This window comes from Vulpes lagopus, chromosome 1 (assembly GCF_018345385.1).
Source record: "Vulpes lagopus strain Blue_001 chromosome 1, ASM1834538v1, whole genome shotgun sequence".
NCBI lineage: Eukaryota > Metazoa > Chordata > Mammalia > Carnivora > Canidae > Vulpes > Vulpes lagopus.
The window spans coordinates 55,157,163-55,229,251 of record NC_054824.1 but is presented as its reverse complement, the minus strand read 5'-3'; positions in this window follow the sequence as shown (position 1 = coordinate 55,229,251).

The following is a 72,089-nucleotide window of genomic DNA, read 5'->3' as shown; positions in this document are numbered from 1 at the left end:
CATTCCCACGAGTTTAGAATTTAAAGTTGTCATTAAGTATAGCATCAAAAACAGGAAATACTGGCATAGCAGGATAGTGTTTTCTTTTTCCAGGTTCATCATTATTTTTAGTCACAGCCTTGACTGAGAAATCAGTAAATATGAACCACCAAAATGAGAGAGTCAAAACAACAAAGTAAAAGATGCCTAGAGCAATAAACAGATTTTAATTCTTTTTTTAAAAAGCATCCATCTCTCTAGTGTCTGTTTGTGATGGATGGTTTGAGAGAAGACCTCAGAACCCAGCAACATAAAAATATAACATCCAGTAAACAAGCACATCACCCATCAAGCTGGCTGGGCCTTCCTTACTGGGAGCATAGAATACTGCTCAGGGATATGGCAATGGGTCACTTGGACAGAGTGGTCACTGTGGGGGTGTCTCAGTGCATTACCTGTTTGTTTCTCCCTCAGTCATGTGGAAGAATGATCTGCACTGGCTCTTGATTTTTCAGAGTCAGAATATCCATATACACACTTATTTTTGCCATGACTATTACAAAATTCCTTTAGCAGTTTATATTTTCCATATTCAATTATATTTATTACCTTATGCCATGACAGCCTTATGATATAAGGGAGTTATCCACTATGATGATTGCAAACAAACACGTGTAAATTGAGAGGAAAAATAAATAAATATTGTATATCATTAGCAGGAAGTGAAAAACGATCAGGTTCTAAACACAGTTCTGGCCAAATCATATTCAGCCAACAATTATTCACTTCTCTGTGTGCTGCTCACCCATGATCTCATTTCCTCTGGGCTTCATCCGTCTCCCCCTCTACTGTCTTTATGATGTTCTTCTCTTAAGACTTACATATAGAATCTCTATTTATTTTCATTTATTCCTTCTTCAGTCAACTTCTCAAAAATGTCTGTTCTAGTCTTTCCTATCCAACCCTTTCACTTCTTCTTTCAAAGTCTTTCTTCAGTTTTTACCAAATCAAACTGATTGAGTCTATTCTTGGACAAAATTTTTTCTTTTAGGAATTTCTTCCTGACCTACTGTGTTCCTTTATGAATTCTGTATCCATATATTAATAGAATTCCTGTCACTTTCTTGGGTTCATCAGGCAGTCTAATGTCAACCTAAGTATCTGTCAGAGAATCTGAAAAGCTATGAGCCTGCTGAGACCTGCATTTAAAATGTTATGTAATGCAGATTGCATTACTGGTACATCTTAGCACCTGCGTCAGTCTGTAACGTAGACCAAATGCCCACTTTAGAAGTCTCGGGCACTGGAGAAGAAAGACATCAGAGTTAATATTAACTATTCCTGAAGAACCATTCATTCATTCATTCATTCATTCATTTTTATTTATCTTAGTTATTGTTTCTCTAGGCCTATCCATCTCCCTCTCTTATCTACTAGAGTCCTAGAGTTAATGCTCTGGAAAGTATTCTTTCCAAGCTAGAAGAAAATAATTTACTAAGGCTTTTTTGTCCAAAGGGTGAACAACATTCAGTTTGTGCTGTACTTTTATCCATGAAAGGTTGAAGTGAATGATATAAATGGAAACAGTCTGATGAAATCTGGGTACAGAGAATCTGACTCCAATTAAGGTAATAAATCAAGTACCTAGACGTCATTTTTCATATAACCTCAAGTATACTAAATAGAAAAGAGCCTGGAAGAAAGAAAATACAAGCAAAGAAGAGTTGCAATTATACAAAAAGGATGCCATAAAAGCTATCTACTTAAAAATCAAACTTAATTATAAGGGATTTTTTTTTCAAAAACTCTTAAAAGATATTTTTATCTTTTTTATATAAATATATATACACATAATACATAATTACATACATATTATAAATTATGTACTATGACACATAATTATAAAAAGCTGGATTATGTTATATATTAAAAATGTATTTTAGAAGTATAAGAAAGATTTGACTTCTGGAGAGGGTCCACTAATCTCACATCAACTCTGATATTGACAAAGAAGGAATCTACAGAGCATAGTTTTAAATATTAAAAATAATGTAGGGTTCTTGCCCCTTTTCGATAGAGATAAATGACAAAATATCATTACACTAGAATTTATCTCTTAGCTTTTGCTGCATAACACATGACTCCAAAATCCAGTGGCTTAAAATAACCATCACTTATTTAGCTCACAATTCTGTTGCACAGTCCTACAGGTGTGATCAAAATTCTTTGATCTTGACTGGGATAGTTCATGTGTCTGGAGACAGTTGGTACATAGTCCAGGACTGGCTGTAATCCCAAGAGGCCTCATTCACATATGTGGTGGTTGGCTGGCCATTGGCTGGGGCATCAAGCATGACTAGACCACATGTCTTTCATCAGCTAGTAGGTGAGCATAGTTGCTCAAATGGTGGCATTTTTTCCAATAGCAGCAAGAAGCTGTGAAGCCTCTTATGGTTTGGGGTTTGAACTGGCACAATCTCACTACTGATAGCTTCTTTGATGAAAACAAATATTAAAGACTCCTTAGATTTAAGGAGTAAAGAAACAGATTCTGTGTCTTTTGGAAGAACTTCAAAGTATTATGGAGGCTATCATTTTCAATATAGCACATAGAGAATAGTAAAATCATAGAAATCCAAAATGGTATCAAAGGCTGGAAAAAAAAGAGAAGAAAAATTTGTATATGAAGCTATTTACACATATTTCCAAAAAAATAGCAGATAATTTTGAGGTTTAAAGAATAACTTAGCTATAGTTACAGCTATTATGAAGCTAATGAGTGCAACAATTCTTTATAAGTGATATAGTTTTCACTGACAGCAGGCTGGTAATGTTATCATCTTTAAAAACCCAGTAATGGGACTCCTGGGTGGCTCCGTGGTTAAGTGTCTGCCTTTGGCTCAGGGCGTGATCCTGGAGTCTCAGGATCGAGTCCCACATTGAGCTCCCTGCATGGAGCCTGCTTCTCCCTCTGTCTTTGCCTCTCTCTCTTTATGTTTCTCATGAACAAATAAATAAAATCTATAAAAGGTCAAATAAATAAACCAATTAAAAAAAAACAGTAGTATAGCACGATTCCTTGCATGGCATTACTAAATAAATGAGGTAAATAATTTGCTCATGTCAAGCATATGCCAAGTTGCGTGTGTAGTATCTAGTCTAAAATGGTAAATAAACCAGTCCAAGTCTCCATCCTCTTGGACTATGTAGTCTACTGGGTGAGACAGATGATAAAACAAAGAAATAAACACCTGTCTGCCATATACAAAGACCAGTAGAATGAAAATAAGAGGGTTCTGGTGTAGAAATGGGAAGGAAAGGGTATAATACCTTTATATAAAGTGCTCCAAGTAGCATCTCTGAGGAAATCCCATGGTACTGGAGGCCTAGATAATGATTAAGGATATTATATTTAATGCTGCTTTAAAATATATGGTTGTATGAATGTATACGTAATCACATATATATGACTATTTATACACTAGTATATAACCTATAACTCTAATAGGTGACCACAGAAATGATCTAATCAGCTCCTTGACTTTATAGGTGAAAAACAATTGGAGTATAGACAAGAAGAAGAATTTGTTCACATCTTCACAGCAGTGGGGGATGATTTGGGAGCACGCCTGGGTCAGTTTGTACCTTTATACCAGTGTGCCCTTCCCCTCTTTATTCTCAAACACAGTTCTGCAGATGCCCTTTTTACCCATTTGCGGGTTAGTAAATGTTGGCAGAACAGTAAAGACTATTGATTTCAGGGATTTTGCAGCCTATACTCCTCTTAGGGCAAGTACAGGCTGATAAAATATGGTGAGGGAACTGCAGGAAAGCATAGCAGTTAAAAGACTTCAGTCTAGGAGACAGTCTGACCTGGTTAAATCCAGCTCTGCAGTTAAATGAAATTAAATATAGCTGAATCCAGGAGCTACCTGGTCTCAGCCCTCTTTGTGCCTTGGTTCCCTTATCTGTAAAATGGGAGTAAAAACATTGGTACTTAATTCATTAGATTAGCATGAGGATCACATGATTTAGCAACTGCATAACACTTAAATAGTACTGACCCTTAGTACATCTCTATTAAACAATAGTGATTATTATTCTGTTATTTATTTATTTATTTATTTATTTATTTATTTATGCTATTATTTATGAGGCCTGAAGTTGGAGCCCAGCCACCCTTTTGTAGCAATCTAACTGAAAGAAATGAAGGAATGAACTAATAGAGGTATTAGAATTGAGAAAGTTCTGACATTTCAAATAATACCATGAGAGCATATTGCCAGAATTATCCTCCTTTATTTTCAGGGAGAGTAAGTGTAATAATAATGATAGTAATAACCAAATTTGCTTTTGTTTTGTAAGTTCCCAGCTGAAATTTTAGGAATGAGAGACAAGACTTCAGCTAATGTAGATGCTTTACTTATTTTCATTTTCCTAGCGTCTTACCCTGTTTACTCTTCCAAACATTCATTGAAGGAGTAATAATTATATACAAAACTACCAACAAATCATTGTTGCCAAAGCTCTGTAAGAATTGAGTGATTGATGCCTGTCATTAATTCACATCCTAATCACAATGAGGACATTTTGGAAGCCAGATGGAGGGTGGGTGCAGTTCATGTATCTTGCTTTCCCACTGTACAGGCACACACACTCAGAAGCTGCAAATGCCCTTCCTGTATGTGATTGCTTGGAAGCTGTCACAAGTACATATTCAGATGTTATAATATTTTAGATTTATGTTAATATGTCACAGGGTTAACGTGAGAAGTCAGGAAGTGCCATTCATACATGACTTTGGTAACAACTTCCATCACCCCACCACACGTCTTGTCACATTCCATGCTGTTCTGGAACTGGCTTATGTTGCCACCTGATCTTAACACTCCACATTATCATCAGATTCCTCTTCAAGAGTCCCCGACATTCCTTAATTTCTGAGTTGTGCAGTCCATGTCTGGTTAATCATAACATATATCTTCCAAAAGCCTCCAGTCAATTTTGATTACCATCTGCTTCACATTTGAAAGTCATTCCTGTAATGGAGTGGCCAGACTGACATGTGTTATACCAAAACCTTCATGTCAAAGTGGAGAAGCTAGTTTTGATAAACTTAATTGAAAGGCATTCTTTTAAAGGGACATTACCCTTGGCTACATATCTACATCATTTTAATTAGTTTTTCTCTTTGTTCTTTTTATTAGTTTTATTTATCCTTGAAACTCTTAAGTCAACCATGTTTTCTTCATAAAACTTCTGTGGAGACAGCAATACAGAGAACTTGAAAGGGAGGGAATCTAAATGTTTGAAGAACATAGTGAGACTTTCTGAATTTACCTATCTCTTTCTAAAAAGAAAAAAAAATTCCCTATCATTTAGTCAGTAGTTAATTGACGTTGTACTAGGTGGGATGGGGACCATCCAACTTCCATTCGAATTATTCTCATCTTAGAGATGTTTCTCACAGTTTGAATGGCTAATACATCTATGGTATAATAATACATTATTATCACAGTTATTTATGCAATTTGTTCACCCTTGTTATTACTATGCTTGTTAGCATCATCCTGGCAAACAGAAAGCACTAAAACATTATTTCTTGTGATCATTATCTTAGTCCATTCAGGCTGCTGCTACAAAATACCATAGATTAGGTAATTTATTAACAACAGAAATTTATTTATTGATTTTGGAGGTTGGATGTCCAGTACCAGGACTTGACCAGAATGGTCAGGTGAGGAGGAATCTCTTCAGGCTCACAAACTACCATTGTATCTTCAGAAGGCAGAAAGAACTAGGGAGCTCCCTGGGGTTATAAGAACCGTATCTTTTATAAGAACCCTAATCCCATTCATGAGAGCTCCATCCTCGTGACTTAAGCTCCTCTCACATTATGCCCCAATTCATAATAACATCACATTGAGCATTAATTAGGATTTCAGCATATTAATTTTGGCAGACACAAACATTCAGACCATACCCATTCTTCTCCTCTAAGTTTTATTTCCATCATTTTATATATGGCCATTTCTATAAATCTGGGGGATCACATAGAAATATATATGATAATTTGTGTTCTTAAAGAATTCCTGATCCTAACTGAAAGGAGGAAATCAGTTCAAACAAATCAATGCCAACAACAAAAGCTGCCTAATGAGCACTGAAACAGAAAACATCTATATGGAACAGGGAAACTTCTCTGGCAATCCATTGTAATGGACTTTGAAGATTTTCTTTTTGGGTCTTTCATTTTCTCCATAATTCCAATATACTGTTGAACGTCTATTATATGCCAGACTTTGAGCAGAGTCCCAGCCCTTCCCACCTTCTGGCAATACACTTCTCTGCAAATGGAGTCACTCAGAGCCTTGGAGAGGCTGAGCTCATCTAATGAAGTAAAAATTAACATAACTTCACATTCTAATGAAAAGGCTCCTCCAGGATATTTATACAATGAGTGAGGTGGAGAAGTACTCAATAGGGACTGACAAGGGTTCTCTTTTTCCATGAAGCACAGTCCTAAGAACAGTTACCTGGAATAACAACTTCCTCCTTAATCTCAGTAGATACCTCTATAATATTTTAGAATACAGCAAGTGTAAGGATTGAATGCAACACATTTTTACAAAACTGTTTAGTTGATGGAATTTCTGGTTTTCTTTTTTGACATCCCTTCAAAAACATCTCCTTCATGTCTTACGAGCAGGAGTTATGTTCGAGGGCTAAATCAACTACTCATAACTTCAGTGTTACGCCAAAACAATAATGTTGATTTGCTTCCTTCACTCTTAGCTGAAATGAGATAGAGAAATAAATAGACTATTGGCCTTTGCCTAATCCCCATAGCCTTGTTTTGAATTTATTATAATTAATCTCATTTTATCATTTTATGGCACATTTTCCCAAAGGATATCAAGAAATCTAACAAAACCTAGGAGAAATGGCAAAATAGAATGATAATTGGTATTAAATGGATCATTCATTAAAGCATTCTGCTATTCTAGTTCATCTCTCTCCAGGTTTATTCTTTTTTTCCTACTCCCAAATGATGCCAATTATCTAAACCCAGAATAATAATTTATTAACCTTTATTTGTCACCTTATTAACTCAGTCCTTCCATTCTTTTTGTTTTCCAAACCCTGCATCATACAGTTATCTTACATTCAGCAATACTTTTAATTATAAAATAACTTATAGTCTGTGAAAGCATCTATCAGTGTTCATTAATTTAAGTGGAACCTAAATCCAATTTTGACTTCTGCTGAGCCTTTAAACATGTATTTTTTTTCTGTCCTCTTTTTGGCCCCTCAAAAGGAATGAATTTTTTCTCCTCTTTGCTTTGCACTAATATTGGATTACTTCACAGTAAGATTCAAGTGACTTTTCTATGAGGTTTGGGAGAAAGTTCAGTGTATGCTTTGCAAGGAATCCTCCTGGCCTCATTTCTGCCATTTCCCTCACAATTTGGTTTTGCCTACCTAAAACAGTATTCTGTGTTTACAGAACATCCTCCTTTCAGAGGCTGTTATAAAAAAAGGTGTTTAATTCTCCCTACAGACCTATTATAGGTCTGTGCCTCAGGTAGACATGTTAAAATAATGACTAGTTGAGGCACATTTTGAAAATAAGAAGTTTACTAGTTAGTGCATTATATAGTAACTGAAAAGTAGAAGAGAGCTAAAACTCTTTGACCAAAGAAGATGTGAATACTGCAATTATTCTCTCTTTTCTGCAGCTAGGCTATGGAAACATAACCTCATTGATCTCCTTGGAATAAAAGCCTTCCTAGCCTGCACAAAGTGGGTTCTTTCACCGCTCCAACATTTTAGTCTATACAGAGAACAAATGTTTTCTTGAGTGTCCAGGTGATCTATTGATGATCAGGTCACAGGTTCATTTATGCAGTGCCTTGCATTCTCAAAGTACCTATGTGGTCCTGATTTTAGATATCTCCAGCCCCATTATCTCCATAGGCTCACTTAGAGTTAATAAACATGTCCTTGGTTTCGATTGGGAAAACAAGTTAGTCACAATATTAGTGACTCCAAACTTCTAGTCTTCAAAGGAAAGTTTTCTAGACAGAAAAGAATTCATATCTCATCGTCCTGGGGATTCATGGGCGAGTTGAAAGAATGCTCATCACCGTCTCTTTGACCACTGTGCTTTTTCTTTTTCTTTTTTTTTTTAAGATTGTATTTATTCATGAGAGACAGAGAGATAGAGAGAGAGAGAGAGAGAGAGGCAGAGACACAGGCAGAGGGAGAAGCAGGCTCCATGCAGGGAGCCTGATGTGGGACTCAATTCAGGGACTCCAGGATCATGCCCTGGGCCGAAGGCAGGTGCCAAGCCACTGAGCCACCCAGATGTCCCGACCACTGTGCTTTTTCGATACTCATGGGCACACTCTGAAGGATGATGGAATTTGGTTAAATTCTCACAGTAGCTAGTTGGCTGCCAACCTCGGTTAATCAAGACAGTAAGACAGATGGTAAACATATCAGCATGGGCTATATGTAGATAGTATCCTCCAGTGTAAGTATGAGGAAGGGTCTCTTCAGGAGGAATTCTGATCACACAGATGAGGAAATCAACATTATAAAAGTGCATGATGGAGTTGAGGTTTTAATCCAGATTTACAGGGCTCTAAAATTAGACCTATTATGCCTATACTTTATTAATTTCCTAGCGCTGCTATAGCAAAGTGCTAAAAAAATTGTAACTTGAAACAAGAAATTATTGTCATATAGTTCCCCAAGCAAAAAGGCTGAAGTCAAGGCGCTGTCTGGGTCATGCTTCTTCTGAAAGTCACAGGGAAGAATCTTTCCTTGCTTCTTGTAGCTTCAGGTTTTTGGCAGGAATCCTCGGACTTCCTTGGTTTTCAGATGCATCACTTGCAGTGTCTGCTTCCATTGTTACATGACTGTTCCCCGCTGTCTTTTCTTATAAGGACACCCATCATATTGGATTCAGGGTCCACTTTCCTCCAAGATGACTTCATCTTAATTAATTATAATTGCAATGATAATATGTCCAAATAGGTCACATTCTGATTTCCTAGGGGTTAGGACTTGAACATATCTTTTTGGAGGACATAATTCAACCCATAACTTTTCCGATGTACTCCTGTAATGTCTTCAGAACTAACCGCCAGTCTGTTAAAAGCCTTTCTTGGCCTCAGGGAAGTTTGAGTTTGAGAGAAAGGGATTGAGAGAGATATTTCACTCCACATCACTTAGCTCATAACTATATCTGGAAAATTCATGGTATTTCATAAATACTAAAAAACATGCCTATATAAGCTAAACAAAATGTTTCCTTACTTGATTTTTAAATACTGCATCATATTATTCCTGGATTGTTTCGGAAGTGTTATCATGGTCTCAAAGCTGTCAGGGATCAGGGTTTGTGTTTCTTTGAAACACATTTAACCTAAAACAAAATAGAAGCTCTGTTCATACTTATGAATTTGAACCGTTTTCTATCATATTGGATTGCCAAAGAGGAACAAGGTAGAAAAGCAGGGCATGATCTGGGGATGTCCTCTCCACTTCTGCAGATATATCTGTTGGCTGTAGGCTCTTGATGCAGCACTTCTTAGAGAGTCTGGCCGAGTCTGTGTTCAGAAGGGAATGATGCCACACTTTCCAACTGAGCCAGAGAAGGACACTGAGTGTACAGTCCCATGAGAGTAAGTCAGTCTACTTGGCCCTAGCCCGGAAGAATCTTTGGTCATGATTTACTAAGAAAGGAAGTTATGACACTGTTGTATTAGTCAAGTTTCTCCAGAGGAACAGAAACAATAGAAGGTTTCATATATTGTTTCTGTTAGCAGAGAACTAAGAATTCAGACAGACCCATATTAGAATTTCAGATCTTCTCATTACCTGGGAACTCTGGGAGCATGGCTTGACCCCTATGAGCTACTAACTCCTTACATGTAATATAGGAAATTAATAAATTCTTAAAGAGTTATTTTGAATAATATTTGAGATAACAAAACAATACACTGAAAATATGCTCAGATCCACACCCCTAGTATGCAGTAGAACTAATATTCGAAATCAATGTTTATTTAATTACTTAGCCTATGTTCTGAAACTTAGCCCATGTTCAGCAAATGACAGCCTGCAGGTCAAATCCAGCCAACTGCTTGCTTTTATACATAAAATTTTATTAGAACAGTGCCATGCCTATATTTTAGAATGTATTACTTACCACTTTTTCAATAGGAGAGTTGAATAATTATGATATAGACAAAAGCTTAAAATATTTACTATTTGTTTTATTGAATCACCAGTTTGCCAACTCCTGGTCTAAGAGATCTCATTATCCCTCATTGGGGACTCTTATGACAATGTTTGAATTAAAAAGATACAGAAAAATAATATAATAATGCTGTGTCAGTGTAGTTTCATCAATGAATGTGCCATTCTGGTGTGGGATTTTGACAGTGGGAGAGGTTGTACTTCGGTGGGGACAGAAGGTACATAAGAATACCCTACTTTCTCTTCAATTTTGTAATGAACCCAAAAGATCTTGAAAAATAAAGTTTTTTCATTAAAAACATATATACAAAACTCTGACAACAACAAAAAATTGAAACCAAAAAGCCAATAAAGGAGTTTACTTATTTCGGTACCTGGTCCATTCTCTCTATAGAGTAACTAGAAATCATATTTGGCAGCAATTCAGGTAAATAGCACTTCTAGACACATTTTATTTTTCTGAGAGATTGCTATTCTCATAATAAATTATTTTAATATGTCCATACTGGTGTAAGTGTATACCATTTTTGTGTGTTATGACACACAATCTAATAATAATACAACTAATAATAGTTATGTCATTATGAACAAGTTGTCACTCTTAGTTTGACAAGGATTGCTCTGTCAGGGACAGATGGACACTATATTCTGCTAACCAATTGCTCTTTTCTGCACTGTGTCTTAGAAATGTAGCATTCTGTGGATGACTGGGTATTTTAGTACAGCCACATATGATTTAACTGCCTTCTAGTAATCTGAGCATTGTGTCTCATCAAAAATATTTTTAAAAATCAGCCACTTGTGGATTTTAAAGAGGATTTAAAAAAAACTAATATCTTTTATATGCTCACATAAGTATTTCCTGACAAATTTATTAGAATAAGGAAATTCAAACCATCCCTACCATCCAGATTTAATAAAATCACATGTCCAAAAAAACAGAAACAACTTCTCATTGAGTTACTGCAAAAGATATTGCTTAACCTGTCAAATTTATTTTTTTCAAATCAAAGTTTAAAATAATAAAATAAAATGTCTAAAAGTTAAAGGTAAGAAACAGTTAATGAGTATCTACAAATTTGCAACTGATATTCATATGATAAAATTTCATAAGGGTTAATTGATTTTCCACATTTTATACTGAGGAATAGTATATGGTACATGCTGAAAAATTGACAAGTTTGATTCCAAAGGTATACATGGACATATATAAACCCACCTACCCACCCACCCCCATATATATACAGCATAGCCTAATTATTCTGGTAGCAAAGGTCAAAAGGGCAAGGTGGTCACAAGTTAGCAATGGGGTGGAGGATTTGGATGAAACGTGGACCTAAATTGCTGTGTTACATTACCTCGTTGAAATCTTATTGCTAAAATTTTGCACTGCTAGGCAGTAAACTAGAAAAAAAGAAATTGAGAAAGTGTTAATTTTTAAGCAAGTTTGACAAAGATTGAGTTTCATATGACAAATATTGTCAGCAAGACAGGATTCTGTCAGTGGAAGAAGTTTAAACATTAACAATTTCTGTCAGGCTGTTGACACAATCATGGCAGACATTTCCCAAGATGCCGAGATGACTGCTGGCATTTGTCAACAATCCTGTCATAGTGACAGCAATAAGACCATGTCTGGAAATGTGACAGTTTTGGCTTTGTGCTCCCCTGAGCAATAGCCCAGGTGTTCAGAGAAAGTGTGGGAAAACCCATATTTCTGCATTGTCATTCGAACACAGAAAACACAGGAGGAAAATGAGCTGTCACTCCAATTCCCATGATGCCTTGCTGCTTAGCATAACTCTACCGTGCGGCCCTGGGTCCACTGGTCCATACTCTGACAGATAATTAAGAAAGCAGCAGCTTTTTCTAGACGGCTCTTCCTCATGATTTGCATTTTAGCCAGAGGCGACCAGTTATAAAAAAAACATGATGGAAAGATGGTAAGAAGCCAATTAGATGGATGGATGGCTGACTGACAGCTCTCTGGTATTACGACTCCAGATTTCAGACTACATAGCCTGGCAGTTTTCTACAAGAACCAACTTTTTTGCAGGTTGGTAAAGCTGTTAAATGTGGAACTATATATAGCACTATATAATTTTTGCAAAGTTGTACATTTTCCTTAAATAAGCATGTATTCTTTTCAATCAGGGTTTGCATTAAACAAGTTTTCACAATTTAATCACAACTTGTGTCACTAAATTTAGCAATATTAAAATTCTAGACAACTTGTGGGCACATTAGCTGTGCCAGGAGAGAAGTGATTAAAAAGCTGAGAACCACGTTGAGCCAGCACAGATAAAGTGAACTAATAATTAGAATGTCTGTGCAAATATGCCTTTGGAACTTTGAAATGTACATTGTTTGGTTTGAAGGAGCTGAAAGCATAAACCCTAAACTTCCTCTCCATCTTTAGATTCTACACACATATATTTGCCTATTATCCTTGTTCAAGGTCTAATATATGCTTGTGTGTCTGCTACTTCAGCTAATTTTGAAATAAGAAAAATAAACTGTTAGACTCAAGCTTCCAGTTTGGCCGTGATATTCTATAGCCTCTAGCCAATGGGAATTAACTCTTCATAATATTGTCTAATTTGGAACCTTAACCACTGTTTCTTGTGTGTTGCATGCTGCGATGTGTATGTTGTGTATACACATCCACAGACACACACACACACACACACACACACACACTCATACACACAGTTATACTTTTTTAGAAGCCAACCGTTTGCTATTAGAGCAACATGTCTCCATCTGTAGTTTAAAATGAGAGAATTTTGCTTTCAAATGTAATGATACCTCAGATTTGTTTGGCATTTTGAAAGAGTCAGGGAAGGCAATTATTTTACTATAAACTGATTTTTTAGTAAGGAGCATTAACCCTGCAAAGGTATGCTTTCTTACTGTGGGTAGTGGATCTTCTACAAACTGAAGGTGGATATGAAACCAATAGTGAGTCTGAATGCTTTTAATCACTGAAATCAAATAAGGTGCATTTCAAAGTTCCATGTTTATCACCCAGTTTCTATTTGATGTTAAAATCCACAGAGAAAGCATGAGTAAGAATGTACTATCATATGCATTAATCCTTCCTTTTTTTTTTTGCTTTTTTGACTATACTGGTATTTATCGCTTTGCTTTTCCTTTATATTGTTGTTAGAATAAGTTTATTACGTTTACAACCATTCTAAAAAGTATTGTACCTGTACATACTTAGAGAGTTTAAATGGAAGTTCAGGGGAGTAAGGACAGTTCCATAACTTACACCCCAAATTAGAGAGGAATAAATGCATGTTGTCTTTCATTAGAAGCATTAAGATTTTTCCTGTAGATATAGTGCAATACCAACAGAAATAGGAATCCTCTTGAAGATATTTTATAATTTTTTTAAGAAACATTTCCTCTCAACAGTGGAATCCCTTATAGAATCAAAATACACTTTTATGATTCAACATTTGCATTACTTCCTCATTTTTATTTTAAAGAGAGAAATACTAAAATATAAAGTGCCCCCATAAAGTAATTCTTTAAATAAGATAAAATATTTGCTAATTTGGCTGAATACTCCTGCTCAGAGTTTGGCTGGGTATTTTTTCCCCCATATCCTCAACTTGCACCAGCCATTCATACTTTCTGTGGAAATTTATTTCACTTTTGGATTCTGTAACTTATGACACAATATTAATGCACCCTATTTTCTCAAGCTTTAGGACAATTATGTCTCTTTGAAAAATAATTAGAATTGAAACTTGAGGAATAGTGTATTATAGACAGATTTCAAAATGACAACTCCCCTTCCTATGCAAAACTTATTTTGCTTCTAAATCTGTATTGAGAGAAATTTCCATTTAAGGGGATATCTGAAGAAAAATATTTATTAAAGTGAAGTCAGTTCTGAAAATGCTAGTTTTAAAGGAAACCTATTGTATCACTGGAGGGGAAAGAGATATATTTGTAAGTAAAAGATAAAATGTGTTGTCATCAAAACAAAAAGACACCTCACCGTAAGACTTGTAGGGTTATGCCTGGAAAATACAATAAAACTCCGTGGATCTCAATGTTAACATCATGTTCATGTGAAACTCATTTGCAATTTGAGTGGTTGGAATTTGAACATAAAGAGCAAAGAGAAAAATATAGACAAGGTTCTTAAAAATTGTTTTCCTTTAGTGTATCTGTATTTATAATTGAATATTTTATTATAGATGTGCTTTGTCAAATTTAAAATAGAATATTCTGATAGCACGTAATTCATGTAGGTCTGCCTCTCTGGTAGATATATGCAAATAATGATTTGAGATACATTTTGAAAATAACCAATTTTCTCTTCAGTGCATTTTATACTAAGTAAAAAGTAAAGGAAGGAAAAACTTAGGTAAAAATAACTGAAGATGTGAATGTCAAAGTTATTTTCCTGGGCTTATGGAAATATAGCTTCATTGATCTCTGTGGAATATATCTTAATAATTCTATACAAAACTAGATCTTTTGTTCAATATTTATGATCAATTTCTATAAGTAAAATAACAATTGACCTTGAACATTTTGTAAACTATGTCACCAAGAAATAATGATGTTTAGGGTTAAATATTAAACATTAAAAACCACATCATTAAGGAATAAATGTCATTTATGTGGAACTGCTCTTCGGTACCTCATATACTTTTCTAATTCCCTAAACACCCAAAGGCCCTTGCAAACCACCAGTTACAACACAGATGTGAAATATTTGCTTCCTTTTCTTATTGAGTTTGGAGCACTTTCCAGAAGCCAACATATTACTGAAGATCTCCCCATCTTCCCTGATCTGGAATGAAGTCTGGCAGTTCAAATATACTGTATATAGTATATAGTATATTATATATTCTGATATATATATACTCTGATATATATACTCTGATATATATATATATATATATATATATATATATATATATATATATCTGAGAGAGAGAGAGAAAGGAGAGAAACACGAGCCCTGAAGGGATAGCAATACTAGGGGAAAAAGAAATCAGCAATGATTCTTTGTTATACCATGATACCATGCTCATAAACTGTTCAAAATCCCATTAAAATGAATGGTTTCAATTAAATTTAAAAGTCCACAATATTAAGACATATACAGAAACACCAGAGCCTTCCCAAAGACTAGAGATGTGTGTAGATCCCAACAGTAAAACAAAACTTCCCCTCTCTCCCTGCTTTCTGATGGTCTTTCTCTTAAATCTCTTTTTAGGCATTTCACTGTCTAGTCTGTGTAACAGCTAACTGTAACCATTTTAAAGGCAGGGGCTGCATCTTACTTGTGTTTTTATCCTTGAACAAAAAATATCAGCTCATAGTAGAGACTCAGTTAATAGTGAGTGAACTCAGTGCTTTGCAGCCATTAGTCAGTTGTCATACCTATAGCAGGTTAACTGCTCAGTTGGTTACTTCCATGTGCTCAAGTTGTGACCAGCCCTGGTAGTTTTACTGTGTTTCTCATGAATAACTAAGCCAAGTTAAAGTATGTGACTTGATTATAGAAAGAGTGAATCAGAAATAATGGGCAGAGCAATGCATGTACTAGGCATCATCATCACATGATAAGCATAGGAATATTATAATAACTACATCATAATTCATCATCTACTGAAGACTATTGACTGACCTTCTATTCCATAGAGAACCATATATACTGCTTTCCACAGCAAAACTACTCTGTGTCTATAAGTAAAGATAGTAGAATATTGGCAATTTTTTTTATCATTCAATCCAAGTTTGTCTACCCAATCCTTCAAAACATCCTCAAAAGGTAAATATTTTAATTCTCATTTGCATATGAGACATCTAAGAAGTTAGTTAACTTTACTTGGTGTAATATCTAGTATGTGGCAAAATAAAATTTGAACTGAGAGCTTTCTGATTCCAAAGCTTTTACTCTTCTGCTGTGCCTGACTTCCTGATCATAAAAATAATAATTTAATCCAGTCATTAGCATAATAATAGGTTCTAGTTTAATGTGAGCATTTCTAGAAAAAAACCTAAGGTTAAAGAATTAGTAGAGTCGTGTACCTTTGTGTATGGACACCGACTTTATTTCATTGTGTTAACCTTCATGCTGTAAATACACAACATAATTTTTCTTATAATCTGTAGAGGCTCAAGCTCCTGGAGAGGGGGAAAAATTGGATTACTGATCCTGTTCATAAACCAAATTAAGGAGATAAAGAGAAACCATAAGGGAATACAATACAATCTTTGTCCTCTTGGACCTCAAAATCCATTTTAAAAAAGACAGAAGTAACCTTAATAGAATATTTGATACACAACAGTGTAATATTCTGAGAACTAAAGTTCATTGATTGCCCTGAGAAAGTAACAGGCTGCCTCTGTGTTAGGTCTTGTCAAGTGACTACACGTTTAGGCTGACTGAGATAGGAAAGAGATCACTTAAGGTAAGAGAGACAGCATGAGCCTGGTTAGGTAAGAATGAGGGTGGTAAATCATCACATGTATCTAGACCATACAGGGAAGGCTGCAAAAGCAACATTGCAGGAGAGGCCTGTAGAAAGATGAGTATGTTAGGAAATAATCCTGGACAATCAGGCTAGAACACAATAAAGGGGACACTTTGTTGCCAGGCTAAGAAGCACTTTCTACTGTAGGTAGTAGGATGCCATCTATGAACCATATTATGATGTGGCTGGTTTTGTGAATTACGATAATAATTTAGCAACATGGAGCAGGGGTGGAAAGTGAAAAATTTGACAAAAGAGAGACGAGTGGTGGTACTGGTTTGATTACAGGGATGATAACTGAGCTAAAACTGTGACAGTAGATTATACAGATAAAGGTTTCATTATAGCCAACCCTGGTTGGTTAGAATCAAAAACACCTCCCCCCCCCTTTTTTTTTGCAATTTCCTCCAGTTTTTTAAACAATGGTAATGTCTTTACTTTTATTAGATTTAGGTTCTAAATGTGCTAGGAATTGATCAGTTTGGTTGTTAAGCATAGTACTCTGTCACCAAGGAAAAGTCAGAGCAGAAGAGGAAAATGTTTCAGTATTTTCTTTTCCTTGGGGAAAAATTATTATATTAATATTAATTTTTCTATTTTTATTTTTTCAACAGAAGGTCATACATATGCTATTTCCGAGTTCACAGCTAGCCCCTCGCTACTCTAGTTGTGGGTGTTATTGCCAGACTGCGGAGCTGCACGAGAATTGACTTGAGAAGCAAGGAGATTATTCATGCACCCACACACACTGTTATCTCTGGAAACTCTTAATCAATGCAGGGCAAAAGCCAGTCAGCACAAGTGAGGTTAGAGCACTCGGGCTGTTCAGTGGGAAATGAGGAATTAAAACATGATTATTAATCAAATTGGAATATAAAATAAAGAGTACATTCCAGTAAAGAAGATGAGGAGGATAATAGAAATAAATAAAAATTTACCTACTGAATCAGTTGCGATATTGTGTCTTGTCCTTGAAATGCCAAAGACATTCTAATAAGCTTTGAGGGGAGGGAATGGTTCGGGGGATTTATACTCCATCTGTGTTTTGCTTTTGCAGATATGCTAAAACAGAAGTTCTTAAACACTGGGAATGTCTACTAAGTATACCTGGGTATATAGATTAAATCCTCTTGTGGAAAATTGAGCCAGAATTTTTAAAAACCTATATATGAGCCAAAAAATAAATTCTAAATGGTAATCAATGGCACAGTAATTATGAAGAAAATAAATGATGGATCAAAATTCTAGTTACAAACATTAGAACTTAGATTGCAATTTTGAACATGATAATGTAATTTACCTAAATATCTAAAAAAGTCTTTAGTATTAAAAACATCACATCTAGCTAATAATGATTTATTTGATGGCTAATTTGAAGAAGTGTTAGTTGTAAATACATGCTTGCTCTGACTTCAGGATGGTATTGCAGTTCACATCAAAAAATCAGTGATTTGCATTCAGATACAAACTAGTAATCTGAAACATTTTATTTTATTTCTTTTAGACTGTGCCTATCAAGTCATATTTCTTCATTTCCCTCAACCTTTTGTGTATGTCTCCTATCTTGTGTTTTTATTCCATATGTTTATCATATAGTTTGTGTGTTTTTGTTTTTAGTCTAAAACTTTATTTTTTATTTTTAATTATTTTTTAATTTAAATTCAATTTGCCAACATATAGTATAACACCCAGTGACTGTATAGTTTGTTTTTTGTTTGTTTTTCCGTCAATATCTAGTTAGTTTCTGGATAGTTTTTTTTTTTACTGCTGAGATTTCAACTGTCACCCACACCTGGCCTCAGTATTCAATAACTTACTATCAGCAATTACTGGAAAAGATAGCATACCACGAAAATTCAAATTAACCTTGGAGAATTCTTTTTAAAGTACCTTGACATTTCCTCCCCAGATACATGCATCCTCACACATTGCTTTAGCTCTTTCTCACTTCCAGACTTCTGGATCAGAGCAGACAAATACCACTGTGCTTCTGGACAGACTCTATAAACCAAACCACCTTATGCAGAACAGCATGGTAGCCATTGTCTGAGCTTAACACACATTGGCTTATTCTGCTTTTCTCATAAGAGACGAAAGTTTTCCAAAGATTACAGGGAAAGTTACACCATCACATAAATACTTCAACTTCAGGAAAACTAAAGTTGAGAAGTACAATTAGCATCAAAAAGAGTTCTGTTCTGTCCCAGCTCTCTTCTTTTTGTCCCCCCCTTTTTGTCATCTTCAAATTTGTCTGAAAGATAGGAACACTAAAGAATGCTTACATTGATAGAAGTCTATCAACATGTTTTGTGTCTTTCCTTTTCACTGCTCAGAGGTAAAATACAATTTTGTGCCTTTAAAAAAAGTGAAATTATCAAATATGCTTAACTTTTCTATGTGAGTAAACCTCATATAAAAAGTGTGGACTACAAAAGGAGCACAGTATAGTTCATTCACTTTCCACAATGCTTTAATTTGAAAGTATGAGCACTTGCTCCAAATATATGATGTCTCCTAGTGAGTAATTCACTCATTATTTTTAGTGTTGTTTGAAATTACTTTCAGGTGACTCGGTAATGTTAACTTCTATATTAACATAGGAGACCTTGAACTTATTTTCATGATACCTGCACAGAGTTACTTTTGTTCAGAATGGTTAAAATATCTTAATATTGCTTTCTCTTTTTTGGTTACAGATCACTTCATTTTCCACATAATGAGTATATTACAGTATTGCAGTATTTATCAAACTTGAATAAAATCTTTACCCACTTAAAAAAATAGCTAATTCTCAGAGCTGTCCAGTTTTAACACAAACCACTTTATTAATTATATGCCATAAACCTAAAATTGGAATGCATTATTTACAGTACAATGCTAAAAGACAAATTTATATATTAAATAAAAATGAATTTAGAAATAAAAAATAGAAGTAATGTATTTCACATGACTGAAGAAGTTATTTTCCTGTAAAAAAATTGCTGCCAGATACATGAATATAATAAGCTATGGTAGGAGATTATACCCTGAAGTCCATGTGATGATGCCATCCTGTCACCACTTTTTCTATTTCAATTACCTAATGAAAGTGGTTTGTATTTTGTACCTTGACATTTCACCTTCAACTTGTCATAAATGTATTGTTTGCTTATTAAGCACATTCCATCCTGTCCTTTTCTCATTACCCTAAGGTTATTGAAGAGCTATCCTTTTCTTTTTTGTGATCATAAACACAAAAGTACACATAGACATGGAAATTACAGTAGTGAATTATGAAGGGATCATTGAAATGTCCAAAATAGGCTTATACAAACATATTTTGAGATTATCATTGAGAGAAATCCATAAAAAATGGACATTTATATAAATTACTTATAAATCTTAAGATATATCCATTGAACTTCAAAGATAGATATGTTTACTCTTATTTGAGAAATGTTGAAGTAGATTAAGCGGGCTGGTAGCAGGACAAAAGTTATAAAATCTTTTCTAATATTCATCTTTTTCTTCAAACCACTTATTAGGTAAGGTAATAAACTGGTAAGTAATAAAACACAAAACCAGTAATTTTACCAAAATTTTAACTTGGAAATCAAAATATTTAATGCTAAAACTGGTAATTTTCCCTAGATCTTTGTAATTCTGCTACAGTGTGTATTCTATTTTGAAATTAGCTTTAAAGATTTATTTGTTTATTTGAAAGAGTTAGAGAAAGAGTGGAAGGAGAACGGCAGAGGGAGAGAATCTCCAAGCAGACTCCCTGTAAAGCAGAGAGCCTGACATGGGTTTCATCTTACAACCATGACATCATGACCTGAGCTGAAACTAAGAGTTGGATGCTTAACCGGCTGAGCCACCTAAGTGCCACTAAAATTAGCTTTAATGAAAAGTCAAGGACCTCTGAATAATTAAACAAAATATTTTATATACTAAGTTATTGCACTCTAGGACAGACATTGCACTCAATAACAAAAGAGTCACTTATTGATAAAAACTTTTCAGAATGCCCAGAAAAAGGAGTTCATATGAAAAATGTGAGTTCATCTTCCAAATGACCACCAGAGTACAGCCCTCTTTAGTATAAAAGGAGCTTCTTTTGAATTAAATTTTGTGATACAGTTGATAAAAAGTCTAACGTGAGCTCATAATGTTTTGCTAGACCATATAGGCCTCCTTGCTGTTCTTGCTTCAAGATCTTTGTACTAGTCTTTCTTGTGGCCTACAAAGCTACTCCTTCAAATATGCCCATAGCTCACTTCCTGCAGTGTCTTTTTTCTTTATTAACCATTCCAGACATGTCTTTCTTGAACTCATTATGTAAAATAACACTGCCTCTATTTCTTGTTCTCTTCATTCATTCTAGTAGAGTTTGAAGCTACAAGGAAAACATCCGCAAAGAGTCTATTGTGAAAAACAACTTCTTAAATATGTAAAATCAGAATGAGGGTCGCATTGTACATTGATAGGATAGGGGTATCATTAAGGTACAGTAAGAACTCATAGTTAGAGCTCTTAATGAAAGTTTGGAACAGATTTTCTGAAGAGATGATGTTTGGTCTCATAAAAAATGGCTCAGACTTAGGACTAAAGTCGGCTAGAGTTTATAGTCAGAGTAAACATCAGAAGTGAAGAAATGGATTTGGGACACAGTCTGAGGAAACCATAGAGTGGTAAAGCCCAAATCTGGAGGGTGGGAAATGACACTTGGGGATGAGTTTTAAGATACATATGTAGATATGTCCCCCATCTGTGATGATTGTCCAAATCTATAGCCCTTACAGAAGGGGTATTCTTCAGGCTTCATTTTTTAAAAATATTTCTATTTATTTATTCATGAGAGACACAAAGAGAGAGAGAGGCAGAGACACAGGCAGAGGGAGAAGCAGGCTCCATGCAAGGAGCCTGATGCAGGACTCGATCCCAGGACTCCAGGATCATGCCCGGAGCCAAAGGCCGGCACTAAACCACTGAGCCACCCAGGGATCCCCATCAGGCTTCATTTTTATATAGCCACATTGCCTTCATCTCCTTCAAATTAGTTAGGAACAGGTGACCAAATCAGGAGGCAAATGATGCTATGGAACCATTGCATTGAATTTGCATTGACCAATCAGATTCTCATTCTCAATAATTCAAACTGCAAGACCTGGAGAGAGGTGAAAAGTGATTTAGTGGAAGGGTTTCAACAGAAGTGATGTTAAGTCAATGCCACATACAAGCTGAAATTATGGAGGGCATAAATTAAGAGTCAAATATAGGAATAGGAAGTAGTCATAAGGAGACAAGAAAAATTTGAGGCAACACAGAGAGAGAAAAAGGGAATATATCAGTTCCCAACTTCCAGTTTCTCACATTCGATCTCTCAACTCTAGCTGAAGTTTGCTTTCTGATTATAAATATTAGTTCGACTATAAGTTATCCTTTGCAAATTGTATATCAATGGCATTTCTTTTGACACAGTTCTATGGTACCTAAAGTTGGTACATGCAAACTAGTTCCACAGTCCAAAGCTAAGAGGAAGAGACAGTGGACTTTCAGAGAGGGATTCAAAAACTATTTTTTTCATCCCTTAGCAACTCACACACCTTAGATGCATTGAAGGTAAAGAGAATATATTTTGAGGTAATTATCATATAATGGAAGTTTTCTCTCTCCATGGAGTTGGGATAGGATGTGCCTCCTCTTTACCTCAAGTCTAGCAAAATGAGCTTTTTAAAAAGAGATTTTATTGATTGATTTGAGAGAGAGAAAGCAGAGAGAGAGAGAGAGAGAGAGAGAGAGAGCACATGGTGGAGGAGGAGGCAGAAAAAGAAACAGATTCCCCGCTGAGCAGAGAGCCTGACATGGGGCTTAATCCTAGGACCCTGAGGTCATGACCTGAGCTGAAGGCAGGTGCTTAACCACCTAAGTGACTCAGGTGCCTGAGAAATGAGCTTTTAAGGACCTTATCAGAAAAACTAGATATGTGTTCTACTGGTCTAATGAACACAGGCAACTGATGTCAGAGTTATGTCTAAAAATTATACAGATGAAAGGCAATAAATGAAGCTGCCTTTTAGTTGGTCGATAAAGAGGGCTCAAATGGCAGATAGGTGCTCTCCTATCTGAGGCTGGTTTAAGGTACATGTCTGCCAAGGCCCAGTGTGTAAACTGTGTTGAGGTATTATACTTAGGTATAGGTGTTGGGTCATTTAAAGAGAGATCAGCCCAAGAATCTTCCTGATGAGGTATTGGAGCACCAAAAGAAAAAGGCCAAGTGGAGTGAATGCCCAGAGCCCAAAGGAGGGATGAAAAGCAGGTAGCTGAGAGAGAGTCCTTATGGGTCATCAAAAAGTTCTTATGGATGTATTGGTGAGTAGTTAACAAACACATACAAGAGATAAATACTGAAATCCACCCTAAACACCTACAATTGTCGAAAAGAAGCAATGAGAAATGAAATCTTAGTCAGCTAAGATTTTTCCTGCTTCTATCTCTTCTCTCTTCCAGACTTCAAGCTTAGAGGAAAGAGAAGGCCTAACTAGTTACCAGCTGCTGGGGGAGGCCAGGAAGCATAGCACACAGAGTAAAAGAGACAAGGCAGAAAGCTCATCCACCTGTCACCTCCAGGCCAGAGTTGGATGACAAGAAGAGCAAAAAACATTGGCCTTTAGCCAGAACTAAACTTCTTAGATACTGAAATGAAACTATTCTTAGGAAGAAGAGTTAGTGGAGAATTTCTCATTCTACAAGTAAACAAATAAGCTCTGGGTTCTACCCAAGATTTTATCTGGGATGTCTTTGGTCAGGTTCCCTAGAAGCAGAGCCCAAGATGGGATTCTTGTCTACATGATATTTTGGGATGAATGGTCTCAGGAGAAAGTGATCGGAGGCAGCAAGGGAGGGGAAGAGAAGAAAGTTAAACACGAGAATGAGCTCAGATCTCAGATCTTGTCCTACAGGGAAGTTCTGAAGCACAAAAATACCTTTTAATGTTGGTCTCACCTTCACTTATGGCTGTAGTCTGCCAGGAGAAGGTGACAGGACATCTGGGTGGGGAACTGATAGAACATATTATATGATGAGAGAGAAGGGGAAGAATTCAACCCACAGAATGGATTTGAATAGGAGAAAAGGAAGAGCTGTATTCTAATTATATCCAATGAGTTCCATTTATGCAATAACCATTTCAGTTACAGAAACGCATTCTACTTAATTGAACTAATAGACCTAATGTTTTCATTTTCTATTCTTTAAAACCAAAGAACATTGCCTAGAATAAAATTGACAAGTTACATAATGATCTTTACCAGTTAGGACTGGGGGGAAACAGACAACATTCCCTCGATATTGGTAAACTGGAACAAGTAAATAGATGAATATAGCATTTCATTGATTAAAATCACTTGCTATTGTTAGTCTCATTGCTTCTGTAGTCACAGTAATGAACTTGATATCTCTGCAAATAGGACTCACAAAACTAAAGATCTGTAGGCAGATAGGCAGAGCACAAATGTGGTAAATTTAAATAAGACCTGAGAAAAATTATAATTAAAGGAAGGATTCATAAAAAAAGTTTCATTTATTTGCCTTTATGGATTTCAGAGTGCAACAAAAAAAATCTGCAAACAATAAGAGAAACAATTTTTTCAAAGTATTACACCATACATTTTGTCATGAGAGGTAATGTCATATTTTCTTTTTCTCACCCAATTTCAAGTCTCTCTGAACTTTGAATTATAGCACTTGGTGACTGACTCTCTTGAGTAAGGTGTCTTGTAAAATTCACTCAAAAGAAGGTTATACCCAAGCTTACACTTGAAAACAGTTGGCATTCGCTATTCTCCTTTGTTTCAAAGTATTTTATCCACTCAGGGATGCAAATTAGGCACTGGTCTCCCCCCATAAAAACTGTCATGGTGTCTATTGTCCCAATGAAAGCCTGTTTTATTCATTCCAACCATGAGGAGTCAGGCTAATCACAGCTCCCAAGCCACAGTAATGTGTTACAAGAAGAGAACTTAGAGTCCTATAAGGCCTTGTATTGTCTCCTGGTTGCTAGCACTACTGCAGGTGCTTTGTTGCCACAAAGCTTGGAGGATAAAGCTGTGGCACCAGTAACAAGCAAAGACATAACACAGATGGCAGAAAAGGGTTTTAATGCAAGAGGCCAGAGAGTGATACTTTGGGGCAGGAAGGTTCTTGCTACAATTTCTTTTTGCACTTTTAGACAAACAGTAGTGAGGGTACCAGAGCTTAGTTAGACAGTTTGGTTTTGAGATAAAAGTCATTCTGATAAGAATATTTGGGTTACAGCCTGGATCACAAAGAGTCCTCAGAGTGGCAAAAGAGGATCACACATAAATCCTAATTGGATGACCTGACTGAACAAGGAGAAATCCAGAGTTCTAAGAGCTCAGAAAAATAAGAAAGAAAAAGACCAAGAAGGCATTGAAATATGAAGATAAAATCAATACAGAATTGCCTAGGAAATCAATAAGAGGGATAAAGGACGTGCAGGGGATGTGAAATATGTGTTCTGTCTCCTGTACAAGTAAGAAATCTGGCAGCATGTTTTGAACATGCTGCAATGCTGTAATTAAAGCTCAAGGGAGAACAGCGAGAAGGAATGTTAATAATCAAGTGAAAAGATGCCACAGCAATAAGTGGCTCCTTGTCAGGAAAACAGTTTCATAGGCAAATCTTAAGTTAAATATGAACTCATGAACATAGCCAGAAGAGAGATCGATAATTTTGTCTGTGTATTTGTGGTAGTAGGTATTGGGGCTTGTTTTTAGAACCATAACCCAATAAAAGCATCATCTTTCAGGAGGCCAAAATAATTCACTCATACAATTACCACAAGCCTGATGATCATGGCATTGTCTCAGGGTGTACTTCAAAGTAAGAGATTATTTCCTCTCAAATTCCCAGGGTATCTGCAAAGGGACAGAACCCCCAAGAGTCAGTTTCACATCACTAGATGCATTTATAGAAATCCAGCGATTGATATTTATACTTACTCTGTCATGTACTAGATCGAATAAAGCAATTTTTAAAAAACCTAGAAAAGTGCACATATACATACACACACAAAAGCTTCTTGATGATATGGAATATATATATGTATATGTATATATATATATTCTATTCTATTCTATATATATATATATTTTTTTTTAACCCTTTATTACTGATGGTTGTGGTTGCTTCTTCCCTATGCCTTTGTCTCTCTGATGGTCCAAAGCCCCTCCAGGATAGCACAGTGTTTAGGTTCTGCTGAGCCAGAGGCAAGGGAGACAATTGGCCTCCCAAGTCTACCCCCAGCTCAGTCTCTCCCTTGTCCCCACCCCATCATATATATATATATATATATATATATATATATATATAGAGAGAGAGAGAGAGAGAGAGAGAGAGAGATGCTCAAAATAGTGTTACTAAGAATCACATTTGATCATGTGGACAAAATATTAGGCTTTCTTGGCTTAAAAATTGTTATAGTCTTTTTATTGTTATTTCTTCATTTAAGTAGAGAGGAAGTAGTTTACAAGTGCAGGTGGAAACATACACATCATAATCTATGTGAAAGTCACTGTTCTTCAAATGGTCTCCAAGGGTTTCATTCACAGAGACCACGATATAAACAATGGCTCCATCTCAGGATTTGTTCAATACGTACTCCTAGTTATAACCAAGTTGGTCTGCATATAGGGCTATGAAAAATGAAATAAATTATCTTTTTATTTAAAATATATCTATCAGAACTTGTGGATTTAAATGATGTTTGTCTTCTTCAACGTTCTTATTTAAGCAATTTATAATAAAAATGCTACTGATTTTTATTTTATTTTTGTAGATTCCATAATTGCCAATATTCTTCACAGTGAATATTTTGAGTTTGATAACAAGTGAAAATTATTTCCAATAAAATTTTAACTGTTGGAGATTCCAGAAAATGTTAGCAGGGGTATAATTTTTTTGACCCAACTAATATCCACATTAAAACAAAGAAACTAGTTAGCAAAATCAAAAACACAAGATAATATTTACAACGAAACACAAGTGACAAAATTATCTTCAGAAACCCCAAGATACAAGTACATAAAGAGAAACCACCAACAGTCACAAGATCTAAATCAATATCTGTGCTGAAAGAAGCAGAGGGAAGCAATAGGTTTCTGACAATGCTAAGCAAGGAGAATGTTAAAAGAGATAATAGATATTTGCTACATAGTATGGTGGATACTATAAGAACAGCATCTGAAACTGGTAGAGGTTTTGCCTTCTCCAAAGGTGAGCGAATGCATGAAGCCAACAGAATAAAAACCTAATGGTGGCTGGAGCAGAGTGGTCTCTATGAGCTCTAGAAACAAAGCATCCAGAGCCCCTGGATGGCTCAGTGGTTGAGCGTCTGCCTTGGCTCAGGTCGTGATCCCCAGGTTCCTGGAATCGAGTTCTGCATTGGGCTCCCTGTAAGGAGCCTGCTTCTCCCTCTGCCTATGTCTCTGCCTCTCTCTGTGTGTCTCTCATGAATTAATAAATAAAGTCTTAAAAAAAAAAAAAAAAGAAACAAGGTATCCACAAGCCCTGCATGGAAGAGCAACTACTGAGTGTCACCAAAATTGACTGGATCAAAAAAGCTTAAAAAATAAGGTCCAGATAGGAGTTGGGGGGAGGGGTAAGAAACAGTGCCAAAAAATCTCAAAAAGCCTTTGGCCATATATTTTTTAATATTATATTAAAACAAAAGAAAAGAGAGCTCTGTGAGGTCAGAAAAGTTTTCCTGAAACCGAACTTCTCCTGGTTAAAAAAAGGAAAAAAAAAAAAAAAAAGGTGAGCAACAAGAAAGTATTGTGGTTAAATTTCTTAGCTGTTTCCAAATATGAAAAATAATGATAAACATAGCAGGATAGCTTTTCTATAGAATAATAAGAGTGTATGAAAGTGCATGCCCATAGGTACATAGAAGGACAAAGTAAATCAGAGCGAAAACTAAATAAAGCACATAACAAAGCCAATATTAGAACATACAATCAAAGCAATGCTTATTGAAAAAAGGAAGAAAGAAAAGAAAAAAAAAAGAAAAGAAAAGAAAGAAAAGAAAGAAACTACATATTGAAAGAGGACACAACATTCCCTAAAATGTCATGTCAGGATGATCAGTATCAAGCCCTATTCTGATAAAATTACTGAATGTTAAAGAAAGACAAAATTCTTTAGTTGGGCAGCCCGGGTGGTTCAGAGGTTTAGCACCGCCTTCAGCCCAGGGCCTGATCCTGGAGACCCGGGATTGAGTCCCACATCAGGCTCCCTGCATGGAGCCTGCTTCTCCCTCTGCCTGTGTCTCTGCCGCGCTATCTCTCTCTGTGTCTCTCATTAATAAATAAATATAATCTTAGAAAAAATTCTTCAGTTATATTGATTAAAAAAAATGGCGAATAAGGAAAGAAAACCTACATTATCAGATTTATGGACACCAGCACTTTATGTCAGAAGAAAATAGAATAATACGTGTGAGTTACTAAAGGAAAGAAAATGCACAAAGAATTCTATATCCAACCAATCTGACTTTGAAGGATAAAAGGCACAAACTATTAATATGTAAGAACTCAGACAACTGTATCCATGTTCCTAAGGCTGTATTAGAGAACAAGCTTTAGACAACCAACATAAATAGATTTGATGTAAGGACCAGGGGTGAACATTCAATATGTTTCATATAAAACTGAGGCCCACTGAGGGTTTAAAAATGAGGCAAAATATTATGTAATGACCATATTCTCTGATAATAAAAAATAGTGCCACCATAAATAGGGAGAATGAGAAAGGAATATGCAGTAACACATCCACATAACTTTCATTAGTTGTATCGGGATGACAATATTACTATTGTTATTCTTATGTTGTAGCATATACATAATGTGAAATAAAGGAAATGGATAATTATGGGATATTCTTATCATCTTGTGTCTTTGACAAACAGGATTCTTGGTATGAAATAAAAGTAATATTACACAGATTTTGAATTTTAATTGAAATTATCAATATGAATATATGATACATCTTTAAACATACCCTGGTTCTTTCTATTGAAAAGATCCAGAAATAATAGTCAACCCAATTGCAGAGGGCATTGAGCATCAAAGTACCATTTCCCACAAAAAGAAACATGGCTCCATAGTTAAAATGGCTGATTCCAGATCTGATATGAGGAATGTATGAGATGCACCTGGAAAAACTGTCATACTAGATACCAGAGAATCTTCAAAGACTATATAAGGTCACACTGAAAGAACTCAAGACCCAGCTTGAAGAGGCCTCCACTGGCCAAATATGGGAAAATTTGAACTTCAATGAGAATAATCACTGAGATGGATTGCAATCCATATGACATATTCAAGTCCAAAAATACATGATGATACTATTTTTAGAAATGGTCACTTTCAGGAGTTGATATGGAAACAAATTCATTTTCTTGAGAACTGGTAAATCAAGTTAAGGAATCAAGCATTTATCCTGTCTTTCCAATAGGAGTAATACCACTGGATAACCAAGCAATAAATCAAGTTATTTTTTTAAAGAGGTTAAATTATAAATGAAAACAAAAAGAAAAGATATGACAGAATCAAATATCACCATTGTGCAACCTCAGTGACTAATGTACATCATGAACTCAAAATCTGCAAACATCACAAAAAGAGAAAATCAAGTAATATATCCTTTCTGATAAAAGAACATGCTATATGAATGGTTTTGCCAAAGAGATTGAGCCTAATCTGATAAAAACTCTGGAATCCAATCTGAAGAAAATACAGAGGACAGAGGACATGCGATTTGTACCTTAAGTATAGGCATTTGGCAAAATGCAGATTATGGGAAACTATACAAATCAAATGTCCTGTGTTCTACAACAGATAAACTATAAACAGAATAAAGGGATAGAAGGATAAGGGGTAGTTTCAAGAAGTTTAAAAGATTTATCAAATTTCAAAATGGACATGAATAAATCATAGTGTCTAAAGAAATTATCAAAGTATATACATTTTGAATAATAAATATATAAGGAGACAAAGGAGTGAATTTCTTTCTTTCTTCTTTCTTTCTTTCAAGATTTTACTTATTCAAGTGAGACACAGAGAAAGAGAGTCAAAGACATAGGCAGAGGGAGAAGCAGGCTCTCTGCAAGGAGCCTGATGTGGGCCTCAATCCTGGATTCTGGGATCAGGCCCTGAGCCAAAGGCAGACACTCAACCACTGAGCCACCCAGGTGTCCCCAAAGGAATGAAAAAAAAAGTCAAAAAGTAGTTAAATTTGGAGAGGAAGGCACAGATTGTAATTACAATTGGGGGCAGAGTAAGAGAGGGTATTACATGGTAGCTGGAAAACTATTATTTCTCAATCGAAGAGCTGGTTATAAAAGTGTTCAGCTTTAAATAGATGATATTTATATGATATTATATATGTTACTTTTATAGTTTTATATATCATATTATATGTAATAATTATTAGCTACAAATTTGTTTATGATTTTATGTATCTATTTTATAAGAAAAAGACTTTTTAAAAGTGTTATGTGTAAAGAGGATTTAAATAAAGGCATATTAAACATTTTGAGGTTAAAAAGTAAAGTGCAATAAAGTAACGAGTCTGGGATTTTTGTATAGTTCATTGGAATAATAAATTGGAAATAATTAATTGGAAATAATTAATTGGAAATAATAATTGGAAATAAATAATTGGAAATAATTTCAAAAGAATTTCACAAATGTTTGAATGATACCATTGTTCAGGTATCATTGTTCGAACAAAAATACACTTTGGTAATTCCTTTTACAGGAAAATATTTAAATGGTTTCCAGTACATTTTAAAAACCATTATACTTAAATTCTAAATATATTTATTTAGTAATGTGAGAATATGGAACTGAAGGGGGATTATGAAATATCACTTACCTATGTCTTTTTTAAGACAGAACTACATGGAAGTTATCTCAAAACAATATTTTTTTTCTTCCTCTTTCCTCTCTTACTTCTTCCCCTTACTTTTCTCTCACTCCTCTCTTTTTTTTTTCTACTCCTGCAAAGTATCAGGAAGATAAATGAATTTAAGCTTCACAGGATCCACATGCACAAGCCTCACCCAAGGTTCTAATAGAGTCCCTAGAAATGGATCTACAGGAACATATTTTTGTAAAGTTTGCAAAGCAAAGAGATTTTGAAAACAAGTAATCCATATCTGTCTCTTTTGTGTTGGTCAAATGTCCTCTTATATCTGGTGGCACTATATAGAGCCATTTTTTGGGATTCAGCTACAGTGAAACTAAGCTGAGAATACAATAGGTTGAGTTAGAGAGGATATTTATTTATTTTCTCTTTAATTTCTAGATCAGTCATGGCTCACTGTCCTATTGGAGGAATGCCTCCAAAACTAGTCTGCAGTCCTGATTCATCATGGTAATACGAAGGGGCAGGGCCCAAGGTCTGATCACTATGTTATGGTGTCTTATAGCAATGAGGACTGTAAGGTACTGAAGGAGGTGCACTGAAGGAGGTGCATATTCTGGAGACTGGTTCTCACTGGAGCCTAGTCAAAGCAAAAGGAACATTGTCAATAATGCAAAATATGCAATTATAAACACAAAATTTTCCTTTTCTTATGAAAATCATGCAAACTGAATTTTTCATTATTTTTGTATTTATATTTGTTGTATTAGTCAGCTTTATTTTTCCCCCCTGGTGCAAAAAGGTGTTTGTTTTTATTAAAGCAGGGAGACAGGACCCAGGAACAGAAAGAGCTACATTTTGATTGTGAGGAGCAATTGATGCATATAATTTGTTGCAATTTCTTTTCCCATTCTAAATAAATAATTGGGGCAGCCCATGTGGCTCAGGGGTTTAGCTCTGCCTTCAGCCCAGGGCATGATCCTGGAGACCTGGGATTGAATCCCATGTCGGGCTCGCTGCATGGAGCCTGCTTCTCCCTCTGCCCGTGTGTCTCTCTTTCTCTCTTTCTCTCTGTGTCTCTAATAAATAAATAAAATCTTTTTTAAAAAGTAAATAAATAATTGTTTTTATATTTAAAACTGTATGCCTAATTTTATATTATTTCTCTTAAAACAGGCTTCAAAATTGTTAAAGATTCAGATACTATGAAACCTACATCTGCCCTTCTTTTCACTAGAGATCAGTGGGGAAATGGGAGGTATATTAATTTCTTGTTCTTTTTCCATTGTTAATAGGCCGAACTTGAAAGGATAAAAAGGAGCCTTAATTTTAGAATGAATTCTGTTAAGGGATTTCTTACATTTCATCAGCATTCTACAGTATGAGTATGTTCATACTCAGGACCATTTGGGATAATTTTTGCAATAAAAAATTGATCCCATGATCAACAAGAATGTCAACTTGAGTCTTAAGAGGACATTGCCCAGAGGACAGGGCTTTCTGTGATATAAGAAAAAGCGGCAATGTTGCAACATACAAACATAATCAGAATTTGATAAAGGGACCCTATTTTATTAAGTATTCAGTGAAGTCACTACTTTTGGAGGCTTTTCATGCCCAACATTATTCAATTCTCAGAAAAGCTCTGGGAGGTAAATACTATTGTGAACACTTTTCAGATGAAAAATCAGCTCAGGGTGTTAGCTTAAATTAGTACCAAAGTCCGTATTTGAATCAGGCCTTCCTGACTTCAAAGTTCATGTGTTATTCCATTCTTTGATATCTAATTGTCCAACCGTTTAAACTGCCTAGCCTCAATTTCCTTATCTGAATAAATATATTTGACCAGAAGAACTTGAATCCCCAAAGTCTTTAGTTCAATGAAACTAAGTCACACAAACTTTATAACCTCCCTTGTTAGCTCCATCTCATTTTATATAAGTAAGAAATTCATCTCAATTTCCTCTTGCCTCATCTAAATTTGGTAATAATTAAAATCCATCTCCTCTTCATCTGTCCTTTGCAAAGGTATAAAACAGCCAGTTTGTTACAATCTTGCATAATAACTTTCTGTTATGATGAGAGAAGCAAAAGCAGGCAGGGAGGGGTGGAAACTCTTCAAGGGAATGTCTAGTAAGAAAGCTGGACATGCTGAGGCTTCATCTCATCTGAAATATTTAAATGTGAGTCTCAACCTCAGCAAGCAATAGAAGGAAATAATGCTTTATTTTTCTCACCTCTCAGGTGTAATAAGAAGCATGAATGTCTAAATGACATCTAGAGAGATTTAAGTAATATATAAGTAATGACTTTGTGACTGGTACATTTAAAAGGTATGTGGAAAGAGACTGTGGATTTCCTTCCCTGGCTATCTGTCAGATATCAAAATCAGAAAATATTTTTGCCAATCTGGAAACAAGGATCTGGACCAGAGAAGAGTAGTGGGTTGGGGGGTTGGGAGTTGGGGAAGGGGTATTCCAGAAGGGAGCTCTGATTGTGTGATGTCTTGGTGGGCCATGGCAGGCTTTCCAGCTGCAGATTTACCTCTGCTGTTGTCATTATCACATCTATTTCTGACCGTCTCTTCTGCCTTGTGGTGGGCTCTGCAATTGCTCTCTCTGCAGTTCCTTTGTTAGAGATTTGCCCTCTTGACACATCCAAATGAAGAAGTTGCAGCACGAAAAAAAGACTGGTGACAGACCCCAGGATTTCATTCCCTGTAGTAGGTCCTGAAATCTTATCTACATGTCATCTGGCTAATCAGAGGTCCATGGTGAGATCTGTCAGATATTTCTGTTTTAAAAAAGAAATTCAGACACAGTTGACAGGAGAATTGGAATGTTTTTCCCCAGGTCCTGTGGCGGCTACCAGTACTATCTATTATTATGCGAGAGCAAGCCTGAGGCTGTGGTGAAGAGAAACTCAGGGTGGCCTCCTAAGGACTTCAGCATCAGGGAGAGGCCCCTCCCCTCCCTCAGCAACGGAAAACAAACAAAGAGGAACCCACCACCAATAGCAAAACGCAGAAACAAGATAAAAATAGAACAGCAGCACTTCAGTCTAAACTGGTGTATAAGAGAATAGAAGGAAACTCAGGAATTACACAATCAGTGAGAAAGATAGTGTCAAATAGGGTAACTACATCTTTCAAAAGGGTTGGAGAATCTTATGTATAACCAAACCAGTAAAATCTTCAAGTAGAAAATGCCCTTTTTTATTTATGGAATTTACAACACCATGGAAATTAAAAATTTACATCAATAATACTTAGCTGTGAAAAAGCAACTAATATCCCTGGAAGCTCTTGGCTCTTTTCCTCTTAATAAAGTATAAAGTGCACAGGCCTTGGAGTCAAATCTTACCAGAGATGGGAATATAGACATTTATTAAACTCTTTGCCAAACCACTCCATAATTCTAAGTAAATCATCTCTGGAAATTCCACAAAAGAATATAAAACTCTTCCACAAGGGGATCTGAGTTAAGAGCCAGATTCCAGAACTGAAGTGTCTGAGTAGCTCTGCCACTCATAAATATTCATCAAGCTACTTAGCTTGTCTGTATCTGTTCTCTCAACTACATACAGGCATCATAGGATTATTGACGAGATTAGAATTATCAATAAAAAATGTCTGATCCATACAAAACAGTCCATAAATGTTATTATTATTATTTTATAAATGGGATAGGCTATATTAAACAATTTAACAACCATCTCAGTATTTTAAGTATTAAGATACAAAAAGTTTATTTCTCACTCATGCTATAGCTCCATTGGCAAAGAAGCTCTATTCATCAGAATTGTTCATGGACCCTGGCTGACATCTTGAATGGCGCAGCCACCATCTAGAAAATTGATGGTTGAGGCACTAGAGGGAAAAAAGAACTTTGAAGGATGTTGCGTCAACAGTTATAATACCCTATACTAGAAAAAAATGGACATCACCTTTGTGCACAACTCATTGATTAGAAACAAAACACATGGTCCCATTAAACCATAAGAGTAGCAAGAAATGCAAACATTTTATGCATCTAGAAGGAGAAAGAACTGTAACTTGTGAATAATGTGAATATATATCATTATTTTATTACAACATTAGTAATGGTAGCATATTAAATTAACTTTTCAAGATACCAATGATCCATTTATTAGAATGAGATATTCCTAAGTGAGAGAAAGGTGGGAACTAAAAATATTTTTTTTTAAGTTTTTATTTATTTATTCATGAGAGACACACAGAGAGAGAGGCAGAGACATAGGCAGGGAGAGAAGCAGGCTCCATGCAGGGAGCCTGATATGGGACTCCATCCCGGGACTCCAGGATCACACCCTGGGCTGAAGGCAGGTGCTCAACAGCTGAGCCACCCAGCCGTCCCAATAGATTTTATTCTGTACTTCATTGTGTCATTAATATAGCATTTAGTTGCAGACTAACAGCACTTGAACATGTGTTAGGTATCAGATAATATGCTAGTTACTTTCACATGTCTTTCACAACCAAACAAGCTTAAAAGGCAAGTACTTTTAGCCCAATTTCACAGATGAAGAGGCAATTCTTAAGGAAATTATATAACTTATCCAGTAACACAGCTAATAAGCATGGAGCCAAATTTCGGGTTCAAATATGCTGTATTCTATGAACATCGTGCCACATATGGATTCAAGTACAAAGGAGCCATATATTAGTTTCTCCTGTTCATGTCAGTTTCTCCTGTTCATGTCCTGTTCACACTGAGATATAAACTAGTCTGAAACAAAATTAAGTTTTGCCTAGAAATATTATAGAATCTTAAGTTTTTGTTTTGACTTTCTGATGGTAAGAAGGAAAAGCTGTTTACTTAACATTGTAGGACCTAAGTAGTCTATTTCGGGATGTGTTCAATTCTAAGTTCAGTAAAATATTTTCCATTCATTATCTTGGTTTTCATTCTCAAGGCAAATCTTGAACTTAGGTCCTCAGTCACAAGAGGAGAAAAAAGAATATTAAAAATGTTATTGTAGTGCTGCTACTTATACTGAATATCAGAATCCTCATCTGCCCCTCCAGATGGACCCTCTACTTTAGAAAAGCACTTGGACTGGAAGGAATGACTAGGTGGACTGGCAAGGCAGTGAACACAGCAATGACAATCAACACACCATTTGGGAAAACTAATTTTAACAAAATTGGTCCAATGTGAGAGGGTTGGAAAGAATGCCTGCCATTTTAGATTGGGCTAAAAAGGAATAAGAAAAAACAGTGATAATTCCTCAAACACATGTTTCTCATAGATTATCCAGGTTCTCAGCTCACTTCAGGAAGCAACACTTGAGGCAGAATTATAATGCTTTATGGAAACAGCAAATGCATCACCTGAACTTTGCATTTCTGGGTAGAAACATTTTCAACTAAAGAGATTTCCCTTTGTGTCCTAAATTATGTGTGTAGCCCTTGAAATATAGTGTGACAACACAGGGTGTCAGCGAATCAGAGTTTGCTCCAAATAATGGTATCTGTCTAGGAGATAAGCCATGGAGCTCGAAGGGGACCAGTTGCATATTTTAGCCTATAATATCTTTTTTCATTTGAGCAGTTTTATAAAGATTTATTAGAAGAAAAAAGATACAACTCTAAAAGAATAAACAAATGCAAATCTCTTACTTTTCATTTCTTTTTTGATTGGATTAACTTCAGCTACCTCATAGTATTCATTTCTCCAGGCCACCTGCATAGCTTTTTGCGGTAAAACTGAATGCTCCTATGGATCACTTACACCCACATAACACAAGCAAATAATTCTATGGTGCTTCGACATGCCAAGCACTGCTCTAAGTGCTTTACACATAGTATTTTGTTCTCACCATAACCATTTGCCATAGGTATTATAATTATCTCTGTTCTATGGTTGAAAAAATTGGGGCACAGCATGATATATAACTCACCCAAAGTGATGCAACCAGTAAGCAACAAATTCAAACCAAGAGTTGAAGTTCCAGAGTCCATCCTCTTTACCTTAAATTATGCTTTTAAATTTGATATTATCTTTATTTGGAAGATCCTTTTTACCTTTTAATGCCTGGCTAAGTCCTCCATATTCAAAACTTAGTCCTGACTTTTACTACCTAGGGAAGTTGTTCCTAATCCTTTCTTACTCTCATCACCTCAACATTCTTCACAAGATTAGGTGTCAGTTCTCTGTGCCCCAGGCAGCTTGATATTGATGTGTTAATTGTTGGCCTTCTCCACTAGACTATGAAATTTTGTACACTGAGGTAGTAGTTACTCATCTCTATATCCATGTGTATATGTATGTATGCTATCTATGTATGGCTCTTAGCAGGTGTTAAGTAAATATTTGTTAAGCTAATTAATATTATAAATAGAGGAGGATATGTCTTTGCAGAAATTAGTTATCTTTTATTCACTAGTTGGTGAGTGATCTTTGAAATTTCATTAAAATCATTTCAGTATTTTTGGCTGTGTGTAGCTCAGAACTTTACCACACACAAAAACCAAATTAAGATTTCTATTGACACTGTAGGTATTTCAGAGAAAAATGAGCACTGTCTATTTTTAGTCAATTTTACAGTGTTTCCAATCTTAATCCACAAAGCACAAAATTTCTATATTTTTTTTTCTCTAAAAGGGCAGCTACTCTTGGGATCTAAAGAATGTTTTCTTTAATTTTTCCAGGGGGAAAGAATATCAACCAAATAAAAGCATATGTTTGTGACTATATTATATTTGAGAAAAGGCTTTGGGAGACAAGTCTTTCAGATCCTGAGTGATTCAAATCTAAACAACCTTAAAGGAATTCTGATTCCAAGCTTAAACTAAGAAATATCCTTTGTGAGGACTCTGATGACAGAAGTCAAGGATATGGTTTTGGACAACATGACATTAAGTCAATAGCTTGTTTTGAAAACCATGTTGATGTCAATGACTTCTTTATAATAAGCCAGGGATCCAGTGTGAATCATTGTAAAAGAGCCTCTTCTATACAAGGCGTTTTCAGACGTTTCTTCCCATTAGCCCCCTACTGAGAGTGAGAAAGTCACAGCATTGTCCAGTAGTCCCATGCTGGAGGATTCTTTCTCTTTTCCTTATGAATGTGTCCCTACAAAATAAGCTTCAGAGCTAAAGCTGCCAAAACCTAAGTCAGAATCCCAGTTGGGTGGTCTCCAGGAAGTTACTTCTTCCTGTCCTCCCCTCTTCTTCCTCTCCTTCTCCTTCTCCTTCTCCTTCTTTCTCCTTCTCCTTCTTCTTCTTCTTTCTTCTTCTTCTTCTTCTTCCTCCTCCTCCTCCTCTTCCTCATTATTCAACAATCTGTTAATCCTGAATTAATTTTTCTGTAAAGTGAGAATCATAACAGGCATCTCATAAGGTCGTTAAAAGGGTAAGAAGCAATAAAATATGTGAAGTGCCCGGCACAGTATAGAACACACACAGATATAAACAGTAACTGTTGCAGTTATCATACACTGTGCATTATCTGATAAAGGCAGGGTAGCCAATATATTAAGGGTTATTAGTTTTTTCTATGGTGGATGAATGTGGTCTGGGATATGATTCCTGTGGGAAGCAATAGATGGATCTGAGAGAAAACTGACTTGTAAAGCACCAAGCAAGCTGTGGGGCATTACCTTAAAGCTTCACATGGTAAGAAAAGCCCAGGGAAACCCAAACACATACACAATTACATTGAGAGAATATCTCTTTCTACCCCAGGTTAGTCTCAAGAGTTTTACATATAGTGCAGTGGAGTACTTTTTCCTCTTTACGGGATTTAAAATATTTATACTCTGCCTAGGCATGATAGAAACTTTGTCCAATGATCGGCATTGTATAGAAGAGCTGAGTGATAAGGAAGGAAGGAGGTGATCTGATTTTCATTTTAACAGTTTAAATTCCATGGTCTAATTTCTAGACAGAACCAAACAGTTCTATCTACCTTCCCCCAGCCCCAGCCCCACCCCAACCCCAGTTTTTCCTCTACCCCTTTTCTATATTTTTCTTTACCATATTTGAGCTTGAAAAATTGCAGCAGAAGCTCTTAGTATAAGGAAAGTTGTTTTTTGTTTTTGTTTTTGTTTTTGTTTTTGTTTTTGTTTTTTGAGGAAAGTTTTTATACAGATTAGGGTAGCCTGAGAAATCCTACCATTTCATAGCATAGATAGAGCCATTAGTCTCCTATGATGCTCCTTTTTTTTGTTTGTTTTTTATTTTGTTTTTGTTTTTTAAAAGCTTATATGCTTTTTATTTTTTTATTACTTTTTTTAAAATTTTATTTATTTATGATAGTCACAGAGAGAGAGGCAGAGACATAGGCAGAGGGAGAAGCAGGCTCCATGCACCAGGAGCCTGATGTGGGATTCGATCCCGGGTCTCCAGGATCGTACCCTAGGCCAAAGGCAGGCCCCAAACCGCTGCGCCACCCAGGGATCCCCTCCTATGATGCTCCTATGCCTCTTATCCCTTTTGCTTGTGTGATGGATACCTGTCCTCTCTAGGTCTCAGCTCACTACCTGTGCTTTGGGTTCCAGGCCCTTGAACCTCTTCATGATTCACTCATTATCCAATTTCCCCAGTCAACAGTACCCTTTTATCGACATAAAACATGATCCAAAAACGTCTGTATTAAGGAGGGAATGAAGGAGGGAGGGAAGAAGGAAGGTAAGAAGAAAGGAAGAAAGGTAGGAAGAAAGGAAGAAAGGAAGAAAGAAAGGAAGAAAGGAAAGAAGGAGAGAGGAGAAGAGAGGGGGGGAGGGTGGGGAGAAGGGAAGAGTTTTAAGAACAATTTTAGGAAGAATATCCTAGTAAAGCCAGGATAAAAATATAACACTTCTGAAATACCTAAAAAAGGTACAATGTAGATATCTGAAGGAAGAATGTTCCAATTAATGGGAACAGCAGCAGCAGCCAAGGCACTGAGATGGAAGGATGGCTGTCATTTCAGGGAGATTATTGGGTATAGAACAGCATAAGAGAGGGGGAGTAAATGGTAAGAGGTAGGGCTTTGAAGGCTAATGTGAACTTTTGCTTTTACATAGAGTGAAACATGGAGCCAGTAGAAGATATTGATAGAAGAATGGCTTGATTTCACTTACATTTACGGGATCATTCTAACAACAGAGTGTGAATGGGCTAAAGGGACTAAAGACAACAGCAGATGATCAAATAGAAGGATAGTAGAGTAACTCAGGTAAGAAACGAGGTAAACATGATAGCGAGTGATTAGATCCTAATAAGTGATTCAATGTGGGTATTTTGAATATAGAACTGGCAGGATTTAACAATGGATTAAAATATGGATTTAATGGAAAGAGACAAGTAAAAATAGATTCCAAGATGTTTGGCTTGAACAACTAGAAAAAGAGAATCTCTATTTGCTGAAGAGAGACTGAGAGAGAAATGGTTGGGGGTGGAGAGAAGATAGGTAATTCATTTCAAATCTGTTAAGTTTAAGATGCTTATTATGCATTGAGGAAGAGCTATCAGGAGATAGTTATGCCTATGAGACTATTCTTTAGGAATGAGGTGTGGGGTCAAGCTATAAATTTGTGAGTCATCAACTTAGAGATAATATTTATTTTTTAAAAGATTTTGTTTATTTATTTGAGAGAGGGAGACAGTGAGAGAGAGAGAGTATGGGCATGAGCAGAGGGGAAGGGCAGAGGAAGAGGGAGAAGCAGGCTCCCTGCTCAGCAGGGGAGGCCCACGTGGGGCTCAATCCTGGGACCTTGTGATCAGTACCTGAGCCAAAGGCAGATGCTTAACTGACTGAACCACGTAGGTGCCCCATATATATAGTATTTAAAGCTATGAACCTGGATGAAATCACCAACAGGTTAGAGCAGATAGAGAAAAGAAGATCAAAGGGTGAGCCAAATACAATTCAATACTCAAAAGGTGGGATGATGAAGAACAGAGATTAAGAGGGCAGCCCCGGTGGCGCAGCGGTTTAGCGCCGCCTGCAGCCCAGAGCATGATCCTGGAGACCCTGGATGGAGTCCCACATCAGGCTCTCTACATGGAGCCTGCTTCTCTCTCTGCCTGTGTCTCTGCCTCTCTCTCTCTCTCTCTCTCTCTGCATCTCTATGAATGAATGAATGAATGAATGAATGAATGAATAAATAAATAAATAAATAAATAAATAAATAAATAAATAAATCTTTAAAAAAATAAAAAAAGAACAGAGATAAGAAACAGCATTCCATGAGCTTGGAGAAAATCAGGAGAATGAAATGCCCAGGAAGCCCACACTGAAAGAGTATTTGGAGGATGAGGAGTGATGATTTTTGTCAAATGCTATTGCTGAGTCCAATAAGATAAGCCTTAAGATTGGTCATTGGATTTCACTACACAGAGGTGAGCTCTGTCAGTAGAGTTTGGAGGAACAAAATCTGGCTGGAAGGAATTGAAAAGAGAAATCAAAGATAAATTTTTGCAGATGTCTTCCTGTAATGAGAAAAAGAGAAATAGGTGGCAAAGAATATGAAATCAAAAGAGTAATGCATCTTTTTAAGAAAGGAAAAATTACTGATGGGAATTATAAAGAGAAAACTCCTATTTCAGGAAAAGGAGAAAAAAAAGATCTCCTCTGTTTCATTGAGTAGGCAAGAACGAGCAGCTAGGTTGAGTCACACCTCTAAACATTTCGGATCAGTTCTGAATAATCATACTTCTTTGGAGATCTGAACAAACCTAAAAGATAGTAGAGGGACCTGGATCTTTCCTCCCTCCATTAGGAGTGCACAAAAGCACTCCCTACTCTATAGTCTAGGAGGAGTAGATAAAGAGAGACCACCAAGAGTTAGGAGCAAGAGGTTAAAATACTTACTCAAATGGTCCTATAAACTAAAATAACAACTTTATCTTTAAGCTCACATGATTATTAAGTTTAATCTCTTTCTTGGTGCTCTCCTTTTTCTCCTAGGCCCACCTCCCTTCTGTTAGTACAATGCGAATCCAAGGTGGAATTAATGAACTCTAAATGTGTTTGTTTTCCAAATGGTGATATGTAATATTCAGCCCTCTATACTATCTTGTTTAATCTTTCTATTACCTTTTTGAGACAGCTACGTTGAGCCTTGTTTTTTTGGCACATGGTGGTTCAGTAACCTGAACTGTATGAACTAAGTGTTAAACCTTGATCTGCCTCAGTCTGTGTCATGTGCTTTAACTGTATGTTATCCCAAGAACCCTAGGTTGAAGACAATGGAGTATAGGCTCCTTCTAAATAAAGGAAAGCAACTAGTGATGAACAAAAATCTAAAATCAACACATTCGTTGCCAACTTATGTTAGTTGCAGCCCCTCTGGGGAGATTCGCTGTGAATCTGAGTAACGTCCTGATGTTGCACCTGCCAGCTGTCTTATGTGGGATTAACACTATGGGAAAGGAATATAATAATCCTCCAAAAACTTCAGGGCAAGAGCTTAACTATTCATGTGGACCAAAGAAAGAGGGGATAAAGTCCTTCAAATGAGAAGAATGTGGGTTTATGGAGCAGTTTCATAGCTTGGAGGTGAAGTACTCTAGCTACAGAAGCAGCAGATGGGCCTAATTTCCAAGTGCAATACCTGTAGCTCATGGTGCCTCAGTTTCCTCATCTACAAGAAAAGAATGATATTAATATGAAGCACATAAAAATATCTTAGAACTAAATAATTTAACACATGTAAAGTTCTTAAACTATACTTGGGGCATATATAGGGCTATAGTATTAATAATAATAATAATAACAACAATAATTTTATTATTTATTATTTTCACTCCCTTAGTTTCCAGATTGTGCTGAATGCTACCATTCATCTCCCCGAAATTTTTACAGATCTTAGAACCATTAATGTTCTTTTTTACTGGCACTGGGGACAAGAGTGGGCTTTCTGGTCAGGATGATCCCTAGTGGAATCAAATGCTACATGTTAAGCCATTTCTCTGGAAAGACAATTGCACAATATATTGCCACTTACACAAAAAAGAAACTGATCTTCTAATATTGTCCCATTTTCAATAACACTCTTCAGATTTTTATGCTTCTATACAGTTACATGCATACTGTGCTGTTCCGTAGTCTGATTTTTACATTCACGCTTAATTGCTTAACTATTCCAGGACCCCTGTTCATCAGTCTCTTAATCATGGCACCACATTCCTTCTGACTGCTTCCCAATTTGTCTACATTGTTTTCAAAATGAGATGTCTGTACGCAAACGGGATTCTGAAAGTGGTATTTCTCCATCATTAGAGGGTAAAGCTACCATCATCCTATGCCATAGCCTGATGGCTCTATATCTGCATCTCCAAATAACAGTGACCTTTTCCGACTCAATATCACATGTCTAACTGATAGCAGTGTCATCTCATAAACTGTCCACCGTCCTGTTACAAAGTTCTTTGACAATATCACTTTCTGCATTTTATTCTTCTCAACTGTCTACATGCCAAATGTGCAAGTTTGCTTTTTCTCCAAATGGAATTTCATTTTGTCATTTTCAGCTCCTACTTAAAATGACATCTGATAGAGAAGTAATAAGTTGCTCTTAATACTTTGTAGGTTACCTTCTCGCATCAGGGTAAGCTTTCCAGTGCTTAGAATAAATAGATTTCGAACATATTTTTTTTTCTTTTTTCCTATGTGAGGAAAGACCTGGTGCCATGTTTTATAAAGTGACCTGACTTTTTAAAATACGTGTAGCAAATCTGGCCCTATTATACAAGTAAGGGGCTTATGCCATTTACTCACCAGTTTGTTTTACTAGGTACACAGTTTGATAAGTAGCCACAGGATGACTGATTTATATTTTGTAGGAGAGAAAGAACTTGCCTTGTATAACTATGGACATCTTGTTACATCCCATTCCCAAATCTGTCAACCATTTAATGACAGCCAGAGCACAAAACAATATTTTACTTGTTCATAAGCAACAAGACCCATGAGTGAAAATAGCTATTTTTCTAAGTGTTTATATGGCAAGGGGCAAGGTATGGTATATAGCTCATGTTCTTAGGAAATCGTCATAAAATGGTATGCTGTGTTCATTTTCCATATGCCTAATCAGTAAGATGCTATATGCATGGTTGTTATATTGCAAAATACTTTTGAAAAAAATAAACTTAGTAAAAGTCAAACCTTGATTGATTTGCCTCTCTTAATATAGTCCAAATGTTTCAAGAGAACACTTTCAATGTGCATCAGATTTAGTTCCTGTGATTTGAAAACCAATATCCTGTCAATTTAAGTTTTTAAGGACTTCAGGTCATCACAATTTAAAATTAAGTTTTGGCCAAGTTGCAACAAATGTTCTACTATTTCTTTCATTGGACAGAACAGAAACATTATCAGGCTGGAAATATATTATGGACACAATTTCAATTTCACTTGTCATAAAATGTGATTGTGATATTTTTTCTTGGCCAAATAAGCAATATGGTTGTCCTTCTGCCCCACCCAGACTGGCAGTATGGAGCAGGCTTAGCCTTTCTCGGAGATACATATGCTTTGTGTGTCCTTCTCTATCACCCTCATCTCTTAACTTTAGAGTGTGGTAGGGCACAGTCCTTGGCTCTTTTCTCTATCCTCTTTACTAGCCTTCGTGATTTCTTACTGTCTAGTGACTTTAGATACTATTTATGTATTCTAAAATTTATATAAATACCTTTACATTTTCCCTGCTCTCTGACTCCTATGTACAGCAGGTACTCGACAGCTCCACTGAGATTGATAACAGGTCTTTTAATATGCCCACAATGAGCTCCAGATCCCCTTCCTTAAACTTGTTCTATGCAAAGTCTTCTGCATCTCAGTTAATGGCAGTTGCAACTACATCCTTCCAGTTGTTCAGACCAAATACTTATAATAATTTCTTTCATGGGGGGAGGGGCAAGATGGCGGAGGAGTAGGGTCTCCAGGTCACCTGTCCTCAGCAAATTACCTAGAAAACCATCCAATCATCCTGAAAACCTACGAATTCGGCCTGAGATTTAAAGAGAGACCAGCTGGAACGCTACAGTGAGAAGAGTTCGCGCTTCTATCAAGGTAGGAAGACGGGGAAAAAGAAATAAAGAAACAAAAGGCCTCCGAGGGGGAGGGGCCCCGCGAGGAGCCGGGCTGAGGCCGGGGCGAGTGTCCCCAGGACAGGAGAGCCCCGTCCCGGAGGAGCAGGAGCTGCACCGACCTTCCCCGCGGAAAGGGGCTCCCCGGGAATTGGAGCAGGATCCCCAGGAGGGCGGGGATGCCCTCGGGCTCCCTGGGACAGTAACAGAGGAACTGCGCCCCGGAGAGTGCGCCGAGCTCCCTAAGGGCTGCAGCGCTCGGCGGGACCCGGAGCAGCTCGGAGGGGCTCGGGGGCGGCTCCGCGGAGGGGGCTGCGGGGCTCCGGGAACAGCTCAGCGGCGGCGGCTCCCACAGAGGAAGAAGCTCCGCGGAGGGGGCTGCGCGGCTCCGGGAACAGCTCAGCGGCGGCGGCTCCCACAGAGGAAGAAGCTCCGCGCGGAGGGGGCTGCGCGGCTCCGGGAACAGCTCGGAGAGGCTCGGGCGGCGGCTCCGCGGAGGGGGCTGCACCGCCGGGAGCGCGAATCCAACAGCGCAGGCCCCAGAGCACAGGGCGCCGGGACACAGCCCAGGATCCGGCCTCCCCCAGGACAGGCAGAGGCCGGGAGGGCCCACGACAGCAAGGACGCTCCTGCCGGGAACTGAGCAGATCAGCGGCCCCGCCCCGGAGCCCCCAGGCCCTGCAGACGGAGAGCCCCGGAGCTACTGCGGGAGCTGACTCCAGGGTCCCAGAGCTGCCCCCGCCACTGTAGCTTCCTCCCGGGGCCTCACGGGGTGAACAACCCCCACCGAGCCCTGCACCAGGCAGGGGCAGAGCAGCTCCCCCAAGTGCTAAAACCTGAGAATCAGCACAGCAGGCCCCTCCCCCAGAAGACCAGCTAGACGGACCAGTTCCAAGGGAAGTCAAGGGACTTAAAGTACACAGAATCGGAAGATACTCCCCCGTGGTGTTTTTTGTTTTTTGTTTTTTTGTTTTTGTTTTTGTTTTTGTTTTGTTTTGTTTTGTGCTTTTTTTTTTCTCTCTTTCTTCTTGATTTCTGATTGCTTCCCCCACCCCCCCTTTTTTCTTTTTTCTCCTTTCTTTCTTTTTCTTCTCTTTTTCCCCTATTTTTTTCTTCATTCTCTTTTTTCTTTTTCTCTTTTCTTTCCTTCTCTCTCTTTTTCTCCTTTTCCCAATACAACTTGTTTTTGGCCACTCTGCACTAAGCAAAATGACTAGAAGGAAAACCCCTCAAAAAAAAGAATCAGAAACAGCCCACTCTCCCACAGAGTTACAAAATATGGATTACAATTCAATGTCAGAAAGCCAATTCAAAAAAAAATTAAAAAAAAAAAAAAAAAAGAAAAGAAAGCCAATTCAGAAGCACTATTTTACAGCTACTGGTGGCTCTAGAAAAAACCATAAAGGACTCAAGAGACTTCATGACTGCAGAATTTAGATCTAATCAGGCAGAAATTAAAAATCAATTAAATGAGATGCAATCCAAGCTAGAAGTCCTAACGACGAGGCTTGACGAGGTGGAAGAACGAGTGAGTGACATAGAAGACAAGTTGATGGCAAAGAGGGAAACTGAGGAAAAAAGAGACAGGCAATTAAAAGACCATGAGGATAGATTAAGGGAAATAAATGATAGCCTGAGGAAAAAAAACCTACGTTTAATTGGGGTTCCCGAGGGCGCGGAAAGGGACAGAGGGCCAGAATATGTATTTGAACAAATCCTAGCTGAAAGCTTTCCGAATCTGGGAAGGGAAACAGGCATTCAGATCCAGGAAATAGAGAGATCCCCCCCTAAAATCAACAAAAACCGTTCAACACCTCGACATTTAATAGTGAAGCTTGCAAATTCCAAAGATAAGGAGAAGATCCTTAAAGCAGCAAGAGAAAAAAAGTCCCTGACTTTTATGGGGAGGAATATTAGGGTAACAGCAGACCTCTCCACAGAGACCTGGCAGGCCAGAAAGGGCTGGCAGGATATATTCAGGGTCCTAAATGAAAAGAACATGCAACCAAGAATACTTTACCCCGCAAGGCTTTCATTCAAAATGGAAGGAGAGATAAAGAGCTTCCAAGACAGGCAGGAACTGAAAGAATATGTAATCTCCAAACCAGCTCTGCAAGAAATTTTAAGGGGGACTCTTAAAATTCCCCTTTAAGAAGAAGTTCAGTGGAACAATCCACAAAAACAAGGACTGAATAGATATGATGACACTAAACTCATATCTATCAATAGTAACTCTGAATGTGAACGGGCTTAATGACCCCATCAAAAGGCGCAGGGTTTCAGACTGGATAAAAAAGCAGGACCCATCTATTTGCTGTCTACAAGAGACTCATTTTAGACAGAAGGACACCTACAACCTGAAAATAAAAGGTTGGAGAACCATTTACCATTCAAATGGTCCTCAAAAGAAAGCAGGGGTTGCCATCCTTATATCAGATAAATTAAAATTTACCCCGAAGACTATAGTGAGAGATGAAGAGGGACACTATCTCATACTCAAAGGATCTATCCAACAAGAGGACTTAACACTCCTCAATATATATGCCCCGAATGTGGGAGCTGCCAAATATTTAAACCAATTAATAACCAAACTCAAGAAATACCTTGATAATAATACACTTATACTTGGTGACTTCAATCTAGCTCTTTCTACCCTGGATAGGTCTTCTAAGCACAACATCTCCAAAGAAACGAGAGCTTTAAATGATACACTGGACCAGATGGATTTCACAGATATCTACAGAACTTTACATCCAAACTCAACTGAATACACATTCTTCTCAAGTGCACATGGAACTTTCTCCAGAATAGACCACATACTGGGTCACAAATCGGGTCTGAACCGATACCAAAAGATCGGGATAGTCCCCTGTATATTCTCAGACCATAATGCCTTGAAATTAGAACTTAATCACAACAAGAAATATGGAAGGACCACAAACACGTGGAGGTTAAGGACCATCCTGCTAAAAGATGAAAAGGTCAATCAGGAAATTAAGGAAGAATTAAAAAGATTCATGGAAACTAATGAGAATGAAGATACAACCGTTCAAAATCTTTGGGATGCAGCAAAAGCAGTCCTGAGGGGGAAATACATCGCAATACAAGCATACATTCAAAAACTGGAAAGATCTCAAATTCAAAAGCTCACCTTACACATAAAGGAACTAGAGAAAAAGCAACAAATAGACCCCACCCCCAGCAGAAGAAGAGAGTTAATTAAAATTCGAGCAGAACTCAATGATATCGAGACCAAAAGAACTGTGGAACAGATCAACAGAACCAGGAGTTGGTTCTTTGAAAGAATTAATAAGATAGATAAACCATTAGCCAACCTTATTAAAAAGAAGAGAGAGAAGACTCAAATTAATAAAATCATGAATGAGAAAGGGGACATCACTACCAACACCAAGGAAATACAAACGATTTTAAAAACATATTATGAACAGCTGTACGCCAATAAATTAGGAAATCTAGAAGAAATGGACGCATTCCTGGAAAGCCACAAACTACCAAAACTGGAGCAGGAAGAAATAGAAAACCTGAACAGGCCAATAACCAGGGAGGAAATTGAAGCAGTCATCAAAAACCTCCCAAGACACAAGAGTCCAGGGCCAGATGGCTTCCCAGGGGAATTCTATCAAACGTTTAAAGAAGAAATCATACCTATTCTACTAAAGCTGTTTGGAAAGATAGAAAGAGATGGAGTACTTCCAAATTCGTTCTATGAGGCCAGTATCACCTTAATTCCAAAACCAGACAAAGACCCCACCAAAAAGGAGAATTACAGACCAATATCCCTGATGAACATGGATGCAAAAATTCTCAACAAGATACTAGCCAATAGGATCCAACAACACATTAAGAAAATTATTCACCATGACCAAGTAGGATTTATCCCTGGGACACAAGGCTGGTTCAACACTCGTAAAACCATCAATGTGATTCATCATATCAGCAAGAGAAAAACCAAGAACCATATGATACTCTCATTAGATGCAGAGAAAGCATTTGACAAAATACAGCATCCATTCCTGATCAAAACCCTTCAGAGTGTTGGGATAGAGGGAACTTTCCTCGACATCTTAAAAGCCATCTACGAAAAGCCCACAGCAAATATCATTCTCAATGGGGAAGCACTGGGAGCCTTTCCCCTAAGATCAGGAACAAGACAGGGATGTCCACTCTCACCACTGCTGTTCAACATAGTTCTGGAAGTCCTCGCCTCAGCAATCAGACAACAAAAAGACATTAAAGGCATTCAAATTGGCAAAGAAGAAGTCAAACTCTCCCTCTTCGCCGATGACATGATACTCTACATAGAAAACCCAAAAGCCTCCACCCCCAGATTGCTAGAACTCATACAGCAATTTGGTAGCGTGGCAGGATACAAAATCAATGCCCAGAAATCAATGGCATTTCTATACACTAACAATGAGACTGAAGAAAGAGAAATTAAGGAGTCAATCCCATTTACAATTGCACCCAAAAGCATAAGATACCTAGGCATAAACCTAACCAAAGAGGTAAAAGATCTATACCCTAAAAACTATAGAACACTTCTGAAAGAAATTGAGGAAGACACAAAGAGATGGAAAAATATTCCATGCTCATGGATTGGCAGAATTAATATTGTAAAAATGTCAATGTTACCCAGGGCAATTTATACGTTTAATGCAATCCCTATCAAAATACCATGGACTTTCTTCAGAGAGTTAGAACAAATTATTTTAAGATTTGTGTGGAATCAGAAAAGACCCCGAATAGCCAGGGGAATTTTAAAAAAGAAAACCTTAGCTGGGGGCATCACAATGCCAGATTTCAGGTTGTATTACAAAGCTGTGGTCATCAAGACAGTGTGGTACTGGCACAAAAACAGACACATAGATCAATGGAACAGAATAGAGAACCCAGAAGTGGACCCTGAAATGTACGGTCATCTAATATTCGATAAAGGAGGAAAGACTATCCATTGGAAGAAAGACAGTCTCTTCAATAAATGGTGCTGGGAAAATTGGACATCCACATGCAGAAGAATGAAACTGGACCACTCTCTTTCACCATACACAAAGATAAACTCAAAATGGATGAGAGATCTAAATGTGAGACAAGATTCCATTAAAATCCTAGAGGAGAACACAGGCAACACCCTTTTTGAACTTGGCCACAGTAACTTCTTGCAAGATACATCCACGAAGGCAAAAGAAACAAAAGCAAAAATGAACTATTGGGACTTCATCAAGATAAGAAGCTTTTGCACAGCAAAGGATACAGTCAACAAAACTAAAAGACAACCTACAGAATGGGAGAAGATATTTGCAAATGACATATCAGATAAAGGGCTAGTTTCCAAAATCTATAAAGAACTTATTAAACTCAACACCAAAGAAACAAACAATCCAATCATGAAATGGGCAAAAGACATGAAGAGAAATCTCACAGAGGAAGACATGGACATGGCCAACATGCACATGAGAAAATGCTCTGCATCACTTGCCATCAGGGAAATACAAATCAAAACCACAATGAGATACCACCTCACACCAGTGAGAATGGGGAAAATTAACAAGGCAGGAAACAACAAACGTTGGAGAGGATGCAGAGAAAAGGGAACCCTCTTACACTGTTGGTGGGAATGTGAACTGGTGCAGCCACTCTGGAAAACTGTGTGGAGGTTCCTCAAAGAGCTAAAAATAGACCTGCCCTACGACCCAGCAATTGCACTGTTGGGGATTTACCCCAAAGATTCAGATGCAATGAAACGTCGGGACACCTGCACCCCGATGTTTCTATCAGCAATGGCCACAATAGCCAAACTGTGGAAGGAGCCTCGGTGTCCATCGAAAGATGAATGGATAAAGAAGATGTGGTTTATGTATACAATGGAATATTACTCAGCAATTAGAAACGACAAATACCCACCATTTGCTTCAACGTGGATGGAACTGGAGGGTATTATGCTGAGTGAAATAAGTCAATCGGAGAAGGACAAACAGTGTATGTTCTCATTCATTTGGGGAATATGAATAATAGTGAAAGGGAATATAAAGGAAGGGAAAAGAAATGTTGGGAAATATCAGGAAGGGAGACAGAACATAAAGACTCCTAACTCGGGGAAACGAACTAGGGGTGGTGGAAGGGGAGGAGGGCGGGTGTTGGAGGGGAATGGGTGACGGGCACTGAGGTGGACACTTGATGGGATGAGCACTGGGTGTTTTTCTGTATGTTGGTAAATTAAACACCAATAAAAGTTAATTAAAAAAAAATAATAATTTCTTTCATACCTTACACCATCAAATCCATAGGTATACCCCCCTGGCTCTGTGTTCTCAACATATCCAGAAGCCTATCACTTACCACCTCCACCTATGTGACTGTGCTCCATGACACCATCCTCTCTCACCAGGAATATTGCAATAACCTCCTTACTGGGCTCCCTGAATCTTCTCTCACCTTACTTTAGTCTATTTTCAAATCAGCATCCAGAATATCAGTTTTATCAAATTTCCCCTCTGCCCTAAACCCTTCCACTTCCTACATGATTTTGACATCAAGTAATTTCTCTTCTGGAATGTCAGCTTCCCATGTGTTTTCCAGGTGCTTCCTCAACTTACAGCTGCTGAGCAAGGCCTACCCTGATGACTCCTAAAATTTGCAAACCCGCATACACTCCCTTCCCACTTCCAGGATTTATTTTTCTCCATAGCTTTACCATTATATAAAATGCCACCTATTTTAGTTATTTATTTTAGTTATCAGCTCTCTTACTCCAAAGAGATGAACCCCATTTAGGGCATGGATTTTTTCCATTTTGTTCACTTTTATATTTCCAGTAGTTCCAACAATGGTATGCAAAGGTGCTCAAAAATATTCATTGATGAATTAAAGATAGATATGCTATAACCTTCCCTGTGTTTTATAATGATTTAAGAGGCATGAAATAATGGTTATAGGAATCATCATTATATTGTACTGATATTGTAAAAATACTTACTTAAAAGTAAAGGCAGGAAAATTAAACCCAATAAAAAATGTGCATAATCTAATTATTTTCCATACTTCTACTTCATGAAATCACCTCATTCCTTTGATATAGGCTTTCAAAGATTTATCTAAATGAGAGCAAGTTTATATAAAAGGAAGAGAAAGGGATTTAGGATAGTCCAGTAACTGCAGCCAACTAGTCAACCCCACTGTTGGCAGCATGTCACTCCATATTTACCTTGGTTTCCTCATTATTGATGGTACAATAGAGCTGGGAGTGTGGAAGCCTCATATGGGACTGAGAACTTACCTCAAAATGTCTTCACTATCTGTTTTATCCAGAAAAGTATTTGAGTGAAAGCCTTTATGAGGCTACTATTTATGGTCCAGTGTTTCCATGCAGAAACCAAGCCAAGACTCATGAAATGCGAAGACAATTTGGCCTATGTTATAGCAAGAGGAGCTTCTTTCCTCTGTATCTCCATTCAAGGACATTATTTTGTTTCTTAAGAAAAAGAAATCAAGCTGACTCAAATATAGAAAAATGTAGGCTTATTGACATTTGGTTTATGTGTAAACTATTAAAGAAATAGAGGGCACTTCTAGACTTTGAGTGCCAGCTGCAAATTCTCTTGTTTTCTCAAATGCCTTCCCTGATCTCCTAAATCTAATTTTTCCTTCCCTCCAAATCCTTCCCTCCTTCTTTTATAACCACTATTTGTATTTTATGTACCCAATACCCTACTCTGTTCCCTCCATCCTCCTGAATAGAAAATAACCAAGTCAATCTTTCCACATGTATATACACATATAAGTTTTTAGGATGCAGGAAATTATAACAAGAAGAGTTTTAAATAAGCCTAGAAGAAAATATAATTTAAAATAAGAAGCAGATTAATATTGAATTAAAAAAGGATGTTGAAGTATACTTTGCATTGGAACTGGGAAAAAGTAAGTGGGAAAAGAAAGACAAGTGAGGGATACTTGAGGGTTACACAAGGGAAACATTTCAAAATAAAATTGCATGTGGAGAATTATAGTTAATGGGACATTTATGTACATAAGGAAAGATAATGAAAAATGATTCTTTTTAAACCTTTTCTGAGGAAGATGGCAGAACTTAAGTTATTGACTACAGATTGCAGGAAGTTTTTCTCTCTGCCTTTTTCAAGAATTAAAATAACCTCCTAGGCTAATGGTATATGATATACTTCTGATTATGCATTGAGTTGTAAACAATAGTGTATCTAAATTTTATTTACAGTCCAGTAGTTTTATGTATGTTTATGGTCAAATATTAAGGGGTGAGTGGTGGCTTAGTGGATTAAGCATCTGTCTTTGGTTTAGGTCATGATCCCTGGGTCCTGGGATGAGTCTCGTTTCAAGCTCCCAGCTCAGTGGGGAGCCTGATTCTCCCTCTCCTCCCCACTTGATCTCTCTCTCTCTCTCTCTCTCTCAAATAAATAAATAAATAAATAAATAAACTCTTTAAAAAAATAGTAAGGGTTAAGAGGAATATAAACTAGCTTCTGGTGTCTCTATGGCCTCTACTATTCCTGACACAGAATAATCACTTCATAAATATCAGTTGAAAAAAATAAAGGACTGAATGAATACAGAAATTCAAATACTTAGCACTTCAGACAAAAATCTCCAAATCTCAGGTCAAACCACATGCTGGTGATTCTCAATTGCATATTCATCTGTTTAGTGCAGGACAAATAAAGCACTCACAGATGGACATGGACACCATCATGCCCTCATCATGCCCTCCACAATTAGTGCGTCACTTACTAACACTTGATGCTCCCAATCCTCCATGCCCAATAGTTGCTGTTTTGTCATAGACAGGATTTTGGCCACAGCTTATGGAATTAGTTACATATTTTCATATCTGCTTTCAAAATAGTATTGACTATACTTTTGAACTCTTTTTTGTGGAGGTATAAACAACATGTAGTTTTATATTAGTTTCAGGTGTACAATGGAATGATTTGATATTTGTATATGTTGTGAAATGATTCCCATGGTAAGTCTAGTCACTATGCCAAGGAACAATTCTTTTTCTCATGATGAGAACTTATAAGTCAATTCTCTTGGCGGCCTTCAAATATATAATACAGTATTGTTAGCTGTAGTCACAACTCTATATTACATCCCCAGGACTCATTTATTTTATAACTGTAAGCTCGTACCTTTTGACCACCCATTTATCCAATCCCCCACCCTCTGCCTCTGGCAACCATTATTCTGTTCTCTGTATCTCTGAGTGTGGTTTTATTTTCTAAAGTCTTCAGTCCCGAATAATTTCTTGTGTTTTGCCCCATGAGCTTAGATGACCTTTGCTCAATTTACCAATGTCATCTTTTTCTCTAATGATTCATTTCACTCTTTCTATTGCTCATCACATCTCTCAATAAAAGGAATCAAATCACCTGCCTATAGAACAAAGTGAGTGTAGGACTGAGAAAGAGCCTGAGGCTTTTATATGAGCCCAACTCCTTAATAACCTTGACAATCAGTACGAACCACATCATGTAAGGTCAGCTTCTGGACTTTCTCACATACTTTCTCCTCTACATGGAATGCATTTTTTTCATTCTATCCAGTTTTCTATACAACTCCCAATGTCCATATTTATAAGCATGTCTTTGAGTAATTGTCCATCTATTTGACATATTGTAGATAACTTATGTTGGCCATTTATTTTTTCGTGTGATTTTGGGTTCTTTTATGCAAGGGCTGTATCCTATATCAGTTGTGCCCTATGGTATTGATCACTGTCCACTATGAAATAGTCGCTCAAGTGTTTATTGATTAACTGACCAATTCTTGGTGATCTTGTGTCTTTCCTGATGTCACATATTGATAACTTGGACCAGTTGATGATTTCATTTCTAGCACTTACACAAGGTACTGTGCTTATATATAATCTGCACTTCTGTTAGACCATTCAGGATGGCTTTTGGCTAAAGTATTGGAAAACCCAGAGCTCATGGGGCAAAACACAAGAAATTATTCGGGACTGAAGACTTTAGAAAATAAAACCACACTCAGAGATACAGAGAACAGAATAATGGTTGCCAGAGGCAGAGGGTGGGGGATTGGATAAATGGGTGGTCAAAAGGTACGAGCTTACAGTTATAAAATAAATAAGTATTTAAATAGTTTTTTTTGCCTCATATAAGAAGTCTGAAAATAGTGGATGTTGGATTTAATTCACTAACTCAGTGATAATAAGGCCAGCATTTTTTAAAAAATACGGTCTGTAACAGATATAAAATGGCTATTAAAGCTATGGGCATCAAGTTCATGTTAAAGGGAAGAATAAAGACAAAAAGGGAAGGGGTGGAGTCAGTAATTCAGTCCTTTTTATTTTTTTTAAAGATTTTATTTATTCATGAGAGACACAGAGAGAGACGCAGAGACATAGGCAGAAAGAGAAGCAGGCTCCCCACAGGGAGCCTGATGCAGGACTCAATCCCAGGACCCCAGGATCACAAACCAAGCCAAAGGCAGATGCTCAACCACTGGTTTCCAATTCAGTCCTTTTCATTTTTTTTTTTATTTTTAATTTTTATTATTGTTATTATTATTTTTTAATTCAGTCCTTTTTAAAAAGAAGCCAAAACTTTCCAAAATGCACTTTTGATGCCTGGCATGTTTCTGAATACTTCTCATTGGCCCCCAGAGGGGTGCAGCAGAGACAATGAGGGTGTCAATATATTGAGTTAATTAATTAACAGAATTTGCCATGAACTCCCTCCTGAATATACTTTATGTACCTCAGTTTCCCTGGTCATAAACCAAGCATAAAACTGACAAAAAAATTGTATCAAAAGAGACTGAAGTTGTAAAGTGTTTGAGGTCAAGATAAAATGAAATCCTATTCATTATCTAGAAAACTTGGGACTGAAACCTCTGATAAATGAAATATAAGGTTACATTTAGTTAAGCAAGGAATGGGATGCAAGCAAACATTATTGAACATAGACTATATGCAAATAAAAGGAAAGGGAGTCTAGAATTTGTCACTACCCTCTTTTCTTCCCATCTCAGGGAAATTCATGTTCAAGGAAATAGGGAACTACTGAAGGAAAGCAGACAAAAAAAAAAAAAAAAAAAAGCCCTGCTCTTGCTTGTGAGAAGGTATGGAGCTGACTCCATAAAAAAATGGGGAAGGGAGAATTTACTTGCATTAGTGAACCTTTAGAAGTGTTCAGAAACCAAAATCCTGAATCACTTGAATGTGAGTTTCAGATTCCTTCCAAAGTGAAGTAGCTACACCTACGTAATAACTATATTAACAAACTTTAAATGTTTGCATGAATATCTATTTGTGTGACCAGTTAAATTTGTTTTTAAAACAATCTATTTTAAAATTATTTTAGAAATATGAAAAACGCATAGGATAGTTTCATGAGTTTATCTAAATCAAATAACAGAATCTATTTCGATCCTCCTACTCTAGACTTTTGACAGTTTTGAATAAAGTCTAGACTGATGTTTATATTTTGTACCACTAGTGGCACCAATGTGCCATATTAGTAAGTGTGGCATATTAGTAGGAATAAAAACTGGTGAGTTTAACCCACATAAGGAAAAAAAAAAACCAATTCTTAGTCACCGTACATGCCTGGACTGGCATCCAGAAAAGATACTGTAAATAATTACCTATTGTTACTGGATATTTATTAAGATTCTCCTATGAAAATGCATCTTGATAACCATACAAAGGTATTTTAAGAATAAAGTGCAAAATTACACTCATGTTTCACTACTCCACAGAGATATCATCCCCTTAAATTGCAATTAATAAAATTTTATACAACAGATAATTTGACCTGAATCTTACCTTTAATAAATAATGATAACAAAGATGCAGTTTGAGCTTCTATTTGGAATAAATAAAGCTGCTGTTCTTTGTTAATGCTAAGTAGAAAATCCAGTATTTTTCTATACTCCAATGGTCAGAAAAATTAGAATTACATATTTTTGATATTTAAACCAAAAATATAACTTATTCAGTTATACTTACATTTAAATTGTCAAATTTTTATCTTGTGTATAGATAGAGGTTTAGGATTCAGGGCCAAAATTTAAATTTGGTTTTTAGCTTATTTTAGAGCCCTAGATCAAACATTAGGTGGCACTCTTGCCACAATGAAAAACTACTGCCTTTACTCACCTCACAAAAATCTTTTAAAATTCTCATTTAAGACCTCACTATGGATTATTTTCACTTTTCCACTGTGATTAAAATATATCTGTAATAAAGATAAAAAAGATTAAAATTCATTGTCAACATCTGCTATTCACTAAGAGGTGTGAACCATGATAACTTTTTAAGGAAGTGTTCTCTGAATTCTAGAATTTAAGAGATATTTGCATAAAGAAGAAACAGTGGTTATGAATAAATATTATATTTTCTTTGTTCAAACATCCGTATTGCTTTAATGTAGAAATATCAAAATAGTGTTTAAAATTCTTTTCTGGAAAATATTGCCTCAAGTTTTACTGGATGCCTAAATACAGATCGATTTTGTTTTGTTTTGTTTTTAGTGATAGAAGAGAAGGTTCTAGAAAATAATTTTTAATATGCAGTGGAAAGAAAAAGGAATAAGCAACCGGATAGAAAATAAAACATCAGTTCATATGTTTGTGTTGTTTGTACACATGAAAACGGAGATAGAAAAGGAGAAAAACTATTAGTGGAAGGAAAAGTGCTGAATTCAAAAAGGGATTCAAAAATTTCAAGTAAAGTTACAGGAAAGAGAAATGGAGATAGAACACAGTTCTAGAAAAAAAAAAAAAAAAAAGAACACAGTTCTAGGCCAGCAGGAAACTGCAGCAGGTTTACCAAATATCAGAGTGGAGATGAGCTTCTCTCTGCTTAATCGGAGTTTAAATTTTGCGGGTGAGGAAGCCCAGCTGCTATTTATTTGAAGACAATAGTTTTTAACCTCATGCTGAAGACTGCACTTTAGTTCAGTAGGTAAGAACACAGGTCCTTGGGAAAATGTGCCTGTTTTTGAACCCTGGCACATAGGCACATTATTAAACTTCTAAACCTAGTTTTTCTTTTCTATGAAATAAGAGTAATGATATTCCTTTGAGTTGATTTGAAAATCAAATTAGGAAATCCATGTAACGCATAAAGCCTGTCAAATTCTTAAATCTTACTTGGAGGAGCAGGACTTGTGGGGGGCGGGGTGTCTAATGATTTTGTTGTTATTATTACAGTCATGGTGCTGCAGAAGTGGTTCACACCATGCTGACATCAATGGTCCGATCCACACTGGGGAGGTAAAGGGCTGCATCATGCCAGGGGAGAGACCCTGTGGCTCCTCACCATGAGGGGTTCAGAGCTTTATGCCTATGGTCTGATGGCCACCTCCACCAACTACAGGGCTGTGGAAAAATTCCCTAATCTCTCTAAATTTCAATCACTCCACTAGCTAAGTAGAAATGAAACTAGTAAGCCTGATTTCATGGGGGTATTAGGAGGACATCCATATACAACATATTGTTGTAATCAGTGTAACAGAGAGGATAAAATATTGTAAATATTGGTTATTGCAATTACTACCACCACCATCACCACTACCAAATGATGATCCACTTATGATTTCTCAGTGTGTGAAAGCTTTTTCACTTTTCGTTTTCTTCTATTTGGAAAATAATTTAGTCTCCAAACAAAGTACTTCTATGTGGATCTCTCCACTGATCCTGGGAGAAAAGAATTTATCAATATCAATAGAATTTAGAAAAATCATAACCGTCTCAGCAAAACCTTAAAAGAGCCCAGATTTTAAAGGTAGGTATATTTTGAATTGCAAACTCAAGTTACAATGTATTTCTCCAACTGGCTGACCCCACTATACAAAGAACAAAGGCTATATTTTGACCACATTAAAATTCTTTCCTTTTTAAAACCTGTATGCCAAATTAAAGAGAATGCAACCTGTATTTGTTAACCTAATGCACTCATTCTATCTTATCGGACATTCCTGATTATAAATCTCCCCTTCTCTTATTATACTATAAACTGCATGATGGTAAACTATTTTTTTATTCCCAACATTGATTTTAACATTTTGTGTTACACACCAAGTAGTCTTTGTTAAGGATGAGCAAATAATTAAGTTAAAAACAAAACCAAACCCAATAAGAACCATCTGTCAATCAAATCATAATGGAGCAACTGTTTTAAAATTTCTTTCTAGCATTTGCAACTGAAATCACTTCTCTTCAAGTCTTGTCTGGCACCACTCTAACTTGTGACCATCAACTACTGATCCCCTGAGACTGTGTGAAGGGGCCAAGGAGAAGCCAGACAGATTCATATCTATGTGGGCTGCTTACACCATTCCCCCAAAGTCCCAAAACTTCTTAATCTATTGACCTTTAGGACTTGCTAAATAATACTACACTGCCCCCAAAAGAATTAGGGGAAACATCAAGGAGACTTCAACTTTGTATTTTGTATTGTGACACTCACTGTTAACTTCTGCTGTTCTGATTTATGTACTTAAACTGAATGTTTCATCCTGTATTTCAGCCTAGCAAGGATTTATTTTCAAACACTTGCAATGTAAATAAGTGACAGTTATTATAAAAATTTTAATACTTTCCCCCAGATAAGCAGGTTTGCAGTACTGTGGGCAATGTGAATTTTAAGAACAATAATAATTGCCTTTGAGGGAGGCCTCCCATGCTTCAGGCACTATGCTGGCCTCCTGATTCTTATGCAATGCTTAATATATTCTGAAAGCCAGTTCTTACTACAAATGAGGGAACTAAGTTTTAGAGAGGTTAGATAACTTTTCTGTGGTCACACAGCTAAGTGATCTGGGAGCCAGAATTTAAAATCAGATATTTATGACTTTGAAACCTACACTTGGTGCTCATTTCACTTACTACTAGAAGTATTTGCTGAAAGTAACAATTCTCCATAAGAGATCAGTTAATTAAGGTAACTTAATTAATTAATTTGGATACCATATGTATGGCATCCAAGGTTTGCAAGGTCTAGCTAATTTAGTAAAGGACAATTTCCGGGGGCACCTGGGTGGCTTGGTAGTTGAACGTCTGCCTTCTGCACAGGTCATGATCCCATGGTCCGTGGATGAGTCCTGCATCAGGCTCCCTGCAGGGAGCCTACTTCTGGCTCTGCCTATGTCTCTACCTCTTACTGTGTGTCTCTCATGCATAAATGAACAGAAATCTTTTTTAAAAAGGACAATTTCTGGCAGAAAATAGGATACTCGACTGACCTTAAGTGGGACAGTAACTCGTATTTACTCACATTAAAGTCATACATGAAGGGTCAGTCTGGTAAGCATCAGTGGTTCACCCAGCATATATTCATTAAACATCTGCATGTGTCAGGCACTGTACAAGGGACTTGCAGCAAGCAAGCCAAGTGAGAACGATCCTGGTGGGATGGATGGGTGAGAAACCATGCACCTATAAACCTGTGAAAACCAGGCTTGCAGGTGCTTTGCTTACCGTGAGAATGAACATGTGGGTCTTGGTACTTTCACATCAACAAGATTGGAAAGTAACTAAACCTAGTGGAATAAAGTCTTGAACAATGCGATGAGAATAAAATAATGCCACCAGAGGAAAAAATTAATCACAGTGAATGAAGTAGGTTATATTATTTTGACACCAACTCTCACAGCATGTGTCCAAGCAGGCTGAATGTTTTCCCCTCATATATTCTCTGTTCTGCTCCTTCTTTTATCAGCTTCATCGGTCAGGAAAGTAAGTGGTTGTTGTATCAATATATTTCGTATATTAAGGCCATCTGCCACCTCAATTACTCCAATACATTCTCACAGTATGGGATTTCTCGGAGGAGTAATTCTATTGTAATGCTGCAGAAATTATATAAATGTCCTATGTGACTGAGAAAAGAAATATTCAGAATGACAATCGCTTAAAACGTAAAGAGAGCTAAGTGTATTGTTGTTTTCTTGTTGTGTGCTTTTTCTAGACTTTTGGAAGTTATTTTGATTGTGGCACCTTACAACTAAATATTGAGCTTTTGTTGAATTTAATTTTGATGAGGTAATAAATACACATTGTTAAAATTAAAAAGGCACAACAATGCATGGAGCATTTACAGGCTACTTCATGAGAGAAACAGTAGTGGAGTTCCAGAAATAAATCCTCTGCTTCTGTCCCCCTGGTTAATGTCATGCATGACCTTTACCTCCATAAACCTCAGCTTCTTCGTCTCCAACAGGACAGGGATTAATTGGGGGACTTGTAGTTGAGGCACTAGTACCAAAGGAAGCTTTATTTTTAATTATGGACCCATCAGATACTCTTTTTTCTCTTAATATATTTTTCTTATTGAAGTTCCACACAAATAAAGTTTTAATTTTAAACTTAAATTGTTAAAAAATACAAATACAATTGACAACAATTCTGTAACTTGATAGATAAAAATAAATTGTAAGAAATTATATTTTTATAATATTAAAAGAGGATACTTGGTAGGAGTTCTCACGGAAAAGAATAAATGATGTAGAAAATGATCACTCCATATGAAGGAAAGAAAATGTGTTCAAAATGGATCAGGGGAATTTAATTTAAACACACATAATCATTATTGTGCATATGAAATTCTAGTAAATATTGCTGTTGGAAGCTATGAAATTCTTTTATCTCAAAGACAGTAATTGTTCTTGAAACAAATATGGGATCAATGCGGCCCTGTTTTAGAAAGCATATTCCTATTTTGTTCATGTTCAATAAAATCAAATCTCCTTGTTTAAATGTAGTCAAGTGGTCTTATCTTTCTCTGTTGTATTTATTACTTTAGGCTTTTAGCAAAAGAACAAAAATGAGGGCAACGGGAATATGGGTTCAACGTTACTATCTATACTGCTCATTCCGCATTTTTAGCTTACAATTCAGCATATACTCCAGCTTTTAGGAATAGGTTTTAGTACAGTCCTGCAGGGAAGCAGGGATAAAAACAGATGACCTCTGATGCTCTCTCCCATAGCTGAGAATCTATTAGTTTCACATTCATTAAGCTGTTGGTATGTTCAAAGCGCTCGGTCTGATTATTCCTTTTTTCTCCTGGGATGATGTTCTCTCTGGGAAGAGGTGAAAAAAAATTAAATACAAGTCAAGACCCTATTATTTTCCTCCAGAATTCTCTCTCTGTTCCAGTATGCACCAGGCAAGAGAGAACACCTTGCACAAAGTCCACTGAGCAAATTCTCTTCATTCCATGAATGAGAAAGTTGCTGAGAAGAAAGGTCACAATTTTGCTATCTTATCTTATTAAAGCACTCAAACTGAACTTATTCAATTAATTTTTTTTCAAGGACCAACTCTGTGACTGCATAGGTTGATTCGTCATATTGCTTTGCATCAGGAAAAGGTCCAGATGTGATTCGTGTATTCTGACTCCACAGTCCTGGAAAACGTCACATTCTTCCAAGCCATAGAAGCTGCCTTTCCTGACTGTGCTTTAAACGTAGGTCCCTATTTTATTAGAAAATACAGTGTATGACCAATTTTTTTAGAGCAATTAAGGAAAATCCCCTTGGAAATACTTGAGTACATAGGCATGAATTTTTTAATATTATAAATTGTGATAAAATATATAAGTAAAATAAATAAAATATAAAATAAGAAATCACTATTATTTTATTAAGAGATAAAAATCTAAAATTATAAAATGTTTGCCAGTTGTGGGTATTGTTTTAAGTGTAGAGGATCAACTCCATGCACAAGTATTCAGAAGTGGAAGGAATATTCCATGACGCCTACAGACTGGTAGTGATATACAGAGCCAGTTCTGAATAAGTTTAAGATTCCAAGAGTCCCAGATTTCTTCACCAAACACTGTGTTTTTGAAATCACCATCATAAAGGTTACTAAGGGGTTATTCCAACTTCCCTTAAATAATAACACATAAATAAAATGATACTGTTTTGTGAACAGGGCATTATGAACAGGGCAGCTCAAGGTGGTGACAACTGCTCCAGGAACCCTGGCCACTCCAGGCTCCTCTAAAGATTCAGACAAGTATTCATCCAACTTGCAACCCACTAGGAACACATTAGCATCAGCCAATAAAGTAAATAGAGAATATAGAAAACAAAATCTTTCTTTCCACCATCAGAGTTCCACTGCCATGTTAGACCCAAAGATTAAAGAAGAGTGAACTGGAAAACACAAAACTTTTGGGGATAGGTGAAAATCACTTTAGATGGTGCTGGTACAGGCATTCGTACTGGGTATGATAGCTAAAAAATTTCTGTATGTGTATGTTTGGTGGGTATGTATACCTCTGTGTAGATTTCAGGCGTGTTGTGTGCGTGTGTGTGTGTTTGTATTCATGTGTATGTATGCACTGGAGCTATGAAACAGGGAAGAAAAAGCCCAGTAAATGAAACCTTTGGTTCTCTGTGTCTTTGGCCAGTCCTGTTTTCTGTACCTGCTTATAGCACAGCTACACTGAAAGTTCTCCAGCATCATATGAAGACATGAAAATCATGCCTGAAACTGAATCTCAGCAGAATTTTGAAGCAGAGAAATAGAGAGGATTTATCATTTTATGAAAAGTTAAATAAAATGGAAGACATACTAAGTTTCTAGATATAGCAACTTATAAAGAAAGGCATGAAGAAAGACAGCATTGACAGTAGTGGGGGGTTGCTCCTTCCTTTGGTGCCTTTCACCATTACCTGGACCTTCATTAAGCAAACATGACACTTAATCCAGGGCAGAAGTCAATTTCAGTATTCATTGGTGAGAGCACAAGGATTATTAAAGGCACTTTTAAAAACCTCCACTATTTTTAGGGATTCACCAGAGAATTAAATTCTTCTTTGGAAATCCTAAAGTAACAATAAGCCAAATACAGGACTCTGAAGAAAATATACAGTATCTTCACATTTCAAGATGCCTTTTACAGCAGAAGTTTTCAAGATCTCGGTAGAAGACAGATTTTTTTTTTTTTTCCCTAGGCAGGCTGTGCTGCAAATTTTCTCAGTCTATTGGAATTTACTGCTCTTTTCACCTAAAATCACTGTAAATGTTGTGACATGTCTAAAAATGTGTCTGCCTCTCCTGTTTTATCTAGCCTCAAACTATTTTTCTTTATAATTTGACCATGCACTTTCAAAGAGTACATTACTATCTTCTATGCTAGGGCCTTTCCCTTATTTTTCATATAGGAAATAGCTTTTTATTTGACTTGAGTGTGGTGCCACAGAAGGAGGTTAACTAATCTGTAAATTAAAGTACTTTGGATATGGGCTGAGCACAGAAAAAACATACCTAGTTAACTTAATAAACTTTCTTGGATCAAAGAAATTTGGGTTTAAAAAAGTATGGATAAAGTAGACTTGTAATTTAAATTGTAATGCTAACTTGACAATATAATTTTGTTGAAAGTGGCTCAATTTTGAGAGTGGAAAGGGATAGTATCAATAGTTATTCAAGGATACTAATCTAAATTGAGTTTTTTTTTTCTCAAACTGTAAGATATGGTCACCCTATTGATAATCTTTATATTTCTATGTCCTCAGCTGTATGATCTGGGTGAATCGATCAGTGATAAAGTATGTGAGTGCTGATTCTGGATTTAAAACTTGGCTGTAGGGGATCCCTGGGTGGCGCAGTGGTTTGGCGCTTGCCTTTGGCCCAGGGCGCAATCCTGGAGACCCAGGATCGAATCCCACATCAGGCTCCCGGTGCATGGAGCCTGCTTCTCCCTCTGACTATGTCTCTGCCTCTCTCTCTCTCTCTCTCTCTGTGACTATCATAAATAAATAAAAAAAATTAAAAAAAAAAAAAACTTGGCTGTAGAACTTACTAGCTGTGTGAGCAGAGGTCCTCAGGCAGAGTCAGGTGCACAGTCAGTAACAAAGAATATACCAAAGGGAACTGGTACTAATAAGGAAGCACTTGTTCACCTGGGCCTCCCTGCCATGACATACCGCAGAAAGAGTTATGGAAAATGTCCCTAGAGCTGTATTCCAGGAGACAATAGACAACTGATTTTTCACCTAAAATTTCCTCACTCCCAGAAATTAAAAAAGGGCTAATGATATTGATGAACCTAAATGTGATATTATTCTTCTCAACATTGTACTTATCCACCCATGTCAATTCTGTCCTAACTTCACCCACTCCAGCTCAGGGACAAAACCAACTGCGATATACACCAACAACTGAAAGATATATTGGCACGATTTCCTTATAATATAATGATAAGAAAAAATATTCATAGATTTGTAAAACTTAGCATAGTGTAGAAAACTAAGGAACTTTCTTTCTAAAATCCTGTCCCAAGTTTACTCTCATTTCTAAAGAGTAACAGTGATGTTTTTATTTGTTCTTGATGGAATCGCCTCATTATTTTAAGTTGTGTGTTGGGAGCAAAACAGAGTGTGAAAATTCTTCTCCCTAAAAATGGACTTACACAACAGGGACATGAGACGATAAGAAATATAAATGACTTTTATTCTTAGGACAACTTTTCCAATTAGGAGGTTACCATCCATTTCCTGAGTTCTATCCACTTTCATTAATGTGACAAGAAGCCTTAAACCTTGTTTATGCATATCAGAAAAATAAGTTCTTGCATTCCATGCAGGCTGGGCTTAAAGCAGTCATTCAATCAAAAGGAAACGTTGCCTTTAAGTTTTAGTACTTTGTAATGTTCTGTAAGAAGCCATAATCAACTTCACTAGATGAAAGGAGGCAAATGGAGACATGTGTATATGCACAAACGTGTGTGTACAAATGTGTGTCTGTGTCCCAAAGCAGCTTCCTTCTCCTTCTAGATAATCAGTAAAATTCAAGGAATTGACATAGGCTATTTATGTAAAAATTTTCCAGTCATGCAAAACCACTGGATCAATGAGGCCAGTTTATGATCTAAAAAAGAGATGTCATTTTTCAAACAGCTCATGTCAGAAAGTTACTCAGAAAAATGAAAAAAAAAATATCAAAGGAAACTAGATAAGAAAAACAATCATTTTTAAACATTTTTTCCCCTAAACTACCTACCACCTATAGACTTAGGTTAAAAGGCTGGTTGCTTTATTTAGAGACATAATTCAATGACCAATATATAATCCTTTTAAGCTTTGGAAGGAAAACTAATTTGTCTTTGCAGAGGGTTAGCTAAATGAATCAGTCTCCAATATTAATGAGTTCATGCCTTAATAAATTATCTGAAGAGTTATTCAACAAGGCCTTTTTAAAGATAGCAATAGAAATATATATATTTCAAATATTCAACAATAGAACACTAAAAAAATAAATCTCTGACTATATATATATATATGTGTAAAACACAATGTAAAATATAAGGAGTGCCTCGTCGGCTCAGATGGAAAAGCATGTGACTCTTCCATCTCAGGGTTGTGAGTTCAAACCCCACGTTGGGTGTAGAGATTACATAAATAAAAATAAAAATAAAAATAAATAAATAAATAAATAAATAGACATAAAGTGCATACACTGTAAGAATCTTTCAGAAAGCAATGTAAAATACAAGGAACATTAACTGAAAAGTCATACATAGGCTACATGGGCTGTCTTTGTGATCAAATACCTAGTTTGAATTCCAGTTCTGTTATTTTGTAACTGTATAACCTTGGAAAGTTTATCTAACTTCATAAGACTTACTTTCCTCTATATAAGTTTTTTTCAACTTCTTCTAAGATTAAATGGTAGTCATTAATAGAATTATTAATGTAGAAGAGCATTTTGAGATCCAAGGTCCAGAGACCTAACTGATACCACCAAGGTCATCCTAGCATTATCAGCAGAGCTGATCACCTACATTGAGCTTTCAACTCTAGCACTTTGCCTTCTGATACTTTAGCAAGTACAACTCTTGGTTCAATTTCTGATACATTTGTGTTAAAACCTACAAGTGATGTTTTTCAAATTAGCTGTCATCAAAGCTGTTGTGAGAAAAATATAAACAAATTCATACAGAATTATAAACTACTGTCAGTTTAATCTATTATTCTTTCCAAAGATAACTGAATTTTTCCAGGCAAAAGTAAGCTTTTAGCAAAAAGAAGAGAACTATAATGAGTGAGTTCTGGAAAGGAAAGCATCAAATCCCAGTGGATAGATCTTTCAACTCTTGCTACAGAGTGACTTCCTAATCCATAACTTAAACCAGTTAAAGTCCAACTGTAATGTGTATTAGAATCACATGGAGGGGGATCCCTGGGTGACTCAGCGGTTTGGTGCCTGCCTTTGGCCTAGGGAGCGATCCTGGAGTCCAGGGATTGAGTCCCCTGTCGGGCTCCTGGTATGGAGCCTGCTTCTCCGTCTTCCTGTGTCTCTGCCTCTCTCTTTCTCTCTCTACATCTATCATGAATAAATAAAAATATAATAATTAATTTTAAAAAATCACATGGAGATCCTATTAAAATACAGGTTGCAGTGTCCCACACTAACATTCTCAGATGATGCCAAAGTTGCTGGTCAGCCAGTGGGTCACACTTTGAAAAACTTTGGCCTAGACTGGCCACTAATTCCAATGATAACATGATAGGTTAGATAATACTAGCATTTCTTTCTTAAGCAACTGCAGATCACAGACACAATATGACAAAGTAGGACCAAGATGCTTCAGGGTCAGCTCTGTACGACTACCATAGTAGGAGTACCAGCTGGTGGCCATGGAAACTATAAAATTCCCCAAATCTAATGGAATGTAGGAGCAAAGCATCGTGTCAGAGAATAGAAGATCAGAAATGAAGATGTGCATAAGTGGAAAACAAAACAGTTGTTCCAGCACTTGGTAAAGCATACAAAACTAAGCAAACGGAAATACCAGTGCGTCATAATGCTATAACCTGAGTTATTAAATCACAGAATGTGAAGCAGCAACATGCTCACAGGGTGGAGACATAAAATTCCATTGCAACAGAAGCCACTTCTTCTAAAGCTCCATACCTAGATTCACTATATCCTTTCTTGCTTTCTTGACCTAATAACCCCTACGTCATCATCAAGCTCCACGTTTGCACTTTCCATATGAACTCTACTATTTTTTTTATCACCCTCCCAATACCTTAATTATTAACCTGTTCAAACTTCAGCACATTAAACTCTAGATCAGGCACAAGAGAGCACAAGTTCTTGACAAAGGCACGTCCCCTGCTCTGCTTGAAAGGGAAGCCAAGCAATATTTCTTGTTACAATCTCCAAGGTGGCAAGCAGTGACACTGAGGATGTCCACTCAGGAGACTGAATGATCTGTGAGGACTTATCACCTCTTATACACACTTAGACACAGCACACACACTCTCACACTTACATCTTCTCCCTTTATCCAGAGCTCCAGAGAGAGCCATTATGAACTTTCTGGGAAAGCAAGAGAGAATGCAGAGAAAAGGATTGGTAATGGATCTGGGAGATGGAATTAAGAATTTTTTCCAGAGAGACCCCAGAATAACTAGCCTAGTGAGGGACTTTTTAAGTGCTTTAAGCTTATTATAATATTAGAAGTTCACCATACTTTACTTTCAAAATATTCTTTAAATATAATTATCTCCTTCATCACTATTTTATAGACAAAGAAATTAAGACTCAGAGGGGACTTGTTCTAGATCAGCAAGTAATGGCAAAACTGCAATTAAACAGTATCTAATCTTGTTTTCTTAAAGAATTATCATGGGGCACCTGGGTGGCTCAGTGGTGGAGCATCTGCCTTGGCTTAGTGCCTGATCCTGGGGTTCTGGGATCTAGTCCCTCAACGGGCTCCCTGCAGGGAGCCTGCTTCTCCCTCTGCCTATGTCTCTGCCTCTGTGTGTGTGTGTGTCTCTCATGAATAAATAAAATATTTAAAAAAAAAGAATTATCATGAATATTTAAAGTTGAAATCAATTATGTAATTAAAATTTATAATTATTGCAGTTCTTGTTTTTCTTAACGTAGAAGAATCGGAATGGCCCAGAAACTCTTCTAATGCCCTTCTCAATAGTAATAAGTAATTCATAAGCATCACTTTACATATTTTTATATATCCTCACATAATCTTACAAAGAGCCGTGTTTTGTAATTTTAAGGATGAGGAAACTGAGACATTAAGAACTTAGGAAAATCATCCATCTAAGTGGCAGGCTAAGTATCCAAATCTAGATCTATAAGACTCCAGAGACCAAGGTCGTATCTATTCCACTTTTCAAAGTTTTTTTCAAGTTTTTTTTTTGTTTTGTTTTTTTTTTAAATTTTTTTTTATTTATTTATGATAGTCACAGAGAGAGAGAGAGAGAGGCAGAGACACAGGCAGAGGGAGAAGCAGGCTCCATGCACCGGGAGCCCGACGTGGGATTCGATCCCGGGTCTCCAGGATCGTGCCCTGGGCCAAAGGCAGGCGCCAAACCGCTGCGCCACCCAGGGATCCCTCAAGTTTTTTTTTTAATCTATTAATATCCCTAGAGATAAGGATCTAGCAAAAATAATTTACTCCATGAGGACCATGTGCCAGGAGTTGTACTGAGTATTCCTAAAACATAATTGCGAGATGCTGATGTGATAAAGGGTTCAGTGTCTCATTTCCACCAAAGAATTTTGTGAAGATTCTTTTCTTTCCTTTTTTTTAAGATTTTATTTATTTATTTGAGAGAGAGAGAGAGAAAGAGAGAGAAAGAGAGAGCACAAACAAGGAGGGGCAGAGCCAGAGGGACAAGCAGACTCCCCACTGAGTGCAGAGCCCAAGACAGGGCTGGATCCCAGAATCTCCAAATCATGACCTGAATCAAAGGCAGACACTTAACCTACTGAGCCACCCAAGCACCTCTGAAGATTCTTGTCATGGCTTACCAAACCTTTTACAGTTTTCTATGTGCCAGTTACCCATATCCCTCTCAAGGGCAGCCGATCTATAGGCTTCCCTTGGTCCCCACCTTGGGTTCTGACAACTGGGCCAATCACGTTCCTTTTTTTTCCCCCTTAAATTTAAGAACAGAGAGAAGATGTAAAATAGCATGAGACAAAGACTACCTTATGAAGTAGTGGCATGGCATGTGGGATTGCCAAGGCCCTTGAGACACATTCTAGGGTGAAAGCCCCCACAGAGAATACATGAAAAAACAGAACAGGTCTGAAATACTGCATATTTTATGTTCTCCACTTCATACTTTAAAAGCACTTAATGATATTTCCCCCATATTTATTAAGAAAATAAGTCTTAGGGATGCCTGGGTGGCTCAGTGTTTGAGCGTCTGCCTTGGGCTCAGGGCGCGATCCTGGAGTGCCCAGATCAAGACCCACATTGGGCTTCCTGCATGGAGTCTGCTTCTCCCTTTGCCTATGTCTCTGCCTCTCTCTCTCTCTCTCTGTGTGTGTCTCTCATGAACAAATAAATAAAATCTTAAAAAAAGAGAAAATACATTTTAAAGATTATACAGAAGTTTGTAAGCAGCTTTGGCATGTTTTCTCAGCTAGCATCATTTAAGAATCTCTGTTAAATTTTTTAAAAAATGCTAACAAATAATAGAGTTAATGTTTACAGTTAAATGATGGAAAATTCCTAAAAGTAAGAAACGGGAAAACTTTTTGTTTCCAACATCCCATAATTTAACAGTATTAATAGATGTCAAGTTACATGTGTAAATGTACTTGATTTGCCAGTCTCGAATTCTTTACATGGATTCAAGAGCAAACTCCTTACACTGATTTTCTCTCTAATGTGAAAAATCCAAAGATTCCAGAGTCAGTTCTGGATTCAAATTATCTGCTGATACACATTAGATATATTACTATAGATAAGGAACATTCATCCTGGGAAATATTTTACTCTTCTATAAAAGGTAAGCTATATTAATTCATACTTGACCTCATTGTCATTGTGTGAGTTAAGGCAATACTATGAATAGTATCATGTTCTTCTTTTAGTAGCCTCATGTTTTACATACAAAATATTGCTCCAATATATGTCACTAAGGCTTAAAAATCATATATATTATACACAGAGTGCAGTTTTAATAGTTTGTGAAAAAGTAAGTCTGATATATACTTAGGACATCAATTGCCATACCTCTTCCTAAATATTCAGTGAGTTATAAAACCAAAGTATACTTGGAGTGGACATCACTTAATAAACTCTCAGAATCTTCCTAGAGTGATAAAGCAAGGGCTTTCAGAAATCATTTCCTACAAATTCAGTACATCCCCAGAAATCTGATCAAAAACTAACAAATTTGAATTTTCTACTTGTCAATTAATTCAGGTCTTATAAAATCTGTTGGTTTTTTTGGGCTTCCATAAGACCCCTGATCTGACTTCTAGACGTGTACACTTCCATACTCCTTTCATGAGTTCCCCATTCTTATAAAAAGAACATGAGGTAAATGATATTTACAATCCACTTGAAAACTTCAAGCATGAGCGTCCAGTCTCATGTTCCCCGAATACAGCCAGCGGAAGCTGCTTTCACAACACAGTTAATGCTTTATTACTGAGCCAGATGTGGGTGACAGCAGCGTGCACTTTGACAGTTCAAATGGCACATTTCTGAGAGAGTGTTTAATTCAGGACTACAAGTGGACAGAGCTATGCAGACCTCTTCAGCACCCTTATTATGGGTTTCAATTTTGTTGCTGGTATTTTCCCCCTTTTTAATAGGTGAGGCAGCTGACAACTGAATTAGTACACTCTCCTTAGTATGCCAGTGGCTCATGACAATAGCCTAAGGGGGAAGATATAGATAACTGAGAAGTTTTCTCACTGTTGTGATATATTTTTTCATATGGTTAATAAGGCAATTGAAATGACATTCTGTCACAGTAGTATAATACCATGAATGTGTGATTTTCCTTGTGCTGCCACTAGGAGGAGATGCATTTTGTTTAATTCTTTTTAAAAAGGAAGTGGAAGAAAAAAAGGAATGTGCTTAGAGATGTGACAGTCTGCAAACTTGAATGTCCATAGTGTACTTAGACAGTAGTGGCACCTAATTCTAATGGGATGGGACTCTGTGCCAGGTTGGGCTTTCTCTGGTGATGAAAATGTAAAGTCAAATTAATAAAGGAAACTTAAAAACTTAAAATAGTTATATATAAAACAGCTTTGGAAGGTAAGAAAGCTAAATTGATGTCACCTCACTCCTTACATAAACACTTCTCCCCCTCAATAAATGGGGTTTTATAAGTAGGACCACTTTAAGATCTTCCTTTGTCCTAAACCCTCTTACTAAGAGAGGCCCACATCAGATATTAAAATGTACTTACATTCCACATTTGATAAACAAATGTATATGTATGTATAATGGTATGAGTTAGGTTATAGTTGACTAGTTGATATAATATTACATTACTAATTATAATTTTGCAACTTCTATTTATGTTTTGGAACCAAAGCTATTTTCCTTT